General features: G+C 41.9%; 1 protein-coding gene across 2 annotated transcripts; it reads left to right on the forward strand.

Moving 5' to 3' along the window:
- The first annotated feature begins 3,181 nt into the window (after window positions 1-3,181).
- Window positions 3,182-60,326, forward strand: LGI1 (leucine rich glioma inactivated 1). 2 transcript variants are annotated; one of them, XM_073685263.1, is made up of 8 exons: window positions 3,182-3,760; window positions 3,983-4,054; window positions 30,042-30,113; window positions 30,838-30,909; window positions 40,647-40,718; window positions 48,374-48,543; window positions 58,900-59,064; window positions 59,144-60,326. In XM_073685263.1, exons 1-8 carry the CDS (start codon window positions 3,549-3,551, stop codon window positions 59,962-59,964), a joined length of 1,656 nt encoding a protein of 551 aa, XP_073541364.1. In that variant the 5' UTR covers window positions 3,182-3,548; the 3' UTR covers window positions 59,965-60,326. The 2 variants fall into 2 exon arrangements, with proteins under 2 accessions (XP_073541364.1, XP_073541365.1); XM_073685264.1 differs by lacking the exon at window positions 30,042-30,113.
- The last annotated feature ends 11,763 nt before the right edge of the window (window positions 60,327-72,089 follow it).

Consider the following 72,089-nt stretch of genomic DNA (forward strand, 5'->3'; position numbering starts at 1 on the left):
AAGATCTATGGGCCGGACATAACCAGCTGTATTAATAGTTTATAATATTCTTAGCAGCCAATCCCATAAGATTTAAGTTAGCTACTCAGCTCAAAGTCCTCATGCGCCCAGTTGCATGATGGGTTAATGTTCTTGTAGCTGGCAGTAGGCCCATACTGTATCTCCATGTGCTTCTGAGTTTATACAGTAAAATGATACACAGAGGTTTGGATTCAATTTACAATATTTTTTGCAGCGAGCCTCTGTGGTCATTGTGCTCCAGATGTGCTGTATTAATTGCCGACTGACTAGTGATTCCTACAGTAAAAGATTAACAGAGTAAAGAAGATCTTGTTCAATTAAAAAAGGATATTCTAAGGAAATAGGTCCCAATAGGAGATTACACAGAACCACGACAAAGACTACTAAAACAGATAGTAAAGAATTGGATCCTCCCACATTGGGCATTCTCCGGTGTCGGTCACATACCGACTAGACGTGCATGGTGAGCAAGGCCAGACACTAGTCTAGTCGAAACGCAAATCGCATACTTGTGGTCACATGACTACCCTCTCCTAGCGCCGCCACTGGACAGCACATAGAGTGACTGCAGATTGTAGCCTAAGCCTGAACAACATCTTTAACATCTCTTTTTACAGGCTATGCCCCTTTCCATGCCCATGTTCCCGGATCTGAGTGTGTGACTGCATGCCGGGGCTCCGTCATTCACCAGGCACTGAAAACCATCACTGTCCAAGACGTTCAAAAGGATACCGCGTCACCAGGACATTTACCAGCTACTTTGGAGTTATCTCAGAGGTCGCACATTTATCTGGAAGGCTCCCAGACAGTCTAGGAGTGTTGGCAAGTATGGTAGACAGAAGCGATTAAACTACATACTGATATCCCTGGCAGTGGCTTATTTCTGCAAAGAGCAAAGGATGGGGCATGTTGAAATGTAACATGCCTGATCATTCGTTTCTGATCTAAAGCTGGCAATACACTTGAGACTTCTGTGGGCGGACAACTAGCTCTTCTGACTCCTCTATACACATAAGCAATTGGTTTGCCGAGTGTCCGTGTGTTTTCATCAAGGAGAGAGAAGAAAATTGCTCTGGCGTCACCTTAACTCCCCTGAAAACAATCTGCCTGATGCTTCCCTCCCTTACACCTTTTGTCGGGGGAGGGTTGGGAGATCCCATACACATCAGATGGTCGGCTGATCCTGCCAAAATCAGCAGGTTCAGACAACTTTCATCTAATGTGCATGGGCGCCTTAAAGGGAATCTGTCACCAGGTTTTTGCCACCTCATCTGAGAGCAACATAATGTAGGGAAAAAGACCCTGATTCCAGCAATGTATCACATACTTTACTGGGTGCAGCAGTTGAGAAGCAATAAGAGTTTCCTCTGCTGTAGATGTAGCATGTAGCAGAGCTCAGAAAGCTAACCCTGCCCACATCCCTGATTTGCAGATTTCTGTATACTTTGTATTGACAGCAAACTGCTAATCAGTGCTGGAGGCGGGATTAGACCAGGAGGCATATGGGCAGCTAGCTTGGCAGTGATAATCTCCTGCTGATAAAACACTGATAGTATGGAAACAACAGCATACAGTCTAATAAGTGACACATCACTGAAATCAGTGTCTCAGCCCCTACCTCATGCTGCCTTCAGATTACATAGCAAAACACTGCTGACAGATTCCCTTTAAGAGTGTGGGGGCCCTTATACAAATAAGATACTCGACTAGTCCTGTTGAAATCGATTGCATGTGTATGGGAACCTTAAAGACATGGATTTTTAGGATTTATGTGTCTTTCAGGTTTAGATTTGGACTGTAAGCTTAGCAGGGGCAGGGCTCATGTGAGTAGTAAAACGTGATATATTAGTGCTGAATAAACTACAAAAAAATAGAGAAGTAAATAAAAGAAATAATGTATATATGTCAATATAACATATACTCAGCGGATGCATACAAATATAAGACGGTTTACTAGAAATTATGAGAAAATGGGAATCCAAGTGATGCGGTTTATTTGTAAACGCGTTTCGAAGTGTTACAACTTCTTTATCAGGACAAACCAACAATTCCATGTCTATATATACCTGTATGTGTTAAATGTTTGATTATCGTGGTTTGTCCTGATGAAAAACCCATTTATTTCTGTTTTCTTTATTGGCCAGTGTGAACATGCTCCTATACGTTGCATGCATACCAACTTATACTCCGGCTCATTTTTTTTCAGTTGGGCACTAGGAATAGAATATATTAATATGGAGGATATATTAAACAAAAGAAAAACTGAAAAAAAATGAGCCGGAGTAAAAGTTGGCATGCATGCACCGTATAGGAGAGATGTTGCATGCATACCAACTTATACTCCGGCTCATTTTTTTTCAGTTGGGCACTATCAATAGGATATATAAATATGGAGGATATATTAAACCTAAAAAAAATGAGCCAGAGTATAAGTTGGTATGCATGCAACATCTCTCCTATATGTTGCATGTATACCAACTTATACTCCGGCTTATTTTTTTTGTTGTTTTAATATATCCTCCATATTAATATATCCTATTGATAGTGCCCGGGTAGGTAGGAACAAGCATAGGGAATGTTTTTAGGGTATTGATAGTGCCTACTTTACTTATGGTATCAGATAGGGGTATATCATAGTAGTGCCCTTTTGGGCTCTCCCTAGGGCCGTTTTAGTGTTTGTCTGTGATCGTTGTGGGGTTTTGTTTTTAATGCATACCTAATAAATAGATTTTTTTCAGGGGATTTTATATATGTAAGACTTTAGTGGAATATCCTTCTATTACCATATTTAATGTCAGACTTTAATATATCCTCCACCATAATAAATTGAGTAGCTGATTTTTTATTCTTCCCCCATCATAAACAAGTCATACATTTCCATTTAAAATACAGAAGGAAGGTAAAAGCCTTGGCGCTCACTTCTTACACCAGCAATTTACTAAAAAGCATTTGCTTGCCTCCTGTCAATACAGGCATCATCAGTCTGCAGGATTATAAAAGACGATGGTCCAGGTCTTAATGCCCGGTTGTACGTTAGGGTGGCTTTAAATTGCTCTCTACTTTGCTTCTTGATGCCCCGTCATATAGGAAACACTGTCCCTATAGGATTTAACCACTAGAAGGATCCAGTGAAAATGATGAATTCCTTCCCCTCCTTAAAGCCCCAGCAAGACATAATGCTGTACTATTTTTGGTTCCCAAGGAAAAGGGCCTCCCTTTGAAAGCAGCAGGCTGTGCATTTTCTAAATGACATCACTTGGCATTCTGCTGCCGTGCAGGCTTGATATTTACATGGCAATGCATGTCTCCCTTGTTCTCGCCCTTATTGCGAGGCAGCGGGATATTCCCCATCTCAGAGCTCAGCACTAGTCTCTGCACACACCACACACAGCATACAGAACAAGCCAGTGGCTGAGAAGAGGAAAGACCGCCTTAGGGACACGCAGAGACCCTTGTGTTGGCCTTACAAAAGGACCACAGCTGCTGTTCATGGTTTGGGATTTCCGTCTTACCGGCTGCAGTCAGGAATGACCTGGAGGATGGGGATTGGCACCAGGATACACAGAAGATTTGCTCTTTTCTATTGCATTTCAATTACTCTCCTATTGATAAATGAGATTGAAGGGAGAAAGCCGAGCAAGTCGAAATGCCCAACCTGGTGCACCTGTACCAAAGACAATGCCTTATGCGAAAACGCCAAGACTATTCCTCGCACCTTCCTTCCCGATGTTATCTCACTGTAAGGGCTGTAAGCATTTTCTTCTTTCTGTACAGGGTTGATGTACTGGGTGCTCTGCACCATCCATAGTCGCCTTGTGTATTGCGTTACAACCTGGTTTATGTTTGCCTTTTATCACATTACGCCTATTTTGCTCTTCGATATTACTGACCATGCCGTTGCTATTTTTGATCGCCGTTATCTTTTTATTCGCTCCCGTTTTACATTCTGTGTTTTTTGCAGGTCCTTTGTCAGATCTGAATTTACAGAAATCCCAGAAGGGAGTTTTTCACATATCCCGTCTCTGCAGCTCCTGTAAGCCAGGTTTTTATTTCATCTATCTTTAGGCTATGCGAGACGTACATCGTTCTGGTTAATGCTCTGAATGCTGTCACCTGTTTAATGGGCACTTTGTAGAAAATTGCACTACTGGAAAAGTGACCGAGACCTTGTCTTCTGCTTTAATTGAGAGCACATATAATTAAATGGAGTGCATTGACTACTCCGCGTTCTGCAGATCTCTAGGCTGGGAAGGAGGCGCTGGGGGAGACGGTATATTAGATGGAGATTACAAGAGCAATGCAGCAAACATGCATGCTGTAAAGACGCTCTGCCGTAAATATGTTCATTTATCGCCCCTGATAAAGGCATAGGTGGTCAGTGTAATCCCCTGTAAAGATGCTATTATGCAGATTTTATATGGCTGTGATTATAATTTGTCCTAATGTCCCAAAATTTTAGTAAGTCAGGTAATGAAAAGTGACTACTACATACTGTATCATTTTTTTATTATTTGTAATGTATTATTTTTTAATTTATATATATATATATATATTTTTTTTAATTATATATACACTCCTAATGCCCCCAAATTTTAGTAAGTTGGGCATAGAAAAGTGACTACTACATACTGTATTATTTTTTGATTATTTGTAATGTATTATTTTTTATTTATATATATTTTTTATTTTTTTAATTATAATTATATATATACATATATATATGTATAAAATGTAATATATATATATATATATATATATAAATATATATTTATTATATAATGAAAAAAATAATATATATATATATATAATATAATAAATAAATATATATATAATGAAAAAAAAAAAAATATATATATAATATAATAAATAAATATATATATATATATATAATGAAAAAAAAAAGTATATATACACAATAAAAAAAATAATTAAATATTTTTTTAGATATCAATGTGAAATCACTATTGTTCTACACGATCATTCTTTAATAGAAAGCAGGTGTAATCAATTGACCCAGTTGGCACATACAGTATATAGTACTAGTGTCCATTTACATAGGAGCCCATTCCATCTGGCAATTCTGCCTGGCCCATGATATAGTGGGCGGGTGCATAGGTCTAATCCTTTGGCAAGTATATGTAAGTCTCTATTAGGAGTATCATTAATAATTTCACATTCTGCCAGGGTGTTAATGGCATATACACACATACAGTATTAATAATGAAAAATACATTACTACAAACCTTTGCTGGAAACAGTAAAATAATAGTATTTCTTTCGGAAATGAGTGGCTGTATCTATTCTGTCTTGCTTGATTTTATAAGACTAAAGCAATTATAATCTGTAACATGAAATTAATTTATTTTTATTCTGGATGATTGGGGTCTTAAGACGTAAAAGTTGAACTTGAGGGGAAAATGTTATTGCCTTCTGAACTATATGTGGAATCCATTTAGTCAGAGTTTCTAGACTATATATATATATATATATATATATATATATATATATATATATATATATATCTGTCCATCTATCTACCTATCTCACTTCTTGATGACACAGTCAATTTTTGTTTTACCTGCTTTCGTTTCTTTTTTCTCCTGTATCTTTCAAGAGACATAACTTTTATTTTACCATCATAATAGGGTTTGCTTTTTTGTATGACGAGTTGTAGTTATATATCACACCGTTTTACCAAATAATTTATTAAAAAGAAAACATGAAAAAAAATCCAAGTGAGGGTAAAAAAACCCCCACAACTCCACCATTGTATTTTTTCTTTTTTATATTTAGAATGTTCATTGTACAGTAAAATTGACCTGATGACATGAATCTTCCATGCGATTACAGTGATACCAAACTTGCTGTTTGTTGTCTTATTTTCTTATTTTTTTTACTGAAAAAAATTCAAAACTTTGTAAATATGCAAATAGTCTCTTCAGAGAACTCTAGCACCAGCTATTGGAGGTAGCAATCCTAAAACTCAATATTGGCCCTTTAACGAGCCTTGTCACATGACTTCAGATAAAAGCCAAACCAGAATCTCAATTTGGAGACACAGTGTTTGGGGTGTTGCCCCTCGTCAGTGCAAAGCAAGAGATGTGATTTGGCTAGGATAGCTATTTACAATAGGTGGCGCTATAGAGTTCAAGTTCTCTTTTTCTCTGAAGAGGCAATTGGCATATTTAAATTTCCCAGAGGAGCATTACATGGCTTATAAGCCTCCTCACATTGGCATGCCAGACCAGGCATGTCACTCTCCACAACGAGAAACGTTACCCCATAGATCTATGAACTTTGTAAACAAACATAAATTTGTTTATGTTGCCATTTTGTGAGATGCATAACTATTTTTTGTCATTCTGTCAATGAAGATATGTAAGGACTTGTTTTTTTCACTCCATGCTGCTTTTTATTGGTACCATTTTGGAGTTCATGCTATGTGTTGATTGCTTTATATTGCGAATTATGGCTTTTAGTTTTTTTTTTCTCTTTACAACATTTACCTTAAGGGTTAATTAATTTAATATTTCGCTAGATCAGATATTTACAGATGCGGTAATACCAAATATGCTTTTTTTTTCGATGGTTGTGTGACGCCCTACCTGAGCGGTGGGGTACCCGGAGCCAGGCCAATGTAGGGTGGCGGTGTGGGATGTCGTCATGGCCATGACCCGGTCCGTGCCCAGGGCTGTCACATAAAAATAATGGGCTTCTTTTAGGATGAGTGGTATTTCGACTACGCCACCTGTGGTGTCTGGTGAGGGCCACCAGTGCTGCTACAGTCCACTGAGGCTGGTGATATGGGCAGCTAGGATGGAATGCCTCCCCACAGGCGGAGCAGGCCTCAGGGCAGTGTGAGAAAGGATGGTGGGTGCAGTGCCGCGCAGGAAATAACAGGCTGAAGCGGGGTGTGAAGTCATCCAGGGTTTTTACTCACGTTAGATGAACTTTAGCCGCAAAGATTCCCTCTGCTCCTCGCGGCGTACTGCGGCCACCAGGAAGGGGGTCCAGCACTTTCCAGGTAAATCAGGAACACCTGTCGAGACCCCTCTGGTGTGTGTTCCTCTCCTAGGTATGTTCTCCCACTAAGCCTCCTCTCGACTGTTTGTGTGGTTAGAACCAGGTGTAAAGCCGGGTCCCACTGGATAAACGCAGGTAGAGAGGTACGGGTGGCGTATGCCGCTCCGTCCATATCCCTCCTGGGATCCACTGAGCCTCCGGGCTTTTCTGACAGAGACGTGAAGTAACAAAGTCAGATATCGGGGGCCGGTCACCCCTCTTGCAGCAGGAGTCCCTCTGACTTGGCCAGAGTAAGAAATACAGGTGGCGTATGCCTCTCCGTCCATATCCCCCTGGGATCCTTTTGCCTGTGGAGCTTTTCTCCTCTGCTCCCCTCCAGGCCTTCTTAGGTCAGGACCTTGACCGGGTAGAGGCAGTAATTAACTCTGACCCGCTCCTCGCCTCGAGGCCAGAGGACGAGGACCGTGTATTTTCGATAGGCTGCAGGTTCTATCAGAAAGCCACAATCAGCGGTGAAGATCACAATCAAAGACCTTGAACTTAAGATGGCCGTTGGTTAAATATGAATTGGTAAATGTACCCTTAAAGTGTGTCCTCCACCCTCACCCACTACATGGTTCCCCCTATCTTTGGTCCCCCCCATCTCCTCTATCCTGGGCCGGGGCAGCACCCTGGTGCATTTAGGCCCCCTACAGGACAGGAGTGGTGTAGTGTTGAGTGATGAAGTAGGGTCCTGAGAAATGCTCCATCCTTACCTGGAAGAGGAGATACCACACCTCTTCTGAGGTGCAGTACCCCTGTGGCGACTGAACCCTCAGGGGCGCCACTGTTGTATGATGGATTGATTCAAACTCGTACTTTTTTTAATATTTTAATATTGTTGAAAACTTTCATTACTTCTAACTTTATTTCTTAGTCCCACTAATGGACTTGAACCTGCGATTATTTGATTGAGGAATATAGTAAAAATCCCATGAAGACAAGCTGGCACCTGGCCTATATGGAGCGGGTTCAACCCCTGAGCCTGCTCCATACACCTGCACCCATTCACCATGACGTCCTATTACATCAAAGGCAGAGAAGAGGTTAATATATTACAACATGTAAAGGAGAGCAAAATAATGCAAAAAAAAGTTAATTTGAAGACTAAATTATAACATTTTTTGCTATTTTGATGTATTGGCAACCAAATATAACGTAATTAAATGATTAACTGGGCCAACATGCCATGGTCCAATTGACTTGGAACTGGGCAGATGGCATTGCCCAACTGACTTGGAACTGGGCAGATGGCATTGCCCAATTGACTTGGAACTGGGCAGATGCCATAGTCCAATTAACTTGGAACTGGGCTGATGTCATGGCCCAATTGACTTAGAACTGGACAGATGCCATAGTCCAATTGACTTGGAACTGGGCAGATGTCATGGCCCAATTGACTTGGAACTGGGCAGATGTCATGGCCCAACTTACTTGGAACTGGGCAGACGCCATGGCCCAATTGACTTGGAACTGGGCAGATGCCATGGTCCAATTGACTTGGAACTGGGCAGATGCCATGGTCCAATTGACTTGGAACTGGGCAGATGTCATGGCCCAATTGACTTGGAACTGGGCAGATGTCATGGCCCAACTTACTTGGAACTGGGCAGATGCCATGGTCCAATTGACTTGGAACTGGGCAGATGCCATGGTCCAATTGACTTGGAACTGGGCAGATGTCATGGCCCAATTGACTTGGAACTGGGCAGATGTCATGGCCCAATTGACTTGGAACTGGGCAGATGCCATGGTCCAATTGACTTGGAACTGGGCAGATGTCATGGCCCAATTAACTTGGAACTCGGCAGATGCCATGGCCCAACTGACTTGGAACTGGGCAGATGCCATGGCCCAATTGACTTGGAACTGGGAAGATGCCGTGGTCCAATTAACTTGGAACTGGGCAGATGTCATGGCCCAATTAACTTGGAACTGGGCAGATGTCATTGCCCAACTGACTTGGAACTGGGCAGATGGCATTGCCCAATTGACTTGGAACTGGGCAGATGCCATGGTCCAATTGACTTGGAACTGGACAGATGTCATGGCCCAATTGACTTAGAACTGGACAGATGCCATAGTCCAATTGACTTGGAACTGGGCAGATGTCATGGCCCAATTGACTTGGAACTGGGCAGATGTCATGGCCCAACTGACTTGGAACTGGGCAGATACCATGGCCCAATTGACTTGGAACTGGGCAGATGCCATGGTCCAATTGACTTGGAACTGGGCAGATGTCATGGCCCAATTAACTTGGAACTGGGCAGATGTCATGGCCCAACTGACTTGGAACTGGGCAGATGTCATTGCCCAGTTGACTTGGAACTTGGCAGATGTCATGGCCCAATTAACTTGGAACTGGGCAGATGTCATGGCCCAACTGACTTGGAACTGGGCAGATGTCATGGCCCAGTTGACTTGGAACTGGGCAGATGTCATGGCCCAATTAACTTGGAACTGGGCAGATGTCATGGCCCAACTGACTTGGAACTGGGCAGATGCCATGGTTCAATTGACTTGGCACTGGGCAGATGCCATGGTTCAATTGACTTGGCACTGGGCAGATGTCATGGCCCAATTAACTTGGAACTGAGCAGATGTCATGGCCCAACTGACTTGGAACTGGGCAGATGTCATGGCCCAGTTGACTTGGAACTGGGCAGATGTCATGGTCCAATTGACTTGGAACTGGGCAGATGGCATGACCCAATTGACTTGGTACAGGGCAGATGTCATGACCCAATTGACTTGGAACTGGGCAGATGTCATGGCCAAATTGACTTGGAATTGGGCAGATGTCATGGCCCAATTGACTTGGAACTGGGCAGATGCCATGGCCCAATTGACTTGAGAGGCCAATGGTGATGAGCTTAAAGAGTCTCAACATTTATTGATTTGTTCTAGTATTGGTTAAGTAATATTCATTCCTGGAGGTCTGGGTCCTGAGACCTCATCCAGTTGCTGAAACCAAGAGGCAGAAGTCCTCAGCTTATCCTCAAGCTTGAGCAAAGAGGTGCATGGGTCAATGTATATTGTTCTGCTTTCTCTGGAGGATGAAATAAATTTTTCTGACCATTGGTGGGTGTCTCAGAACCCAGACAAATGGACAGTTCATAATTCTTGTCTTCCTTCTTCTGAGATCCTCTGATCTGATTAATGACTACAAAGTGCAGCTCAACTTTAATTTGCTAATAAAGTTGAGCAAAAAAAGTTGTGCCACCCTAGTGCCGTCCAGTCCGGTTATTTGTGGCAACCAGATCAGTGTAGACTTCCACTAAACCGGCATCTTGGGCGCCTCTGTGACTAGGTCTCACACACCATCATGATGTAAAGGGGCTTAGAAAATGCCATAGCTCAAGATGCCGGGCCAAGGATGCCGGCTGCAGAAGTGAAGACTACCTTAGTCCAACTGCCATGGATGACCGGACTGGATGCTGGAGCAGGGCAGTCGGAATCTTTTTGCTCAACTAGCCGTACACGTCTAGACGCACATATTTTAATAAATTTGATGCATCTTTTGAGCTGTGCATGTGCTGGAAAGGAAATCTATAACAGCTATAAGACTTCATCTACAGTTTTCTGGCCCAAATTTTAATACATTGATTGCATGGTGATAAGATATGCCCAGTTTTTGAAAAATCTTTTTCTGGTGCACATACTAGTCTAATATCTTCAGAAACCATTCATATTCTTATGATCTGTAATTTACCATTCATTCTTTTTGAGAAGGTGATTCTTCTTTAGCAGCATTTTGCCAGCACTATAGATGCTGGGACTTCCTTTCCCCCTCACTTTCTAGAATGCTCAATTATTCCCTCAATATTAGTGGGTGTGAAAATGGGAAGAACATTGCTTCATATTGTATGCCACACTCTGAAATCTTTTGGGAAATCATTACCAAAAGTTGACAAGTATAAATTAAAATATGCTTGTCCGCTGATTTTATAAAATTCCCCCGATGTCTTTTATCCTCCTAGGACCAGTTTCTTATAAGCACATCAACCTTTCATAACCTTTACTTAGGTTTTCTATAATTACAACACTAGGAAGTAAACTAGACGACAATATGTTAGACTTGTGCTGATGTCAGCCTTGTAGGAAACCCCCGGAAAGAGATAATGCATTTTAAGTGGATGAGTAAATTGCATGATGGAAGGATCCAGAAGATATACTAACATCACTTTACAGCAATTATAGTCTGATACTTGAGAAATAATACTCAATTAAATAAAAAAACCTTTCATAAATCTACACCAGAGCTCTACTGGAGACTCACAACCAGAACACGGAGATGTCTGGGTCTCCACATTGATCAATGTCCAAAGTTTGTCTTCATCTCCTGCACGAAACTTAACAATAAAGTAAGTTCATTGAACATTGAAACTAACAGGATAGGTAATAAGGATCTATTTCCAGGGGTCCATCCAATTCCAGTTGCTGAGACCCCCAGCGATTACAAGAATGGGGGTCCACAAGTCTCTTCTCCGAATGAAGTCCATTTGTGCTACTGCTAAAGTTGTGACGGAGATGGCGAGAATGCTACGCAACCTTGTGCTAGATTCACACAGCAGACTTAGGGACAGCCAATTTCATGATGACTGGTGGTCCCAATGGATGGACCACCTGTAATAAGAAACATATCTCTTATCTTGTGCCCCTCTTGAGAAAGGGGTTTCCCAACACTCCTATCGTTCCTAATGGGGTGTTTTCTGGAAACAGTAGTCAGGAGAGGAACACTAAAAATCTGTCACCAGATTTCACAATGAAAAATGCATGCATTATAAAAATAGATCTTTTAGACTGGATGACTGGACTGGTGTACTTACTTTCTAAATCCATATCAGAATGGCTGTACAATCCTTTTTGAGAGTTTCACTGCCTAATAATAAACATGAGCATTACACGTAGCTGGACTCATAAAAGGCTAACTTTCAGTTTTAAAATCATGCTGCCATTCTGATATGGATTTTCAAAGGAAGTACACCAGCCTCATCATGTCTGAGATCTATTTAACAATGTGTGCAGTTTGAATTGTAAAATCTGGAGACGGATCCACTTTAACATAAAAAAAAGTATAATAGAAAGATTTGCCTGTCTTATGTATTTTGGACCCAATAGTGGTTTTCGCTTACATATAGAGAAGCAAAGCACTAACCAAAATCTGCAAGTTTGAACGAGGCCTGGATCCAAAAAGTGGTGCAGCTATTGGAAGGCTTTTGCAGCATATGATCTTCTGTGAAAATTGCCCTCAGCTGCGCCCCAACAAAAACTGGTGGGTGATGTCTATGAGGATATATTCACTCACACTGGTGTCTAATAGTATAGTAGGTTTTTATGCATTTTCTTTTTATCTGCGTGTTTTTTTTTTTACTAAAGAAGCATTCCTGATAACTGCACAGTAAATTTTTTTTTTTTACTAAGAGTGATTGCTGGGATATGTCATCTTCTCTACAACATTGACAACACTTAGGGCCTGATTCATCAACGCTTTCATGCCAGATTTCTGGTCCCAAAATTTAGGTGCAACTCTTGAGTTGCTACTTTTGGAGTTTTCATGCCAGTTTCTTTCAGCTCCGCCAAAATGATTCCACAGCTCGGCTAATTTATGATGAGCTGTGGCGTTCCGTATGCAAGAAAGCTCACTCCAGTCCTTGACTGGAGTGAGATTTCTGGCACAGTGCATGGAGGCGCATGCCACTGATCAGACGCTCCAGATTCATGACTCCAGCACGCCACCTCAATAAAACCCAGCGTGAGCAATGCCGGTCTTGATGAATCTGGCCCCTAGACTCCCCACAGTTCTTTTCAACTGAGAGACCCAAAGAGTCCTAATAGGATATAACATAAATTTAGTGGAACCTCAGGGTATTTCCAGCAATGTAATACCAACTGTGATGTTATAATCAGGTCAGTTTCCTTTTGCTGTAGGAGAGATTTTATGTACAAATGTAAAGCTTTGGAGAATTGAAATATTCCCACCATCATATTTGTCAGCAGATTGCAGACAATTCTGAAAAACCCATAGTTAAAGCTATGGCTGGGATCAGTAGACTAGTCCAAAAGGTCTGTTCCAGATGGCTTCTCCCCACCTGCTCAGCTGGATTGTCAGGTCTCTCCGCATACACACATAGGGAGGGACCTGTCTGTCTAGATGCATGGGTGGGGAGAAACCAGAGAGGACATACCTCTTGGACTTTTCAACTCCTCCCCATCTACAGCATTTCACAGTAACACATAGATGCTTCTTATGCAGTAGTTAGTCTCTGATTCATGCTCCTTGTGGTTAGGACGGCATTAACCTACTGACAAGTTCCCCTTAAAGGGAACCTGATAACTGATTCATGCGGCCAGAACCACAGGAGGCTTAAATCAGAGACTGACTCCATCATTTTAGCCATGTTTTACTCTGAAACTCTTGGCTTGGGTGGCTACTTGTGGAGGCAGGTTTCTGGCCGGCTTCTCCCCACCCCACTCCCCTATACTGACAGCCTTTCACTATACACACACAGATCTATTAGTCTAGGGGAGCGAAGAGAGAAGTTGCAGGAGACCGGCCTTGTGGACTATTCTCCCGAGCGGCATGGTCACCAGTTGGCTTTTAAATGTATGTTTATTCTGAAATGCCGCCCCATTTATGGATAAAATATACAGTACTAGGGTGAAATGATGGAGCTGGTGTCTGACCCATGCTGCCCATGGTTCGGGTAGAATGGATCATCTGTTAAGTTCCCTTTAAAGTATATCGGTCACAAGGTCAAAAGTGGCCAATTTTTGCTATTATTCCTCTGCTCCCCTAGGTATTCTGTTTTTTTTTTCCAAACCGGCCATATGGTTTCAGAGATATGGGCCATTATATTTAGTGCTAATTTTTATGGTCTTTACCAAGGGGGTGTGGCTCATAGGATTCTCTAGGTGGGCATGTCTTTAGGCTACTCTGCATAATTACCATTTGAACCACGCTTCCTTGTAAAGACCATAAAAATTTGCACCAAACAAAAAGGCCCATATCTCTGGAACCGTATGGTGGATTAAAAAAAAATAAATAAAAAATGACTTAGGGGACCTAGTGACAGGTCCTCTTTAACACGTTCTGTGGAAGTGAACTGCCATTTTTAGAAATGAAAACATGTCTTAGTAGTTTCTGCAAGGACAATACGTGTAAATGATAAGGGGGATGATTTTAACATTCTCGTAATCAATTTCACGCCCTATTTTCTCTGAAAAGGTGGCTTTACAGCTAGCTGAAGTTTTGGGAAGTCATGCAGGCACTTTTCCAGGAAGACAAGTCTTTGTACTTGTTAACTTTTAGTTCCTGAAGTTGCCTCTTAACAAAACAAAAAAGAAGATACAGATCATTGAAAAACTGTATTAACTCCCTATTCACATTGCATTTGGGGACATTTAAGAATGGCCACTGAATGTATGGCCCAGGCGTGCGTAAAAGTATTGGCTCCTGTCTTAAAAATAAGCAGGCTGTGTGGTAAAATCCCCCCCCCGGCGTAGCATCCACAGAACACCACGGTGGCTAAGTGGTTAGCACTGTAGTCCAGATCTGCTGGGGTCTTTGGTTCAAATCCCACCAAGGAGAACATCTGCAGGGAGTTTGTATAGTCTTCTCATGGGTTGCATTCAAATCCCACCAAGGAGAACATCTGCAGGGAGTTTGTATATGTGGCGCCCCTGAGGGTTCTGTCGCCGCAGAGGTACTGCACCTCACCCAGAGGTGTGGTATCCCCTTCTCTCAGGTAAGGAGGGAGTGCTGCCCGGAGCCCCAACACCCACATTCAACACTACACTGCTCCAGGCCGGCTGGAAGGGTAAGACACAATGTGTTTCCTGCTGAGCCCTGACCCTGGCTGGAGTGGGGGGAACCCAAAAGTAGGGGGAACCAGTAGTGGGTGTGGGTGGAGGAAGCAGTATAGGGGAGCACCATAGTAGTAGGTATATAAAGGGAAGCCATCTTAGGGTGGCAGGTCAGTCAGAGTGAAGACAGTTTGGGGGCAGAGTCTCCTTAGGAACTCTGTTCCATAAGTAGGGCCCAGTCGTAGAGGCCTAGGAGGGGAGCAGAGGAGTAGGCTCCGTTCTGTAAAAGGGATCCCAGGGGGTGCGGCGAGTGCAGGACGGCACCCGTACGCCCCGAATCGGTCAGAAGACAGAGGGATCGTAGGCTGCAAGAAGGGGACCGGCCCTTGGACGAGCTGTGTTACTCCAGGTCTCGGCTGGAAAAACCGGAGGCTTCTGGCTTACATAGTCCAGTTGCCAAAGCCTCATTCTAACCACCGTCAGGGTCAAGCAGGTCCGGGAACTCCAGTAAGACAGGAGGGACTTCAGAGCACCCGAGCGGGATTGAGAGTGGGGAAGCGCAGGGCAGGAGGGAGAAAGACCCAGCGTGAAGATGGTCTAGAGAGAGGAACACAAGAAAACGGGGTTCCACAGGTGCTCCTAAATTGCCTGAGGAAGAGCTGAACCCCCGTTCTGGTGAACGCAGCGCGACGTGGGAGGCTGTAAGCTGACAGTGCAACCTGAGGCACTTAATAACTGTGAGTAAAGACTCGGGTGACTGATCCGCACTGCCTCCATCCATTATTTCACCTGCGTCATCTTCCCCCCTGCACCACAATGCCCAGCGCAACCAACAACTCCTACACTGCCCTGGAGCTAGCTCTTCCTGTGGAGAGCCACACCATCCCTGCTGCAGTAACATCAGCTCCAGAGGACTGCTCCGCAGCAGCGGCTCCCTTTGGCCGCATTCCGCAGGTGGCGTCACAAACTATTCCAAAACCTGATATAAATACTCCCCTTTCTTTTTGTTGACCGCCCTGGGCCACGGACCGGGCCAGCCACTGTGATATCCCCCACCAGCATCCATAGGCCTGGCTGCCGAGTACCCCACGGCTGTGGGGGCGAGTCATATAGTCTTCTCATGGGTTTCATTCAAATCCCACCAAGGAGAACATCTTTAGAGAGTCTGTACAGTCTTCTCATGGGTTTAGTTAAAATCCAACCAAGGAGAACATCTGCAGAGAGTTTTTATTGTCTTCCCATGGGTTTCATTCAAATCCCACCAAGGAGAACATCTGCAGAGAGTTTTTATCGTCTCCCCATGGGTTTCATTCAAATCCCACCAAGGAGGACATCTGCATGGAGTTTGTAATGTCTTCTCATGGGTTTCATTCAAATCCCATCAAGGAGAACATCTGCAGGGAGTTTGTAATGTCTTCTCATGGGTTTCTTGATGTTGGGTTGATTGGGAATTACAACCACCTCCCCACGAACAGAAGTGCTTGTTAGGACCTTGGTTCTTTGGTTGTTTGTCTGCAGTGCTGACATCATGTGGACAGTGACGCGCCCCCTGGGCCGTGGGGTACCCGGATCCGGGCCTGTAGACGCTGGGGGTTGTAGTCACCGTGGCGGCGACCTGGTCCGTGACCCAGAGCGGTCAAACCAAGGGTAGTCTATGTGTAAAGATGTTTATAATGTCCGACTACGCCACCTGTGGAATGCGGTCAATAGGAACCGCCGCTGCGGAACAGTCCTCTGAAGCTGGTGGTATAGCAGCTAAGGTAGTGTAACTCCCCACAGGAAGAGTGTAGCTCCAGGGCAGCGTGTATAGATGATGGTGGTTATGGTGCAGGTAGTCAGTAATAACACAGAGTCAGATAGTGCAGTCCCAGGGTCTTTACTCACGATTATAGCAGTTACAGGCGCCAGTGCAAGGCCCACGGCGTCCTGTGTTCACGCAGTGAGGGGTTCAGCCGACCCTCAGGTAACTCCGGAGCATTTTACAGGACCCCCTTCTGTGTGTCCTCTCTCTGGCCTGCTCCCTGCACCTCACACCCAGTGGTACTTCTATCCGGTATCCTCGGGCCTTGGCGGGCGACGTGTGTTCCGTCCCCTGGATCCTATGTGGCTACCTTCTTAGTGTACTGGTGTGGACTTGTGGCCTGCGGTACTTGAAGTGCTGCAGCCTCCGGTTTCCTAGTTGGGCCTTGTAGCTCCATGCTAGTTGAGGGACCGGTTCCCTTTTTCTGGCCTGACCCCCCTACTTTCTAGTAGCGGCGGGCGTACGGGTGGCTTGCTGCATGGCCCGTACCCCTGGGGTCCCTTCTGTTCCTGGAGCCTTCCTGCTCCCACTCCTCTCAGGCTCAGGCCTCCTGTCTAGGCCCACCTGTGGAGCTGAGCTCATACAGAGCCCCTGCTCCCTGTCTTCCCCTCAGCCCGTCTGGACTGGCACTCTCTGTCGGGACTCCCTTGATCTAAGATGGCTCCCATACTTATACTCCTACTCCAGTGCTCCCAGGATCTACGTCCTCCACCCATCCACTACATAGTTCCCCCTCTCTAAGTGGTTCCTCCCCACTCCAGCCAGGGATCAGGGACTGTGCTCTCCCGTAGGAGCAATCTCGCCCTGTCCCCCGGAAATGTGGTGTAGTGAATGTAGTGTTAGGGTCCTGAGCCATACTCCTTCCTTACCTGAGAGTGAGATACCACACCTCTGGGTGAGATGCAGTACCTCTGTGGCGACTGAACCCTCAGGGGCGCCACAACAGTGCTGCCGGCAATAAGTGAGCTCTGCGTTTTGTGCCATCTACACTGGCTAAGCTCAGTGATTGGTTGCAGCACTGTTAACGTTACATCAGTGCTGCAGGCAAACAAGAGACAGGGATAGTGGAGTTGAGCGAGTGCTAGACCTGGGGAGGGTAAGTAATCAATTTGTTTTGTTAAAATGACCCCAGCCTACAGCCCATAGTTTTCTGAAAGGAGACAACCCCATTTATGGATTATATCGTGTATTACACATTTATATCATTTTACTCCTCTTCGTGAATGGAGTAACCACCACTCCATTCTCTTCCGTGGGACAGATAGAGAGAGCCATCCATCGGTTCCACGAAAGTGAAAAGGATGGCGGACTACCTCTTTTTTCACACACAGTCGTTTGGAAGCCATGTTTTTCAAGATTGGTGGAGGTCTTAACAGTGATATCAGTTTCATACTATGTAAAGCTTGACCAACCAAGTGTGTCGGGATTTCAGCCACGATGGCTTATAGATGATGGACTTGAAGGGCTCATTGGGGTTATTTTCACGAGTCATTCCTTTTGTGACTGATATTAAAAATCTGCAGTGACAATAACTGCATAAAATTGTGCGCTTTTTTTGTTGTTTAGGACTTCATTGTGTAAATGCATTGCAAAGTGTGAAATCCGCAGTGAAAATCTGCAGCGTAAATTAATTGCTGTGGCTTGTAAATCTGCAACATAGGTAAAATTATGCTACGGATGTTTCTGTTGCATGTGGTGGCAATTTCCTAAAATATATCCCTCTTTGCTGGTACAGTTAAGAGTATGTGCCCCCAATGTCTTTTTCAAGAGCATCCCACCTAGAACGCACCTGAAAAAGTGCTGAAAAACCGCTACAAAGGACAAACATAATGCACCACAATGTAAAACAACTTGCTGTGCAAACGTTCTGACTTTTATTGCTTCTTTTTACCTCTTCAGTTTTTGAAAGCCGGAAAACGTTTAAAAAGAGTAGTATGTTCACTCTCTTGAGGGGTTTCCGCTAGAAAGCAACTCGCTATTTGGACTCGCGCAGACGGCTGTAGATTCTCTCATCCAAGAGAATCTGGTCGATTATGCAAATGACACTGTGATCAAGCTTTGATCAGAGTGTTGGCATAGTCTGATTTGGTTCTCTTGGATAAGGGATTCGGAGCACGCTGTGAGGATAAGATGGAGAACAACATTTTTCCATCTTCTCAATTCTGTCAGTCTGTGGAAATCGGACTGCACTCAGATGTCATCCAAGTGCAGTCCGATGTTTCCCACGCATTCATTTACTTGTATAGCCGTCTGCGTCCGAATATCGGATCAAACTCATACATACAGCTATTTTTTCACCGGACAGACTCTGTCCGAAGAAAAAACTCGGATAAGGGAATGACCCTATAGAATAACATTGGTCCGGGTGTGATCCGATGTTTTGTCCGATCGAACTCAGACCGAAAATATGGTCGTCTGCACGAGCCCTGTAATCTTTAAATTATAAAAACAAGGCTGCCTCAAAAACAACGGAAGAAATGGCAACGAAGACACTTCAGGAAGAACACCGGCAATGTTTTCCTTAAGTGTCTTCATCTTGGAAAACTTGGTACATTGGCATCTAACATGTCGGGTGCATATACGTTAACACAGTACAATAACTTAAACATGAATGACCATAAAGAACAATCATTCGTTTCTAACAACGACCAATTATTCCATACACTGATTGTGCAACTTTTTCAGCTGATGATAAACACTGGCTGCTAATATTGGCAGATGTATTTTGGGCCATCAAACGTTTGAATGATTGTTCATCGACCGTTGAATGATTGTTCATCCACCCATTTTATCTAATGTGTATGGGGGCCCTAACATGCTGCTAATTTTTACGCCTGGAATTCCAAGTTAAAGAATACTCAACATAGAATCATAGAATGTTAAAGTTGGAGGGGACCTCCAGGGTCATCATGTCCAACCCCCTGCTCAATGCAGGATTCACTAAACCATCTCAGACAGATGTCTGGCCAGCCTCTGTTTGAAAAAATAGTCACTCCATGTGAACAAACCCTTTAAATTCCACTTAATTTTTATGATTCATTTTAAAATCTTCTTTTTTTCTCTATTTTTAAAGAGACGGCCGTACTATAAAATCTGACTCTATAAAATGCCTTTCTCCATAAAGATGATACATGTTCTATCGAATCCTTAATTAATATATTAGTGCTCTAAAACACGCAGCTACGACCGGCATCAGAAGTAAATCTGCGTGTGCAGCGAGTTGTGGCTTAAGGATAACATCTCGATTGCGCTGTAAATTTCCTAACATTTGGAGACCGTTGCTAGGCAGCTGCCGAGGTGATTAGAAAGCACAGCTTGAAACAAGCAAGAAGAAACCCTACAGCAGCGAGAACAAGGGATTAAATCAGACGTGGCCTAGATCCCTGGAAATATACATTATTGGATACATATTTTTCCCATGCTTATTTGCCTTTAATTAATAAGACCTTAATGGGTGCAACTTTGCCTTGGCCGAGGTATTTAGGGACAGAAATGTGGGTAACCAAGTGAACCTTTCCCCCATGTAAAGGAAAGTCTAGTTACCGCTGTCTACACTCAGGATTTAAAAATGTATATAAAATACAGGGTGTACGCTAGCACCAAATGAATCTTGATAAGTGCAGGGGCCAACAATTCCCGGGGAGTCTTCTTTGCCCATGTTTCAACATGCGACGTCCACCGTACATGTGTGGCGGATGTGTGCAATGCAAGCAGGAGTGGATTCAGAAGCTGAGCCTGCTCTGTAAAAACAGCACCTGCATCTAACTTCTGCAAACCTTTCAGATGCTGCTGTCTATCACTGCGTTACCAGCGCGCGTCAGTGACATCATGGAGACATTTTCTTGGACTGGCACTGCATGCGCCACTTGATTGGGTCAAATGGAGGTCTTATTGATATATACAGTAAGTTTGTGCAAAAGAAGTTAACACCCATATTCCCCATGAGAAAGCACAGTATGCAAAACGCGCGTCGAGGTGGTTTTGGTGGTCTCCACATTATATGGGTAAACTGCAATATATTTGAGAACACAATTTCTGAGTTTATCAACACATTTTTATTATGTGCTCTATCATGATACTATTGATAGACATGTGAGATTTTTTTCTTGGCTATCTTGAAATCCATAGGATTCTCACATCTATGTAGGTTTTTCCATGTTTCTAATAGCACTTTATTATATGTATATTGAATTGGATAATGGGATTATATACTTCAGGATGCTTAGAATTAGATTTCATATGATTATGCCCGGTTGTGATATATAAGAAGCTTCAGGTTGGATATACATGAAATTTATCAATTGTTATTTCTGTGACTGCTTTCATATGTGTGGGCCCATCACCTTTGCTTACTTGAATCCCTCTGAAACCTTATATGTGTTTTGCCCCAATTGTTTTTAATTATATTCAATCAAACTGATTAGTTCTTTATATTCGTGTGAGTGGTTTTGTGAATACTTTGATATTCACATGAAGGCATTAGTATTTGAGTAATCCACTTCACTAATTCTTTGGATTAATGGGGAGACTTATATTATGATGTCTCTAGCCAGAAAAATGTGTATATCTATTGTAACAGCTGCGTTATAGGGGTTAAGCAAGATGGATGACATAGTCATGGCAGCCAGGGAACTACTGAAGGCTGCTGTGGCTACTATGGTTGTAAACCTCTGAACCCCAACCTGAGGCTGAGCTAGTATAGTGGATACGAAATAATAAATACACTACAATATTACAGTATTGCAGTGTACAGTACAAGCAACTCAGTGGTCCCTCGTTCAAGTTCCCTAGAGGGACCAATAAAGAATGTTAAAAAAAAAATTGAAAAAAATCATCTCTCTTTGTAACGTACATAAAATTTGAAAAATAAATAAGTTAAATATTTGGTATCGCTACGTGCCTAACTTTCCAAACTAGTAAAATGTCATAGTATTTATTGCAATTCGATTGAATAGGCAGAATTTCTGTTTATTGTTCACTTTGCCTCCCATATAGAGCATAAAAAGATATCATAAAGTTGTATGGACCTCAAAATGGTACAAATAAAACCTACAGCTCACACTGCAAAAAACAAGCCTTGGTACAAATGTATCTACAAAAAAGTATAGCTCTATTAAGACAAAAGAAAAATCCAAATCTAAGAGGGGCCCATCAGCAGTGGAGGAACTAGAGTCTGATGGGCCACGGTGCAAGATTTGGATCGGGCCCCCCCCCCTATCCTGAATATATATATGTCCCTCATCCTGGTATATATATCCAATCCTGGTGTATGTCTTTTATCCTGGGCCCCATCCTGGTATATATATCCCCCATCCTGGTATATGTCCCTTATCCAGGGCCCCATCCTGGTATATATCCCCATCCTGGCATTCGTCCCTTATCCTGGACCACGATACACTTCAGCTAAATGTGCGTCTGAGGACGAACATCCAACTGCAGTATTTGCTGACATCGGCGGGTCCCTCACCCACCGGGCCCGTACACGGTGGCGACCTCTGTGACTGTGGTAGTTACGCCCCTGCCCATCAGGACTCTCTCACTCAAGGGATTGCATAAACCTGCAGCGACCCTGTTTAAATACACTATCAGAGGTGTTTTTCATTCAGCACCAATATCTATTAGCCAGTATGGAACGTGGTTACAAAGGGAACAAAAAGATCCCTGCTTTACGGCCCATTGATTTCAGTGGGATTATGTAATACTTTATTTCATTTGTGATGGTTCTGCAAAAGAGTTGAACGCCTGGCTGCAATGACCACTGAGGGTCACAGCAGTGGTGCACCCTGTCATCATCTTTTCATGATGGGAAGATTTTAAAGGGATTTTTCCCTTGTCAGAAAAACTTGGTCCCGGGTGCAATTTATTATGAAAAAACAAACAGCTCTTTACTCACCGTCTCCGCTGCTACTCCTGGTGTCTGTTATTGTCTGCACCGCAGACGTCATGTCGACTGACCGGCTCCACCCGAGTAGACGGATCGCCCTTCTCTGAGCTCACTCATTGGCTGCAGTGCTGATGATGTGCTGTCAGCGCTGCAGCCAATTCTGGACACCGGATATAGCGGCAGAGACTCTGTGCTTGGTTGGGGTAGGGTGAGTAAAGAACAGTTTGTTTGTTTTTTATAACAAGCTGCACCCGGGGACCAAACTTTTCTGAAAAGGGACAAACCCCATTAAGCGAAAAAATTGGCTAAAGCCAAAAAAATTAAAGTTGTAAAAGCAAGTTTTTTTCTTTACTAAATCTGTTTTATATGTGTATGATGTGTAGTGTGTGTTAATATACTCACCTACCTCCGCCTATCCGGTACCCAGCACTGTTCCGCTCCTCTTCTCCGTGACGTCACCACTCTTCAGGCTCTCTGGATCACTCTAAGGGCTGGTGTCCACAACCGATTTTTTTTCAGACAAGTGCTATCCATGGTTTTCACGGATAGCACTTGTACCTGCTATGATAGCCTATGGGGCTATGCACATGTCAGATTTTTTTCTTGGAACGAGTGCTCTGCGGAAACAATTGGAGGCATGGCTGATTTTGATTTGAGTGTCAGATCAAAATCAACAATGCAAGTCTATAGGTCCATGAAAAAAATCGGACTGCACTCAGATGACATCTGAGTGTGGTCTGATTTTCACTGACTGACAGCATGGAGAAGGTGGAGAACCTTTTTTTTTCTCTACACGTCCGAGAAAAACTGATGCCCCTATGATCAAACTCTCATCAAAGTCTCGGATGTGAAGAAAATGTTCGTGTGACCCTACCCTATACTTGGGCTGTAAGTCTCTTTTACAATTTTTTTTTCTGACGCTCCATAAGCTTATATTGTAAAAAACACTACTGGGTCATGCAGAGTGCAGCGTGACCTGGAGTGTCTGCGGAGCGCTGATGTCACTGAGAAGAGGAGCAGAACAGTTCTGGATACCAGAGAAGCCCGTCGTAGGTGGTGAGTATATATAAATATACACAGATTTAGTAAAAAAAAAACTTCATAGGAGCGCTTCTTTAAAATCTGCATTGGCCATAAGTAGCCAGCAAAGCAGAGTTGCTTATCATTGTTACATGGTCATTGTCCCTTGTCATTTCCCTTTACCTGAATATACAAATTGCCTCTTTAGAGAGGAAGACGACTTGAACTCTACTGCCACCTATTGGAAGCAGCGATCCTACAAGTCAATATCGACCCTTTAACAAGCCTTGTTATATGACAAGATAGATTCTGATTTGGCTTTTATCCTAAGTCATATTTCAAGGGATGATAATGACTTATAGGATCGCTACTTCCAAGAGGTGGCACTAGAGTTCAAGTCCTCTTCTTTTCTGGAGAGACAATTTGCATATTTAATTTCCCAGAGGAGCATGCAAGGCGATTAAAACTCCTCATACTGGTGTGCCAGACCTGGCATGTCACTCTCCACAAGGAAAAACCTTACCCATTAGATCCTTTACCTGAACCAACTCATATGAAAGGAGAAACATAAAAATATTGAATTTAGAGCATATTTTGCTCATAAAACATTATTTTCTTCTATGAATGTGTCGGATCTGAATGACAGAAGCCGAGACCTGTTTAATAGGATCCGTCTATACACAGATGTCTGCTAACGCTGCGCAGCTCCGTCGTATAACGTCTGTTTACAGGGTAACAAGGATTCTAGAGCTCAGTAGTGATAACACAGGTAGGCTAGACTAAACTAAAGCGTCTACACAGCAACTATCCAGCTGCCAAACAGGAGCAACCCTCCGTATACAGTATATCTCCTACCCAGTGTCACGTTAGACATACCGTACATACACATGTAATCCACGGGGTGCTTCTTCCTAAAATTATAGAAAAAAGGCACAAATATAATATTTGCTATAATTCTATTTAGCTGCTTCTTGATTATGGTGTTTAGGAAATATAGGAGACAACCAATTTGGTTGCCATGACCACTGCCTCATGGATGATCACTGAAGGTCTTGCTTGAAGCTACTAGGCCTGAGTGTAAAATCTAAACCAAGGCCCGAATCCACCATGTTCAATTCCAATACTAGAGTCTTAGACACCAGGGCCTGGCTGTGATGGATACCTCTGCACTCCTCATAGCTATGTCCCTGGATGTGACCCAGTATGTCCATACTGGGCATCACATTTTAAAAAAAGACATCGAAAAACTGAAGCAAGTTCAGAGAAGAGCTACCAGGATGGTGAGCGGACTGTAAACTATGTCCTACGATGAACGGTTAAAGGATCTGGGAACATTTAGCTTGCAAAAAAAGAAGACTGAGAGGAGACGTAATAGCTGTCTACAAATATGTGAAGAGATGTCACAGTGTAGAGGGATCATCCTTAGGCCACAACCCCACTATCAGTATTTTTCAGTATTCGGTCTGTATATTTTTCTCAGGAGAGGGAGCCAAAACAAGGTGAGGAACAATCAGAGAAAAGGTATAATAGAAACAAGTCACCAATTCTGCATTTATCACCCACTCCTGGTTTTGGCTCCTACTCCTGAGAAAAAATACTGACCGAATAATGATAGTGGGGCCGTGGCCTTATTCTCATTTGCACATGGAAACACGAGAAGCAATGGAATGAAACTGAAAGGGAGAAGATACAGATTAGATATTAGAAAAAACTTTTTGTCAGTGAGGGTGATCAATGAGAGGAACAGGCGGCCACGAGAGGTGGTGAGTTCTCCTTCAATGGACGTCTTCAAACAGAGGCTGGACAGACATCTGTCTGAGATGGTTTAGTGAATCCTGCTTTGAGCAGGGGGTTGGACATGATGACCCTGGAGGTCCCTTCCAACTCTAACAGTCTGTGATTCTATTATTCTACTCCTGAATGGCTAAGATAGGGAATGTAGATGATTTGGAACTACGAAGGGCTTTCTTAGATTTACATTTTTTTAATCTGCATTAAGTAGACTTTATATTATACTCATCATATTTTTCATAGTGCAACTTTCCAGCAGTTTCTATATCACTGCTAATATTCCCTATTTCTTAGAGATTAACCGTTGTTTTATTATTATTTTTTTAATAAATCAATAGTGCAAGTCGAAATAAGAAGCTTTGACATTTTCTCCTTCTGGACTTATCATTCATTCTCAAAAGTCTCAATTTACTAGTAAAAATTGTCTTCAGTGAATACAGACTTTGCCATTACTAAGATGGGAGCTGATAGTTGGTGCTCATAAGTTCTATGGAAAACTGTAACTGTCGATTCAGCAGAACTTGTAGAAAAATTTATTTTATTTAGTGACATTAATTCCACAGTGCTTTACAGACACTATCGGCACTGTCCCCATTGGGGGCTCACAATCTAAATGTCTGTGTCTGCCTCTCACTCCTCCCCTTCTCCTCTCCAGAGAACTTTATGGGCACCAACTGTCACCTCCTATCTCAGTAATGAGAATGTCTATCTTCTCTTAATACAAATTTTACCCATGAATTGAGAGTGAAAGATCAGTCCACGAAGAGAAAGAAGCAGATCTCTCTGATAAGATATATTACAAAGCGAAATAATTGTGTATCACTATCGCGCTAGCAATTGCCACTGAATATAATGACATTGTAACACACATGCGGATAGAAATCAAAAATACCTCTATTAAAAGTCCCGAGAAAGGAGTCTATTGATTACTGGGTAGACAATAACCAAAAATAATAAATAAATTCTCAAAATAGGAACAATTAATAGCAATAAATTATGGAACCATGGGTAAAAGAGTGCAAAAATCATAAATAAGAGCAAGGTATAATCTGGTACCAAGAGGATCCTAATGCAGTTCTGGACTATAATACCGACTGTAAGGTCTCATTCAGATGTCCAGTTTTTTTTTTTTTTATCAAAATGATTTTCATTAATTTTTAATCTATGTGTCCATTTTTACTATTCGTGTTCTACAGGAAGGATAGACATGTTAAGTATTTGCAAATAATGAAAGAATGGAAAGAAACAACATTTTCAAAACATTTCGATTTATTTAGTGTCGAGTATGAGCGCCACATGCAGACTGCTGCCAGTGAGGTTACTAATGGTTGTCTGAGGAATGTTCTATCAGGCTTAATGCATCTGGCAAACAAGTCATCAAGATCCGCTGCTGGCAGCTCCCTTTGCAATTGCCAACAAATGACGTCCTAGATGTGCTCGATGGGAGACAGGTCCAGAGACGCTGGAGCCATGGTAGAATGTTTAAGCCACGCAGGTAGCGCACGAGCAACATGCGGCCTGGCGTTGTCCTATTGAAAACGGCTTCTGTAAGTGATATTGCATAAAAAGCCAAAGGCATCAGTGTCTGCATGAACCATTAAAAGGCATTTGCATGACACTGGGCTACGAGTCAAACATCCAGCTACAGTAGTTCCACTGATTTCACGCCATTGGTCTCAAAAGCTTTCATGGTTCAGAGCAAGATGGCAATGGAGGCTGGAATGAAGGCCTATCCTTTTCAACAATGTGTCCCGCTTCTGACTTTCAAGCCGGAGATGAAAAGTCTTAACAAGGGAATGTAACACTGGTTCTACTACTGGGATTATGGTATGGGGTGGAATAAAGTATGGTAGCCAAGTCCAAGTGCACTAACCGCTCAGTGTTAAATTGCTTTGGTCGTTGAACCGGTGGTACGGCTATTTTATCACAAGTGACCCAAAAGCTGTTTTCATCATGACAACACCAGGCTGGATGTTGCTCATGTTTTTGTGAGCTGCCTGTGTGATAACATAATCTGCATCGTTTGCGGACTTGTCTCTCATCATCCCTTAGCAATTGCAAAGGAAGCTGCCAGCAGTGGATTCTGATGATTTACTCAGCTACATTTACTTAGGCAGAACATTCCTCAGACAACCATTATTGACCACGATGATAACAGCCAAGGCGTATAAGTGCGGGGATTTCTGCATGTGGCTCTCATTCGCGATACTGAGTACATTGAGATGTTTTGAAAAGTTTGTTTTAATTTTTGCTAATCATTTTGCATATCATTAACATGTCTGTCCATCCTGTGATTTCAACATTCCACAACTTTTGGTGTTGCAATTTATATGTCGATGAGGATATATTTAGGTTTATAAATACATAAACTCTCAAATGATGTTTAAGTGTGATGTAACCTTTCCATTTTCCTGTATTGACCATGAGTTATTATTTGTTCAGAGGTGATTCATACTGCTCAATCATGAGCTAACTATTTATACAGTGAAGGCATATTGCTAGAATATGCCACCATATTATGATTAGTGGGGATCCAACCTCTAGGCCCCATCCAGCCTGGGAATGAGCTAGTTCTGTGTCCATATCACTGTTTTTACTTTGTAGAGTAGCCACGGGCCACTTAGCTGTGCAGAGTATTGCAGTATTACCCTATTCATGTGGCTGTGCTGCAATTCCCTGCACAGCCTGGATGCCACTGTGCAGAGTAAACTTACAATGGCGCAGAGTACGAAGGTACGGCTGCATTTGTTTCTTGAACCACAGATTGAATCTCTAATACAGCCCCTTTAATGTATGATGTCAGGAAAAAGGAAATTAGCATGTGGTCCTTGTGCAATAGATCAGTATTACTGCAGCTCATGATAGAAAACAGAATATAACAGATGGGTTGGACGTGATACTTAAACAGAATTGTATCATGACAAAGACGCAGTGCATGTCATCCGTTTGATCTACTACTCTTTATAACTTCAGTAAAATGAAAGTTTTATGTAAATTAAAATAATTTAAAGGGGTTGTCCACTACTTTAGCTGTCCCTTTCATGGGGACTAGCTGACATAGACAAGCACTTTACTAAATAGATTGCTTTGCCAAAACCTGCTGTAACCCGAGTTGCTCTCCTGGTCACATGATCTGTGGCTGAGAATCTCCTGCTTCTTGTGATGTCACGTCAAAATCTCCCTCAGTTCCGGGCTCTGGAGACTGTTGGGTGGGTGGGGCTTACAGTGTGGGTGGGTGGGGCTTACAGTGTGGGTGGGCGGGGCTACATTCAGCAGAGCTCACTCTATTTCTGTACATTTTGCTGCTGTAGATAAAACTCTCCATGCAAACCCAGCCCTCCATTGTATCTGTATGTATACAGCATGGTGTATATACAGTACATCTAAACACCCTGCTGGATGCCCTGTGTGATGTATATACACACTGCTGTATTTCTCTATTATATAAATACATTTATATTTGTCTCCCCGTCCAATTGATCTATTCTATCCATCCATTGCATCTATCTATCTAAGAAGAAAAGCAGGCAGCACTCCCAAAAAGATAGTGAAAAAAAGATGGCTTTATTAGTCCATCTATCTATCTATCTATCTATCTATCTATCTATCCCATCCATCCTGTCATGGAGGAGGAGTAAGGGATAATCTTTATTGTCAGGGCTGGTGTTCTGGTGCTTTGTGCATTACTTCTACTCCCTGTCCTGTGTCCTGTACCGGAGATCGTGCTGATGCAGAGAGAGGGGTTTAGGCTGACCTACAGGTCTGTGCTCACTGGTGGCTTGTTACCCAGTACAAGAAATGATGGGAAATGTAGTTAGAATGGAGTAGGGGAACCTGAGGAGGAAGTGATGGCTGTGATAGCAAAGCTTATGCCACTACACAGGAAGAGAAGCAGAAAAAACAACATAAAACTTGGCAGAAAAGGTATATGGGGATCTTTAGAGGCATTATCCTTAAGCATTTATGGCAAAACCAGTAATCGAGTTATGGAAGTGGACAACCTCTTTAATTCAAAATTAAATTTCCTTTGATTCTGCAATATACATTATGTCACGTTTTTATTTCCTCCTTTTCAAGTAGCACAATCTGTGATTTATGTCATTATTTCAAGGGTCCTTAGTACACTGCCAACTACAACGCCACCTAGAGGCAAAACAAATAAAAGGAAAACAAAGTCAAACAAATTACAGCTATTTACCATATTTATTTTTTGGCCATTATTTATGACAACATATTTGAGAATGTTTCATGTTCATGAGGCTCTCAGACTTGTATACATACACATTGCAAAAACAAAGGATAAAAATGCAGATTTTTTATATTATTATTTTTATAGTATATCACTATAAGGCATGTTTTTACACTGCACCTAACTTGCCATATGACATGAAAATAAGAACTATCAACAGCGAAAGACTGTTCCAGTACCAAATGTGGCATTCACAAAAATGTAATCGTGTTTGTCAAATATTCAACTGCCCCTGTTCCTGAGAGATGTAACACATACTCTAATACCTGCCATTAACATGACATTCCCTTTAACTCATGTGTGTGACAGTATATTCCTACTTTTAGGCAAATTAATTTTGATTTCATTATTAAACAAACCACTTTCTCTTCCTTGTCCTAATTGTATGTGTTATACTTACGCAGACTGTTCACCTCAAACACATTTGATGCAATCAGTGATGATGCATTTACTGGTCTTCCTCACCTAGAGTACTTGTAAGTATATGCACCAACCCATTGCCATCATTAGAACTCATATAAACAGCACTATTTGTTAAGAGAACAGCAGGATTACATCCACTTTTCATGTTTTATTCAATACTGCTCTTTAATTTTTCATGTGGAGCGGAGTCTGTAACTTGTAATGAAATATCAAAACTTTTGTGTACAAAGAGCCAAAGTGGCTGTGCTCCTGCTAATTCTAAATCTTGTCTATTTCATGTCTCATATAGATGACTCCAGTGTTTGCTTAAGTCGTTGTATTGATATTGGTGAATTTCTATTATGATGCATGGTACCATGTTTGTGGCATGCTCGCATACCCCACCACGGTGCCACTGTGACTGATTTTAAATTTTAACCCTTAAACCCTTGTAATACTTACAACTATAATATATATGACATACAAATTGGTTGATGATATCAAAAGATTTTACATCTATTTGTTCTCAATTCATACGAGGATGAGTGTGCTTGACGAGAGATTATAATTGGGTGGGGAAGTGGTAGATATTGATTGGACCTGGAGGGCAAGTGTTATGCTTTTCCTATTATCCTTTAGTACTGCAATTAATGAACCATCAATTCATAAAGCCATTACTGTAAATGTCTTAGTGTGCAGGGAACATTACTATACCATTTAGGCTTCAGACAAAAAGATGTCATTCCCTCCCCTGATGAAGTCTTGCCACATAACTAATCTTCTTATTTCTCTTTTCAGGTTCATAGAAAACAACAAAATTAAATCAATTTCAAGAAATGCTTTTCGTGGGTTAAAGTCTTTGATTCACTTGTAAGTATTGAATTCATATGTAAGGTTTTTTTTTTATCATTTTTATTTTAATTTTTTTCTAAGTAAGAGGCCATATGTTTTAGTTAAAAAAAGGGATTGATCTTACATGAATTATTTCCTTTTCCAAAACTGTCAGAAACAAAGCAATATGTAATCCTACCTTGAAGCCCAAATTCTACACTAGACAAAACAAAAAACAGTATCCACAGAAAAAAACCCAAAACCAAACAACAAAAAACCATAAAGCGTTTAGTGAATCGTCATCGGTAAACATTTTTCTCTATCCCTGTGAGCAGTAAGTCTTGATTTATTTAGTTTATGATAAAACTTTCTCCAATCCAAAATAAGAAGTGTTGTGTTTCATTAAAAACATGCCTGAATTCGTAGAGTTTTACACCTACTGTAGAGCCTTAGGGGGCACTACATGACTTAGGGTTTCTCTGTTTTTATTTAATCCTTATTATCCTTATTATGAATGTGCAATTTATTGCAAGAAAAACTGCATTATCTGTAAACTTTTATAAAGTCAATCAGTAGAGTCTCAATATTTTAAGGAAAATTATAGGATATTGTTTAGGTATAATCTCTAACTTTTTTGAATTACGGTACAGACATTTCCCAATATCTTATCCAGATGCTGTGGAAAAAAGAAACAGCGAATTTAAAATCCATATCATCAATTTATGCTATGGATATCCCAATATATGAGATCCATAGTAAGAAGGGTCCCTGGGAACATGCCCTTAGAGGCTGCAACTACACGAGATGTTTGTTTGTAATTAACATTATTGGAATTTTCTCGCTTTTTTTTTTTGTTTTGAAAAAGTTTATAAATTTTCAAAACTTTTAAAACCACATGGAGTGCGAATCTTGGCTGAACTGTGTAACACATTGTTCAGCTCCATGTATAATTAATAATGATGACATTAACATCACTGTAGATCTAAGGCTATTTCAACAAAGGCAGCACGCTTTCATGGAAGGCGGAAAACTATGTATGTGGGAGAATGATACGCTTACACAACACAGTACTTTAATTTTGTTACATTTGCCCACTAAGAAAAGTGGGAAGAGAATCCAGCAAATTAATAGGTCGGGCGATAGAATAACAATGTTTCTCTTATTAGAGGTAGTGATAACAAGATACTAAAAGTGAGAAAATGCAATGCCCTAATGAGGCAGGGGGTAAACTTTTTTTTATAGTCTGATATCCATACATTTAATTAAGCTATAGTCACATGTACAGGTAACTTTTCTGTGACTTTTTTCGTGACTTACATGAAAAATATCAAGAAACACAAACAGAAGAAAAACCGATGAAAAGAGTCCATGGGAAATATAAGTAATAAAATACAATTTTTATTTGTCAAAATTATTTAAAATGTATAATAAAAGGGGTGGGAAAAAATAACCAAGTAGAAAAACTGACACAATTCCAAGTGACAGTTTAACAATTGATGCAGATATCTGACAAATTTAAATAATTATTTAAATTGAATAATATATATATTTCACAATATAGTCCACAAAAAGTGCAACAGTGCTTGGATCAATAACAAAGTATATATATCAGGATCAGTTATGATAGCCAACAAATAGAACTATATAAAAGGTTAGTTACCAATGTAGATATATGGCTACAGTATGACTAGATCTGGTCAGTGAAAGTGCAGGTGCATGAATGACAGGAATCCACATGGTGACTGTGTTGCTATAACATATAAAGAGCAATAATAGCTATACAGTTGTCATTCCACTATGGAATAGGCATTATGTGTATATCATGTTATGGGACTATACCTGGAGAGGGTAGGTGGTATGCTGCCACAAAGAAGCATCCACCCCGACGCGCGTTTCGGCGTCTACCTTCGTCAGCGGGCCTAAAAGCTATGGGCCTAAAAGCTAACAGGTAGTTACTAACAAAGGCAACTACCCGCCTGTTCTACCCGGCACGGCTCAGAGGGGTCACCAACCGCTTCTGCCGGCAATTCAACTGCTCCATGTCAACAGAGCAGCTCTTCTTCTTCTAGGTTGCTCTGTTGATGGGGAAGTTAGACAGCGTTGAGTTTGCTGTCAATCAGAATGGCATTGGCAGTCATGCCCTGTCAACAGAGCAGAGCAGAAGAGATGTCGACTTGACGTCAGCGGAAGTCGGTGAATCGCTGTGCGGAGTTGTGTGTGACCGCACTGTGAAAGCAGAGATCGGTGCCAACTACCTGCCTATTAGTCCTTAGATCCCTTGTTAAAAAAATAAATAAATAGTCCTGGATAACCCCTTTAACCAAACTTTTCATATTGAACTGAACACACGATTTAAGAGTTGCTGCAGAGAGGAATAAAATGTTTTTGTTTTTTTTAAATAATTTCACCTCTCCATCACGGCAATATTAGCAACCAAAGTATTTGGCACCTAATGCACTTTTTTGGCACTTTTTTTTAAGTAAAAGTTGGTGTTCTCTGACAGTTTTTACTGGGGGCATGTACTTTCTTCCCGTATGATGCACAATGCTGAATAATAATGAGCTGATCTATTCATGGGACTCTGGTCCAACGTCCAGATCAGTGTTATCTGGCGTCTAGACGGTAGGCCTGTGAGTCTCTTACCTCCCGGTGTCCCTGGCGTGCTATTTGATTGTCAGGGCTGGTGCGACATCATCTATGCAACATGACGCACATATAATTTGTTGCCAGCCTGGCTAATCAAAACCACACTGGGGATGCTGAAAGGTAAGAGATTCTGTGGGCCTCCCATCTGGTCACCAGGTATCACTGAAATGGACGCTGGACCGGAGTCCCGCAAATCAACCCTCTTATTTTTAAAGCATAATCAAAAACATTTTTTTATTTCACCTACTGTTGCTGAGATATTAGCAAATCAAAGTATTTGACACCTAATGAGTTAACTTTTTTAAGTCCAAATGGGTGTTGTCAGACAGTTTTCACTGGGGGCGTGTACTTCTCCTCCCTGTATAATGCTGACCAATCATATGCAGGCAGCAACATTCAAAGGAAAGTAGAACTTGCCCCCTCTATAGCTTAGAGCTGGTTTCTCAGTGTGTGAGATGTAATTATACAGCTCTGATCTCCTGTTCTAACCTTGTGTCTGAGTCAGTGTGGGGGAGCAGTGCAGCTGAGTTTAGCTGTGTCACGTTATAGACCCTTCTATCAGCTCTCCTGCAGAGTGATTACAAGTTGCTTGAGCGCAACAGACAAAAGTGTGATTAAATCTCACACACGGAAGAACCTGCTCTGAACTATTGTGGGGCATGTTCTTTTTTCCTTTGAGTGTTTCTGCCAGTTTATGATGGGTCAGCGTCATACAGGGAAAAGAAGTACACGCCCCCAGTGAAAACTGTCTGATAACTCCCACTTAAAATAAGTTAACTTATCAGGTGCCAGATACTTTAATTGCTAATATCCCCACAAAGGAGGGGCATAATTAAAAATGGCAAAATCAGGATAATAGTGTAATATTAAATGATATCCATATTTAAGGGTTCATACAGTGTTTTCTAGCACCCATTCACTCAGAGATTGGAGTGTGATTGATTGTGTGAACAGGTGTCTTTTATACAGGTAACAAGTTCAAATAGGTGCAATTAATACAGGTAATGAGTGCAGAGTAGGAGGGCTTCTTAAATAAAAACTAACAGGTCTGTGAGAGCCAGAATTCTTTCTGGTTGGTAGGTGATCAAATACTTATTTCATGCAAATTCATTATGTAAAAATCATACAGTGATTTTCTGTTTTTGATTTTTAGATTCTGTCTCTCACAGTTGAAGTGTACCTACGATAAAAAATTACAGACCTCTCCATTCTTTGTAGGTGGGAAAACTTGCAAAATCGGCAGTGTATAAAATACTTATTTTCCCCACTGTATTTTAATGATATTAAGAAAATCATCAGCTCACCATGCATGATAAAAAGCCCTCAGCTCTATCAATGGAAAAATGAAAACATTATTATTTTTTTTTTTTACAAAATTATGATTTTTTCCCCCCTGCTTAAATAATAATAATAAAAAAAAGTTTGGAATAACCATAATTTTACTGACTTGGAGAATCATGTTTCCAGATCATTTTCACCATACAATTATCATAGCAAAAACAAAATCCAATAAACAATGTTGGAATTCTGTTTTTATACACCATTATGCCGAGAATTTTTTCTCCCGTTTTCCAGTACATTGACTCCAGTCCATTCATTTTAACAATACAATCTAAACTAAGTCCTCGTACGGCTACTTAGCTGGAGAAATAAAAATATTATGGCTCTTGTGGAAGAAGAGGAAAAAAAATAAAAACGCAAAAATGATCATTGGCCTCAACAGGAAGAGATTAACACAAAAAATAAAAATCAATGGGGCCTATGAATCTATAGAGCAAATCTAACCTACACATTATGGTCAGAATGAGAGATACCGGTGGATATACATTATTCTATATGTGCTACAGTAGCTCCCTCTGCTGGATAAAAGAATATTTGGATTCCGTTGGCATAAATACAAGAAGTCTATTAATGACCCTGTTTTCAAAGTTGTGCCAGGTACCAGTCTAGGAACTGTGCCATTCTCTAAAGGATCAGAGACCTTGTGCTACTTCATCATTATTAATAGCAGGTCTGGCTGGCAATGTGCACAGCATGGCCATGTAGTCACAGAATATGCACATTGTGGCGGGAGCGTTGCTTTTCACCTCTCCTGACTTCACTATGCAGAATAAACATTCCACTGGTGAAATCCCCAAAACTCCTACTTGGCTGTTAATACGGGAGATTTGCATGCATGAAGTATTGCTTACCGGTAGTGGCGCAGCTAAATTGAACCAGGCCCCATCCTGATATATATATCCCCTATCCTGGTATATATGTCCATTATCCTGGGCCCCATCCTGATATATATATCCCCTATCCTGGTATATATGTCCCATATCCAGGAACACATCCTGGTATATATATCTCCCATCCTGGTCTGATATATGTCTCTTATCCTGGGCCTCATCCTGGAATATATATATATACAGTGCCTACAAGTAGTATTCAACCCCCTGCAGATTTAGCTGGTTTGATAAGATGCAAATAAGTTAGAGCCTTCAAACTGCAAACGAGAGTAGGTTTTATGAACAGAAGCATAAATCTTACAAACCAAAAAGTTATGTTGCTCAGTTGAATTTTATTAAATTTTAAACATAAAAGTGTGGGTCAATTATTATACAACCCCTATGTTTAATATTTTGTGGAATAACCCTTGTTTGCAATTACAGCTAATAATCGTCTTTTATAAGACCTGATCAGGCGAGCACAGGTCTGTGGAGTTATCTTGGCCCACTCCTCCATGCAGATCTTCTCCAAGTTATCTAGGTTCTTTGGGTGTCTCATGTGGACTTTATTCTTGAGCTCCTTCCACAAGTTTTCAATTGGGTTAAGGTCAGGAGACTGACTAGGCCACTCCAACACCTTGACTTTTTCCCTCTTGAACCAGGCCTTGGTTTTCTTGGCTGTGTGCTTTGGGTCGTTGTCTTGTTGGAAGATGAAATTACGACCCATCTTAAGATCCTTGATGGAGGAGCGGAGGTTCTTGGCCAAAATCTCCAGGTAGGCCGTGCTATCCATCTTCCCATGGATGCGGACCAGATGGCCAGGCCCCTTGGCAGAGAAACAGCCCCACAGCATGATGCTGCCACCACCATGCTTGACTGTAGGGATGGTATTCTTGGGGTCGTATGCAGTGCCATCCAGTCTCCAAACGTCACATGTGTGGTTGGCACCAAAGATCTCGATCTTGGTCTCATCAGACCATAGAACCTTGAACCAGTCTGTCTCAGAGTCCTCCAAGTGATCATGAGCAAACTGTAGACGAGCCTTGACATGACGCTTTGAAAGTAAAGGTACCATACAGGCTCGTCTGGAACGGAGACCATTGCGGTGGAGTACGTTACTTATGGTATTGACTGAAACCAATGTCCCCACTGCCATGAGATCTTCCCGGAGCTCCTTCCTTGTTGTCCTTGGGTTAGCCTTGACTCTTCGGACAAGCCTGGCCTCGGCACGGGAGGACACTTTCAAAGGCTGTCCTGGCCGTGGAAGGCTAACAGTAGTTCCATAAGCCTTACACTTACGGATGATGCTCCCAACAGTGGAGACAGGTAGGCCCAACTCCTTGGAAAGGGTTTTGTACCCCTTGCCAGCCTTGTGACCCTCCACGATCTTGTCTCTGATGGCCTTGGAATGCTCCTTTGTCTTTCCCATGTTGACCATGTTTGAGTGCTGTTCACAAGTTTGGGGAGGGTCTTAAATAGTCAGAAAAGGCTGGCAAAAGAGATCTTTAATCCACACATGTGAAGCTCATTATTCTTGGTGCCTGAACTACTTCTTAATACTTTTGGGGGACCAAACAGAATTCTTGTGGTTTGAGGGGTTGAATAATAAATGACACTCTGAATTAACTTTTAACGCTTTAAAAAAAAAAAAAAAAAAAAAAAAATTTGCTGCAGAGCATTTCCCACTTCCAGGCTGATCTACAGTACAAATGTCACAATGCCAAGTTAATTCCGCATGTGTCAACCAGCTAAATCTGCAGGGGGTTGAATACTACTTGTAGGCACTGTATATATATATATATATATATATATATATATATATATATATATATATATATATATATATACACACACATACATACAGTGGGTATGGAAAGTATTCAAACCCCTTTAAATTTTTCACTCTTTGTTTCATTGCAGCCATTTGGTAAATTCTAAAAAGTTCATTTTTTTTCTCATTAAAGTACACTTTGCACCCCATCTTGACTGAAAAAAACAGAAATGTAGAAATTTTTGCAAATTTATTAAAAAAGAAAAACTGAAATATCACATGGTCATAAGTTTTCAGACCCTTTGCTCAGACACTCATTTTAAGTCACATGCTGTCCATTTCCTTGTGATCCTCCTTGAGATGGTTCTACTCCTTCACTGGAGTCCAGCTGTGTTTAAGTTTAATTAAACTGATAGGACTTGATTTGGAAAGGCACATACCTGTCTATATAAGACCTCACAGCTCACAGTGCATGTCAGACCAAATGAGAATCATGAGCTCAAAGGAACTGCCCAAGGAGCTCAGAGACAGAATTGTGGAAAGGCACAGATCTGGCCAAAGTTACAAAAGCTTTACTCAAGGTTCCTAAGAGCACAGTGGCCTCCATCATCCTTAAATGGAGGAAGTTTGGGACCACCAGAAGTCTTCCTAGACCTGGCCGTCCAGCCAAACTGAGCAATCGTGGGAGAAGAGCCTTGGTGAGAGAGGTAAAGAAGAACCCCAAGATCACTGTGGCTGAGCTCCAGAGATGCAGCAGAGAGATGGGAGAAAGTTCCACAAAGTCAACTATCACTGCAGCCCTCCACCAGTCGGGACTTTATGGCAGAGTGGCTCAATGGAAGCCTCTCCTCAGTGCAAGACATATGAAAGCCCACATAGAGTTTGCTCAAAAACACATGAAGGACTCCCAGACTATGAGAAATAAGATTCTCTGGTCTGATGAGACGAAGATAGAACTTTTTGGTGATAATTCTAAGCGGTATGTGTGGAGAAAACCAGGCACTGCTCATCACCTGACCAATACAATCCCAACAGTGAAATATGGTGGTGTCAGCATCATGCTATGGGGGTGTTTCTCAGCTGCAGGGACAGGATGACTGGTTGCAATTAAAGGAAACATGAATGCAGTCAAGTACGGAGATATCCTGGATGAAAACCTCTTCAAGAGTTCTCTGGACCTCAGACTTGGCCGAAGGTTCACCTTCCAAGAAGACAATGACTCTAAGCACACAGCTAAAATAACAAAGAAATGGCTTCAGAACAACTCTGTGATCATTCTTGACTGGCCCAGCCAGAGCCCTGACCTAAACCCAATTGAGCATCTCTGGAGAGACCTGAAAATGGCTGTCCACCAGCGCTCACCATCCAACCTGACGGAACTGGAGAGGATCTGCAAGGAAGAATGGCAGAGGATCCCCAAATCCATGTGTGAAAAACGTGTTGCATCATTCCCAAGAAGACTCATGGCTGTACTAGCTCAAAAGGGGCTTCTACTCAATACTGAGCAAAGGGTCTGAATATTTATGACCATGTGATAATTCAGTTTTTCTTTTTTAATAAATTTGCAAAAATTTCTACATTTCTGTTTATTTTTTCAGTCAAGATGGGGTGCAGAGTGTACTTTAATGAGAAAAAACAATGAACTTTTTAGAATTTACCAAACGGCTGCAATGAAACAAAGAGTGAAAAATTTAAAGGGGTCTGAATACTTTCCGTACCCACTGTACATACACTTCTCCCATCTATTCCCCATATATATCCCCCATTATGGTAACATGTCCCTTATTCCGGGCCCCATGCTGGTACATGTCCTCCGCTCCACTGCTGTTCTTTAATGCATAGAAAAAAAAATAAACAATTATACTCACCTCCCATCCACGTCATCTTCTGAAGCCAACAGCTGACTTCTGCTTGCAAGTGATGGGAGTGCATGAAGTCACTGCCATGCGCCTCCAGTCAAGTGCACGTCGATGTCAGCTGCTGGCCTCTGATTGGCCGTCAGCATGTATTGCCGCGCACGGACCTAATGGATCTGTTTCGCAATACACTTCAACTGGATGTGCGTCTGAGGATCCTTACTGGTGGTTACAATAAAAATATAATATATTAAAAGGTTATTAAAATAAAGATGTTATCTCCTATCCATAGTATAAGGAATAACTTTTTGATCACTTGGGATCCGACCACTGGCACTCTCATGATCCCGAGATTGGGGCTTCGGAACTTTAGAAAAAGGGGCTCTTCAGAGCCTGGCCTCGAATGGAGTGAAGGTGCGCATACTTAGCCTCTGCCCCATTCATTGTCTACGGGACTGATGGAACTAGCCAAGTGCTGTACTCGGCAGTCCCATAGACAATGAATGGAGCGGAGGCCGAGCAGGCACACCTTAGGGTGAGGATGCAGAGTTTGTCGAGGTTCCAGAGTCCTGATCTTAATATTCTTGGGGTCCCTAGCGATCAAATTATCCCCTAGCTTATGTATAGGAGGTAACTTGTGTTTTTTGGGAATAGCCCTACAACATAAAGTAAAGGAAGGTAAATCCTACACCATGTGTCCAATGATTAGAGGGGGTTTCCAGTTGATTATTATTGCGTATTTTGGTGCTAACACCTTCAGAAAACATGCTGAAAAAAATAATTTATGCTACGTGTGAATACGGCCTAAATGCACAGGTTGTTCTTTTTACAAATAAAAAAGTGACCGCTGTAGACATAATAAGGGTACGTCTTTTAGACGCTGGCATACCTGGAAGATGCTGGCCGTGTCGTTCCTGAAGCGTCTTTCTGGACGTCTTTTTTTTACATTCTGTATATACGTAACAGTCGTGGCTTCCAAGCGGAGCTGCCAGAAGAATGGATCGGTCACCTCCTTTAGCGGCTTCACGGCCAAGTTAAAGAAGTTACAAAAGGCGGCACTTATGCTTCCGTCTGAAAAAGGCGTTGTGTGCACAAGACCTAATGCCATCATTGTAAACCATGCCTTCCATAAAAAATGTGCCAATATGACTTGGGTCATCCTGTTACTCTGACACACGATTTTTTTTATTTTACGCCTATTATAGTCATTTAGAATTTCCCAAGTCGGTAATAAAGTAAAACTATTTCTACGTGTGAACTTGACATAAAGTTGTGAATCTGTTTGTATTACAGGAGTCTGGCCAATAATAACCTGCAGTCTCTTCCAAAAGATGTCTTCAAAGGGCTGGACTCGCTAACAAACGTGTAAGAGAAAAATAAAATCCTATGATTGCAATGCATATAAAATGTATTCAGTACAAATACAGGAAAACATGTCTCTACGAAAACAGGAGCACAGAAACGCATTCTTGCTTCTATTTAAAGGGATTTTCCAGGATTAAAAAACTGTAGAAGTTTTTAGAATTTTTTTTTTTAGATTTTGGTGGTTTAATGAATTCTAAACTTTTGCCAAAAACTGTTTGTGTTGACATTTTCTAAGATTCGTAATTTATTTTACTTTTTTATCAATAGAACTGTTTAAATGCTTGTTTTTTTCGCGTGACAAGCTGACATTTTTATTTTCGGGTACATACAACATCTTGATTGCATTTTAATACATTTTTGGGGGAGGTGTGGTGACCAAAAAACAGCAATTCTTGGGTTTCAATTATTTTTCTTTTTATGGCCACATGGGTTAAAAAGTTTTATATTTTCATAGATTGAACTTTTACAGACACAGATATTTATTTTCTATTTTTTTTTTTTTTTAAATAGACTTTTATATTTTTTAAATATATTTTTACTCCCCTTAGGGGACTTGAACCTGCAATGCTACAGTATGGAGAAAAAATGGCTACCTCCTCTGAAACTACACCATTGCTCTGCATTTGGGTGTACAAAGATGTCAGCAATGTGGACCCTTCAGTAAGCCCCTGGCAGCAATGACAAATCCTCGGCATCCCGGGGGCACCAGTGGAGTTGAATCACACAATCAAACCACATTAATGACATGGTGAAAGACTGACAACAGCATTTAAGTGGTAAAGCAGCAGCGATCAGAGTTAGCTCCAGTTGCTGTTGTCTAGTTAGGTGTTGGCTGTATAACACAGCAGGCACCTATCCTGTATGGAGTGGATGCAGCTCCTGAGCCTGCTCCATACACCTGGACCTGATATGTAGTATACATGTATATACAGTTAGGTCCATATATATTTGGACAGAGACAACATTTTTCTAATTTTGGTTCTAGACATTACCGCAATGAATTTTAAACAAAACAATTCAGCTGCTGTTGAAGTTCAGACTTTCAGCTTTCATTTGAGGGTATCCACATTAAAATTGGATGAAGGGTTTAGGAGTTTCAGCTCCTTAACATGTGCCACCCTATTTTTAAAGGGACCAAAAGTAATTGGACAAATTAAATAATTGTAAATAAAATGTTCATTTCTAGTACTTGGTTGAAAACCCTTTGTTGGCAATGACTGCCTGAAGTCTTGAACTCATGGACATCACCAGACGCTGTGTTTCCTCCTTTTTGATGCTCTGCCAGGCCTTCACTGCGGTGGTTTTTAGTTGCTGTTTGTTTGTGGACCTTTCTGTCTGAAGTTTAGTCTTTAACAAGTGAAATGCATGCTCAATTGGGTTGAGATCAGGTGACTGACTTGGCCATTCAAGAATATTCCACTTCTTTGCTTTAATAAACTCCTGGGTTGCTTTGGCTTTATGTTTTGGGTCATTGTCCATCTGTAGTATGAAACGACGACCAATCAGTTTGGCTGCATTTGGCTGGATCTGAGCACACAGTATGGCTCTGAATACATCAGAATTCATTCGGCTGCTTCTGTCCTGTGTCACATCATCAATAAACACTAGTGACCCAGTGCCACTGGCAGCCATGCTTTCCCAAGCCATCACACTGCCTCTGCCGTGTTTTACAGATGATGTGGTATGCTTTGGATCATGAGCTGTACCACGCCTTCACCATACTTTTCTCTTTCCATCATTCTGGTAGAGGTTGATCTTGGTTTCATCTGTCCAAAGAATGTTCTTCCAGAACTGTGTTGGCTTTTTTAGATGTTTTTTTTTAGCAAAGTCCAGTCTAGCCTTTTTATTCTTGATGCTTATGAGTGGCTTGCACCGTGCAGTGAACCCTCTGTATTTACTTTCATGTAGTCTTCTCTTTATGGTAGATTTGGATATTGATACGCCTACCTCCTGGAGAGTGTTGTTCACTTGGTTGGCTGTTGTGAAGGGGTTTCTCTTCACCATGGAGATTATTCTGCGATCATCCACCACTATTGTCTTCCGTGGGCGCCCAGGTCATTTTGCATTGATGAGTTCACCAGTGCTTTCTTTCTTTCTCAGGATGTACCAAACTGTAGATTTTGCCACTCCTAATATTGTAGCAATTTCTCAGATGGGTTTTTTCTGTTTTTGCAGCTTAAGGATGGCTGGTTTCACCTGCATGGAGAGCTCCTTTGACCGCATGTTTACTTCACAGCAAAACCTTCCAAATGCAAGCACCACACCTCAAATCAACTCCAGGCCTTTTATCTGCTTAATTGAGAATGACATAACGAAGGGATTGCCCACACCTGTCCATGAAATAGCCTTGGAGTCAATTGTACAATTACTTTTAGTCCCTTTAAAAATAGGGTGGCACATGTTAAGGAGATGAAACTCCTAAACCCTTGATCCAATTTTAATGTGGATACCCTCAAATGAAAGCTGAAAGTCTGACCTTCAACTGCATCTGAATTGTTTTGTTTAAAGTTCATTGTGGTAATGTCTAGAAACAAAATTAGAAAAATGTTGTCTCTGTCCAAATATATATGGACCTAACTGTATGTCAGGTCAGTAAGGGATTAAAGTGAACACAGCTAATGTGTAATACCAAATCAACCCGTGGACAGGCATTTTTCAAAGAAAGCTGTCATGTTCTGACCAGATATGCACATTTGCAGAAGTAAAAAGGGGTACTGTTCCAACTTCTGGGTAAAATCATTCAAATTTATTAATCCATAGTTTAAAAAGTCACTTGTTCATAAACACAAGTGCAAAAAAGAGACGCGTTTCGAATGCTATCCTGCATTCTCTCTCAAAGCTTTATGAGAAAATTTCCCATTAGCCCTAAATATCACGCTGGACAAATCCCAGTGAGTATAGGCCTGAACATACAAATAGGTAGATAAAAATGATACTGGAAAAAAAAAATCAAACACTTAAGAAACCATAATTGTTTTTAATCATTTGTATATTCAACACGTGAGCCCTATAGTACGGCGAGATCGAAACGTGTCGCCTTTTGCCCTTCTATTTTTGCACACCTGAGTGACTTTTTAAACTATGGATTAATAAAGTTGAATGTTTTACCCAGGACCTGGAACAGTACCCCTTTTTTCTTCTACTAACAGAAGGCCACTTTGTAAGAAGCATAGAACATATGAGATAATTACCAATAGTCAATAATAATAGGTTTTACGGAGCCAATATTCTGCTTTCTCATATACACAGCTCAGTCTAAAAATCTTTACATGATCTATGTTTTTTTGGGTCTCCTGCCATATGTAAGCGATATTCAACTTTATGTAGGCCCAAATATATTACATTTCTTAATAGACTTTTTTTTTATTATAAGACATTTGAGAAGAGCAAGGACCCCACTGATTCCCATAATGACGGGGCTGCAATTTCCTGTCCCTCTGTTATTGTCTGGTGTTTTCCTGAACTCAGAATATGATACTATTAATCACGAGAAGTGACATTGATTTGTATGGCACATAAGCCATTAGGCACCAATGGAATCAATTACTGAGCATTAGCAATCACTTTGGCTCCTTCATTCTAGGAACTGGTCTCAACGACATAACAGAAAATGACTAAAGGAGATATTCCCGATGTTCCCAGAAAACCGTGCAGTGTGTATTTACATCTACTGGGATAAGGGAATAAAAAGTGACAGATACTGAAGGCACCATTCTGAATTGGCCATTCTCCCTATGTCTGTCTCAGTTGGCCGTTCAACATCTTCCACTATACAAAACGAAAATGTGAAAATGATCCAAAACCAAAATGGGCCTTAGACTTTCGTAAAGGTAACCATGCACACCAGAACTTCCCTATGCAAATGCATGACTTGTTACTCAACTATGACTACGAAATTCGTGTGCTAGCTCAAAATGCGTTAATCCTGTGATAATAAAGCTCCTGGATTTATGGATAATTGTGGTGCGGTATCTTATCTGTGAACTTTGGAATTATACCCCAGCCTATCCATGTCATACCGTGCCTCCATTAATCATTACAAAGTGGACTTCATGCTGTGGCTGGTCAAATGGCATTAGCCAAACATAAATTTTATGCCCTCAGTTATAAATATATGATATTAAATGTTCTGTCTGATTTAGAAAAGCTATTTTAAAGTAGGGAATTCTAGGTTTCGCAGATCGGTCTTATTTCAGAATAATCCATATACGTCTGGAGTCAGTAAGCCAAACCTCCAACTCCTCAATATCTCTGTCTCTGACTCCCGACTCCACAGCACGGCCTTATTACTCAGCATGTACATAAAGGGCAGCACAGATTCATTTCAATTAAAACCCGAGATCCTTAGATCAGGAACAGAAATTTATAGGACATTTCATAACTTTCCCAAATTCTTAAGAAAAATTACAGCAGATCCTGCATTGTACTACTGAACCCAATTTACCATATATTTTAGGAGTCGGAGTTGGTCCATTTTATGCCGACTCCAACTCCGACACCACCAAAATGGACACGGACTCCACAGCCCTGGTTTTAATTTCTTGTGTGGTTCAGTTTGGTGTAGGAAGAGTTATTCCCATGTCTGCCCTTCATGGTTGAGACAGAAATATCTTTGTCCGATTCAGACCACTTGAGGTGGAGCTACAGAAATATCCGAGGGCTCCATGTCCATTGGTCGGAGCCGAGATGTTTGGAGATCAAGGAAGCAAGTTATTGGATTGCAAATAACTGGTTCTTTACTTTGGCTACATTATTAAAAGGAACCTTTTACCCCATTGATCAGCTGTCACTGGTTTTTAGTCCAGGGGGTGTTTTGTTCCTGCACTGTATTACCACTGAATAGTCATGCTATATGGGTCCATATGGTCATGTTGACCAGCCCCTTTCTGGCTTGATTGCTTTCCTCTGGCCAGTAGTCAACCCGAGCCAACTCTGGCTGCATCAAGCGCATGCACAGACGCCAAGGCCAGTATACCTTCCTTTACTGCTCATGCACTGAATGCTGATGGAGCTGCCAGAATACAGCTAGCCAGCATGACTATTTAGGAGTGAGGAACCGCCTCTGTGACTCTTCAGCCACCATTAACCATATATAAACTTTATTCTAAGATAATGCAGGAGCACAATATTTATAGGGATAGGTTTCCTGCACTTTAAAGGGATTCTTTAAAGGGGTTATCTAGGACTTTTATTATTTTTGTGTGACAGATAGTTGCGAGCTACATGCAAGTTCTGCACCGGGACGATCTTTGCCGGCTCAGTCAGCGATTCCCATGCTTTACTCCACCTCTCGTCAACAGAGCAGCTCCTTCACTTCCGGTCTATCAATGGGGCGTCACTGCAGACGTCAAGCTGATTGACAGTCGGCTCCCTGCAGTCACTTTAAAGATCCGACAGGTGACCATAGTCAGAGACCAGACTAGTCTGCTTCCAACTCCGGCCAGATCTTCCAACCGTCATTGCAGGTGATTTTCCCTTGCGCGTACATAGGGAAAGACCCATCAATCACCTCTAGCAGCGCTGCAAAGAGATTTGGGTAGTCTTCAAAGCTCAGAGAATAATATACCTGGCAGCAATTGTGGGCACTATGAATTGTCTGGCAGGTTCCCTTTAAGACAATGGTGACTTTTTAGTGGGGTGAATAGTTCTGACAAGTTCCCTTAAAGTGATCATTGTGTATATGCATGCGTCCTTTCGTTTTTCTTAAGATAGAGCAGATCTTGATGTATCAATTTCCTAAGTTTGTACTTCCCTTTGAACATCAGAACTACTGTACAAGCAGATACATACATTGAGCATTAGGTCCCATATTCTCTTTAGTATAATCCTGGAAAATCCAATATTCTTCAGACCAGAAGTCCCCAGACGACTTGGTATATCAAGTTACACTTGTTGTATTATCCATGAAGAGTTTTTTTTCAGAATTGTTTAATGGAAACTCCTTATTAATTACATGTCTGGAGATTTCCTGGCAGAGTAATTCACAGGAGGAAATCTGTTATGGGATAAATATTAACATTGAATGGAAATGAATGCTCGGATCAAGTCTCCAGTGGTGGAGGGAATACCTCTATACAGACTCAATTACACCATGAGAAAAAACTAAAAGAGAACCATTGAATGAGAAAGAAATTCTACATGGCTCCCTAGGAAATATAATAAAGCTTCCTATGGTCTATAAGTCCATCCATGGGTCAATCCTACTGGTGGTTGGCCATGAAAAGCTAAATAGACTAGATGGTCTATGGTTAGCACCACTGCTGTAAATTAAAGGGTTTCCTGGAATTTGGGCAAAAAGTAAGGAATATTCTAAATTAAAATTAGCATTACTTACCCTTTAAATCCACCGCCGCTCCAGTCCCAATCACTGGTCTCAGTAGTCAAGTTTCATACTTGCAGACAACACCACTGAGGCAAGTGATTGCAATGGTCAAGTGAATGATGGATCTTGCCCCATCAGTTCTGGAACTGGCAGGGAACGCCGGAGCCACAGGGGATGCAAACTAATGCTTATTTCTTTATTTTATAAGATTCCCTGTTTTTGAAAAATCCAACCCCCAAAAAACCCTTTAAATTAGCAATTTGCAACAAGGGACCCATATACTGTTCTTGCACATGGGCCAATGGCGAAACCCCTCCCTTAAATAAAAATCTGATTTAGTGATTGTACGGGAGACACACTCTTACTAACCCAGAGTGTACATTCAGACAATTAGGACTCAATTCACATTTTAGGACTTTTTAGTCAGTGGTCTAGAATTAGCTTTAAATTATGATAATGGGGTGGGTGGTTGTTACATGTGCCTGGGCCTACTGGCCTTGAAGGGTCCTAGGTCTTTTGGGTAAATGTAGGCAAAAAACCCTCCTCACCGAAATGATGATAGAGAATGAAGATCTTGATCCAATAAGTGAATATTTTACTTTGATCCAGCAAGGAAAGTTCCTTTCAAAATAAAATATGAATTTATTGCATCAAGATCTTCGTTCTCTATCATCATTTCAGTGTTGAGTTTTTTGTTGTCTACATGAAGTCAGGACTGCGGTCCTTTCCTCGAGCACAAACACTTCAGGAGCAGTAGTGCCGGTTTTTCCTCCATAATGATTTGGGTAAACGTTATATCTCAGGTGAAGAGAAAAGCAGATGTTGGGTCCATATACAGTACATAGGGAACGGGTTCTGGCTGACTCTATAAACTGTCCTGGTTATGAGGGCTGTGGAGTCGGTAAGCCAAACCTCAGACTCCTCTATTTCCCCAACTCCGACTCCACAGCTCTGCCTCACCACTGAGCGTGTACATAAAGTGCAGCACAGATTCATCTCAACTAAAAGCCGAGATCCTTAGATCAGGAACAGAACAGACATTTATAGGACATTTCATAACTTTCTCAAATTCTTATGAAAACATTTACAGCACATCCTGCATTGTGCTGCTGTACCCAATTTATTACATATTTTAGGAGTCAGAGTCGGTCCATTTTATACCGACTCCAACTCCGACTCCACCAAAATGGACACCGACTCCGACTCCAGAGCCCTGCTGGTTACTTCTTCTTGTCAGTGTTTTGTCGTCATCAGGAAAAATGAAATTTTAGTAAGTTGGTCTTCTGTTTTCTGCTACCTACAATCTTTATGCTGTTTCTTTTTGATATTTTAGAGACCTAAGGGGCAACTCCTTTCATTGTGATTGCAAATTGAAATGGCTAGTAGAGTGGCTCGATAAAACCAATGCAACGGTGGAGCAGATTTATTGTGAAAGTCCTCCCGAATATAAAGGACGCAAAATCAACAGTCTGTCCGCTAAAGATTTTGATTGCATAACAACAGGTAAGAATGGCAGGAAACTAAAGGGAATATTTCACTGAATAATGTCGAAAGGAACACAGATGTTTTATATACAGTATGTTAAGTATTTGTTTTAGATGTGCCGCACAAATCTATACTGCATTATCTATCTATCTATAGTGGTGTGAAAAAGTGTTTGCCCCCTTCCTGATTTCTTATTCTTTTGCATGTTTGTCACACTTAAATATTTCAGATCACAAAACAAATTTAAATATTTGAAAAAGATAACACAAGTGGACACAAAATGCCGTTTTTTAAATTAAGGTGTTTATTATTAAGGGAAAAAGAAATCCAAGCCTACAGGGCCCTGTGTGAAAAAGTGATTGCTTCCTAAACCTAATAACTGGTTGAGCCACCCTTAGCAGCAACAACTGCAATCAAGCGTTTTCGATAACTGGCAAAGAGTCTTTTACAACACTCTGGAGGATTTTTGGCCCACTTATCTTTGCAAAATTGATCTAATTCTGCCACGTTGGAGGGTTTCTGAGCATGAACTGCCTTTTTAATGTCCTGCCACAGCATCTCAATCGGATTAAGATCAGGACTTTGACTAGACCACTCCAAAGTCTTAATTTTGCTTTTCTTAAGCCATTCAGAAGTGGACTTGCTGCTGGATCATTGTGCTGCTGCATAACCCAAGAGTGCGCTTCAGCTTGAGGTCACAAACAGATGGCCAGACATTCTCCTTCAGGATTTTTTTGTAGACCGCAGAATTCATGGTTCCATTTACCACAGCAAGTCTTCAAGGTCCTGAAGTAGCAAAACAGCCCCAGACCATCACACTACCACCACAATATTTTACTGTTTGCATGATGTTCCTTTTCTAAAATGCTGTGTTACTTCTACACCAGATGTAATGGGACATGCACCTTCCAAAAAGTTCAACTTTTGTCTCATCAGTCCACAGAGTATTCTCCCAAAAGTCTTGGCAATCATCAAGATGTTATCTGGTAAAACTGAGACGAGCCTTTATGTTCTTTTTTCTCAGCAGTGGTTTTTGTCTTGGAACTCTACCATGCATGCCATTTTTGCCCAGTGTCTTTCTTATGGTGGAGTCATGAATACTGACCTTAACTGAGGCAAGTGAGGCCTGCAGTTCTTTGGATGTTGTAGCGTGGTCTTTTGTGACCTCTTGGATGAGTCATCGCTGCGCTCTTGAGGTAATTTTGGTTGGCCGGTCACTCCTGGGAAGGTTCACCACTGTTCCATGTTTTCGCCATTTGTGCATAATGGCTGTCGCTGTGGTTCGCTGGAGTCCCAAACATTTAGAAATGGCTTTATAACCTTTTCCAGACTGATTGATCTCAATTACTTTGTTCCTCATTTGTTCCTGAATTTCTCTGGATCGCAGCATGATGTCTAGCTTTTGAGGATCTTTTGGTCTTCTTCACTTTGTCATGCAGGTCCTATTTAAATTATTTATTGATTGAAAAGAGGTGTGGCAGTAATCAGTCCTGTGTGTGGCTAGGGAAATGTATGTTTTAAGGGGGGAGAGGGGGCAATCACTTTTTCACACAGGGGCCTGTAAGGCTTGGATTTCTTTTTCCCTTAATAATAAAGACCTTCATTTAAAAACTGTATCTTGTTTTACAAACATGCAAAATAATAAGAAATCAGTAATGGGCAAACACTTCTTCACACCACTGTATGTGTGTGTGTGTGTGTGTGTGTGTATGTATATATAAATATATATACATACAAACACACAACAATTAGAAAAGCTTTATTAGAATTAGAACATTTATAATGTATATAAAAACATATAAAATTGATAAAATTGAGGCAAGGAGGCTGAGGGTAGGGACACCTGAGCATCATATCATATTATATAACACCCACAGCCCTTATAAATATATGATATATCCAATACAACAAGTGTAAACATCAGCTGGATGATCAACTAAGCAGTAATATTGACAAAATTAATGTGTAGCGCCATTGCTGGTGCCCCTGCATGGTGTCCCCTTCTCCCTCCATGCAGGGACGCCGGCTTACTCAAAGCCACCGGTCCGGTACTCCGGCGTGCTCCTGTCACTTACTGGTGTGCATGCCACACTGTGTCTCGGCGGTGTGCCTAGTTTGCACGCTCCCCTGTTCTTAAAGGGGCATCACGCACATGGTAAATGCCCCCAGCGTACAGCTGGGAGTTATTTAGTTTGTCTATCACCTGCAAGGTTTCTCTCAGCCAATAGCTGGGAGACATCTTGTGTATAAAGCACCCTCTCCAATTCTGAGGTGCCTGAGCAACCCCTATAGTTCAGTTAGGTGGTTTGGTGTGCAACGGTATGTTGCCAGGTCCCCTGTCCCTAGTCTGTTATAGTTTCCTGTATCCCAGTGGTTCTCAACTCCAGTCCTCAAGACTCACCAACAGATCATGTGTTCAGTATTTCTTTAGTATTACACAGGTAATAATTCCATCACCTGTGCAATACTAAGGCAATCTGGAAAACATGATCTGTTGGTGGGTCTTGAGGACTCGAGTTGAGAACCACTGCTGTATCCTGTGTCCTGTCCCTTTAGTCTAGTATAGTTGTCGCTGTTACTGTGACTGCTTTTGCGTAGTCCGTATCCTGAAACTGCATCAGCGGTACCTGTCTGCTATCCTGGGGGCTGAGTACCAAGGCCAGAACCCTGTACTTGATACCACGTTGGCGGTATCTGTATCCAGAGGCCACATTGGCGGTACCTGCATGTTATCCCGAGACCTATGTGTCTGCACAGTGTGAACCTGTCACAGTGGCCGTCCTGTCTGTATAGTCTGAACTTGTCCCATGTGGCCATCTTTCCCTGTTTAGAATCTGAAGTATTGTCTTTGCCCTTTGGGGTCAGCTGCTATTGCTGGATGTGCCCTAGAGTGGCACTTAGCAGCTACCTGCCGCACAAGCCTGACCTGACCACTAGAGGCTCCAGCGAACACTAAGCTGCTTAGTCATGCCCCTCCAAGGTAAGTCCGGTCTGTAGCACAGTGGGTTCACGAACCACGTGCACCACCTAGGAGCGTAACATAATGAAAAAAGAAAAAAATGATATAGCCATATTAAAACCAAACAGCAAAGAACTAATATACCAACAAAATAAGAATAGTAGTAAAAGGAAGAGAAGGTATACCTGTGGAAGAGAGAGCCAGGGACCCACCGCTCCCGAAGCATGTTTCGCAAGGAATCTTGCCTATTTAGGTACAGTAGGGGAAATAATTATTTGATCCCTTGCTGTTTTTGTAAGTTTGCACACTGACAAAGACATGAACAGTCTATAATTTTAAGGGTAGGTTAATTTTAACATTGAGAGATAGAATATCCCCCCCCAAAAAAAAAAAATCAAGAAAATCACATTGAATAAATTAGATACATTTTTTTGCATTTTGCAGTGAGAAATAAGTATTTGATCCCGCTGGCAAACAACACTTAATACTTGGTGGCAAAACCCTTGTTGGCAAGCACAGCAGTCAGACGTGTTTTGTAGTTGATGATGAGGGTTGCGCACATGTCAGGAGGAGTTTTGGTCCACTCCTCTTTGAAGATCATCTCTAAATCATTAAGATTTTGAGGCTGTCACTTGGCAACTCGGAGCTTCAACTCCCTCCATAAATTTTCTATGGGATTAAGGTCTGGAGACTGGCTAGGCCACTCCATGACCTTACTGTGCTTCTTTTTGAGCCACTCCTTTGTTGCCTTGGCTGTATGTGTTGGGTCATTGTCTTGCTGGAAGACCCAGCCACGACCCATCTTCAATGCTCTTACTGAGGGAAGGAGACTGTTGGCCAAAATCTCACGATACATGACCCCATTCATCTTCCCTTCAGTACAGTGCAGTTGTTATGTCCCCTTTGCAGAAAAGCACCCCCAAATTATAATGTTTCCTCCACCATGCTTCATGGTTGGGATGATGTTCTTAGGGTTGACTCGTCCTTCTTCTTCCTCCAAACACGGCAAGTTGAGTTAATGCCAAAGAGTTAAATTTTTGTCTTATCTGAGCACAGCACCTTCTCCTAATAAGTCACACAGAATCATCCAGGTGCTCATTGGCAAACTTCAGACGGGCCTGCACATGTGCCTTCTTGAACAGGGGGACCTTGCGGTCACTGCAGGATTTTAAACCTTTAAGGCGTAATATGTTACCAATGGTTTTCTTGGTGACTGTGGTCCCAGCTGCCTTGAAATCAATAACAAGTTCCCCCCGTGTAGTTTTAGGCTGATCTCTCACCTTCCTCATGATCAAGGCTACCCCATGAGGTGAGATTTTGCATGGTGCCCCACATTGATGTCGATTGACAGTCATTTTGTATTTCTTACTATTGCACCAACAGTTGTCTCCTTCTCACCCAGCGTCTTACTTATGGTTTTGTATCCCATTCCAGCTTTGTGCAGGTCTATGATCTTGTCCCTGACATCCTTAGAAAGCTCTTTGGTCTTGCCCATGTTGTAGAGGTTAGAGTCTGACTGATTAAAGAGTCTGTGGATAGGAGTCTTTTATACAGGTGAGTATGTAAGACAGTTGTCTTTAATGCAGGTAACGAGTTGATTAGGAGCGTCTAACTGGTCTGTAGGAGCCAGAACTCATAATGGTTTGTAGGGGATCAAATACTTATTTCTCAATGCAAAATGCAAAAAAATGTATCTAATTTATTCAATGTGATTTTCTTGATATTTTTTGGGGATATTCTATATCTCAATGTTAAAATTAACCTTCCCTTAAAATTATAGACTGTTCATGTCTTTTTCAGACATGAACAGGCAAACTTACAAAAACAGCAAAGGATCAAATACTTATTTCCCCCACTGTATATTTAAATTACGGTACCCAAACCCAGAAACTTCGATAGGCCTTTTCAGGTACCACTTCCCATGTTTGACTCCAACCTCTGTGCCTCATGTATTCCCTGAAAATGCACACAGTGAATGATTCTTACAGTTATTTCCCAAAACTGGAAAAAACACAATAATATGGTAAATACTACAGTATTTAACTATAGTGCAAAGATAAAAAATATAGCAACATTACAGGGATAATGCACACAGTGATGTCATAGTGCGGGAATAATGATCACAACATTGTCACAGTACAGAGATATAAAACAGAGTGACAACACAGTACAGAGATAATAAGTACAGTGATGTCACTGTATAGGGGTAATAAACACAGTTATGTCACAATACAGAGATAATAGTGATGTCACAGTATAGGGATAATAAACACAGTGATGTCACAGTACAAAATAAAAAGCACAGTGATGTCACAGTACAGGGATAATACACACAGTGATGTCACAGTACAGGGATAATAAACACAGTGATGTCACAGTACAGGGATAACACAGTGATGTCACAGTACAGGGATAATAAGCACAGTGATGTCACAGTACAGGGATAATGCACACAGTGATGTCACAGTACAGGGATAATGCACACAGTGATGTCACAGTACAGGGATAATGCACACAGTGATGTCACAGTACAGGGATAATGCACACAGTGATGTCACAGTACGGGGATAATACACACAGTGATGTCACAGTACAGGGATAATAAGCGTGATCTCACAGTACAGAGATAATAAGCACAGTGATGTCACAGTACAGAGATAATAAGCACAGTGATGTCACGTACAATTCAGCAGTGACAATAGAAATCCTCCAAACCCACTAGATTGCCTGGTTTACCATAATTTATATAATACAAATCTTCAATCTCTATACAGACTCTGAACCAGCAGGGGGAGGTGGCGAGCTGTGAGCTAAAACTAAACTAGCAGGTTTCTAAAAGAATGATTGAATGAGAAGAGACTACAGCACATAAAAATAATAATAACAATAATAATAACTCAGTAAAGAAAAATAAAGGCGCAATACTCAATAATATACAAGGATTTTATCTAGCCATTAAAGAGTTAAATCCTGCCAGATAAAAATTCTGAGTTTGTTCCAACACAGAAAGGAAGCTTCCTCTTATGAGCGTCTGCACCTGACTGGTGATGTGGTAAAGGGGACGTTCCTAACCTAAGCTAGCCTCCCTCTCTGTCTACTGCATCAGTGATAATGACTAAATTGAATAGCCAAGCCAGGCCCCTTCTCTATTACATTATATGCTGACGCACAGTATGGGTGGTAATTCGCTTTCTATTCTCAGTCTGGAAGTGGAGGGGGCAGTGCTGAAATTGGGCCATGGGGCAGCTGTCCTGATGAACGATTAGCATGGAGCTGGCTCACAAAATAATGAAAAGGGAAAAGAAATAACAGACCTTTCTGCTTTGATCTGCAACAATGGGGGGTCAGAGTTTTCTATATGACACCATCTCTTACATACACCATAGCCACTCAAATACATAAAGCAAATTTAAATAGGTTATGCACTACTGGACAGCAGCCCCTTCTTAATAGCTAAATCGCCTATCAGAATTTAAAAAAAAACCCAAACATATACTTAATCTGCCCTGACATAACAGTAAAGGCTTGCAGCCGATTAGCTACCGCTGATTACCTGCAGTGGTCACGTAATATGACAATTTTACAATGAGCAATTTAGCTATTAAGAATAAGTTGTCCTCTAATGGGTAACCTCCTCTTCACCCCCGGGCCACTTTTCGTTTTTGCGTTTTCGTTTTTTGCTCTCCTTCTTCTCAGAGCCATAACTTTTTTATTTTTCCATCAATATGGCAATGTCAGGGCTTATTTTTTGCTGGACAAGTTGTACTTTTGAAAGACACCCTTGGTTTTACCATATCGTGTACTGGAAAACAGGAACAAAAATTCCAAGTGCAGTGAAATTGCAAAAAAAGTGGAATTCCACAATTGTTTTTTGTTTTATTTACCATGTTTATTAAATGCTAAAACTGACCTGCCATTATGATTCTCCAGGTCATTACAAGTTAGTAGATACCAAACATGTATAGGTTCCTTTATATTTATGTGGTGAGAAAAAAATCCAAAGTTTGTTAAAAAAAAAAGTGCCATTTTCCGAGACCCATAGCATCTCCATTTTTTGGAATCAGGGGCCGGGTGAGGGATTATTTTTTGTGTGCTGAGCTGATGTTTTTATTGATACCATTTTGGGGTAGATACAATGTTTTGATTGCCCGTTATTGCAACTTTGCGGCGTCCAAAATACGGTAATTCTGGTGTTTTGATTTTTTTCTCGTTACGCCGTTTACCGATCAGATTAATTTTTAGATATTGATAGATCGGGCGATTTTTGAACACGTCGATCCCAAATATATGTACAGTACAGACCAAAAGTTTGGACACACCTTCTCATTTAAAGATTTTTCTGTATTTTCATGACTATGAAAATTGTACATTCACACTGAAGGCATCAAAACTATGAATTAACACATGTGGAATTATATACTTAACTGAAAAGTGTGAAACAACTGAAAATATGTCTTATATTCTAGGTTCTTCAAAGTAGCCACCTTTTGCTTTCATGACTGCTTTGCACACTCTTGGCATTCTCTTGATGAGTTTCAAGAGGTAGTCACCGGAAATGGTCTTCCAACAATCTTGAAGGAGTTCCCAGAGATGCTTAGCACTTGTTGGCCCTTTTGCCTTCACTCTGCGGTCCAGCTCACCCCAAACCATCTCGATTGGGTTCAGGTCTGGTGACTGTGGAGGCCGGGTCATCTGGCGGACACCCCATCACTCTCCCTCTTGGTCAAATAGCCCTTACACAGCCTGGAGGTATGTTTGGGGTCATTGTCCTGTTGAAAAATAAAGGATGGTCCAACTAAACGCAAACCGGATGGAATAGCATGCCGCTGCAAGATGCTGTGGTAGCCATGCTGGTTCAGTATGCCTTCAATTTTGAATAAATCCCCAACAGTGTCACCAGCAAAGCACCCCCACACCATCACACCTCCTCCTCCATGCTTCACGGTGGGAACCAGGCATGTAAAGTCCATCCGTTCACCTTTTCTGCGTCGCACAAAGACACGGTGCTTGGAACCAAAGATCTCAAATTTGGACTCATCAGACGAAAGCACAGATTTCCACTGGTCTAATGTCCATACCTTGTGTTCTTTAGCCCAAACAAGTCTCTTCTGCTTGTTGCCTGTCCTTAGCAGTGGTTTCCTAGCAGCTATTTTACCATGAAGGCCTGCAGCACAAAGTCTCCTCTTAACAGTTGTTGAAGAGATGTGTCTGCTGCTAGAACTCTGTGTGGCATTGACCTGGTCTCTAATCTGAGCTGCTGTTAACCTGTGATTTCTGAGGCTGGTGACTCGGATAAACTTCTCCTCAGAAGCAGAGGTGACTCTTGGTCTTCCTTTCCTGGGGCGGTCCTCATGTGAGCCAGTTTCTATGTAGCGCTTGATGGTTTTTGCAACTGCACTTGGGGACACTTTCAAAGTTTTCCAATTTTTCGGACTGACTGACCTTCATTTCTTAAAGTAATGATGGCCACTAGTTTTTCTTTACTTAGCTGTTTTTTTCTTGCCATAATGCAAATTCTAACTGTCTATTCAGTAGGACTATCAGCTGTGTATCCACCAGACTTCTGCACAACACAACTGATGGTACCAACCCCATTGATAAGGCAAGAAATCCCACTTATTAAACCTGACAGGGCACACCTGTGAAGTGAAAACCATTTCCGGTGACTACCTCTTGAAGCTCATCAAGAGAATGCCAAGAGTGTGCAAAGCAGTCATCAAAGCAAAAGGTGGCTACTTTGAAGAACCTAGAATATAAGACATATTTTCAGTTGTTTCTCACTTTTTTGTTAAGTATATAATTCCACATGTGTTAATTCATAGTTTTGATGCCTTCAGTGTGAATGTACAATTTTCATAGTCATGAAAATACAGAAAAATCTTTAAATGAGAAGGTGTGTCCAAACTTTTGGTCTGTACTGTATATTTGATTTTTTTATTGTTTTATTTTTGGGGGTGATTAAACTTTTATATATTTTTTAAAGCATTTTTTTTTTACTTGCTTCAATAGTCTCCATGGGAGACTAGAAGCTGCGATCATTAGATCGCCTGTGTGTAGCAGAAATGCTCACTGGCTACGAGCGCCGACCGCTGGGCGGCGCTCATAGCATCCTGGCAATGTCAATTGCAGGGGTCTCCTGCAAACCCCGGGTTGTCATGCCAACGCATCAGTGACCCACGGCCATGTGACATGGGTGCCGATGGGTGGGACTAGTGACGTCCTTCTGCCGCAGCCATGTTAAATGCCACTGTCAGAGATTGACAGCGGCATTTAACATGTTAACAGCTGCGTGTGGATCGCGATTCCACCCGTGGCTGTTAAGGGCACATGACAGCTGATCTGATCAGCTGTTATGTCTCCAGAAAGGTGCGGGCTCATCACCGGAGCCTGCGCCGAAGGGAGAGACATGACATGTGCCGTACATGTACAGCACATGTCAGAAAAGGGTTAATGAAAGCAACTATATAGTTTCACTGTTGATAATAAGAAATTAGACTATACTAATAGTGACACTGTTATTAACTACAGATAGTGGGACTTGATGGAAGCATTGCAGGCTAAATACCGGAGAAGTAGTAGAAGATCATTACTATATTTGGATCAATGCGTTTCGAGGTCGTACTGACCCCTTCCTCAGGATAAAAAGACAATACAAACATGCAAGGTGTAAATACACTTGAATGACCTGCCTAAAAACATTCATGACCGCGTCTCTGTTTGTGGTCAATATGGTTAGTAACTATAAATCACATTAAAAATCATGCTAAAAATTGAAGTAAATGCATATGTTAAAATTTTTTTCAAAGCTGAAACTGGAGTATAAAAAGTTGACTTATGATTAAAAGCATGATTTTAAAAAATGATATATGCTCATGCGTATATGTAGATGGACATAGTATTAGTGCTTTTTTAAACCAAATTGTTTATTTATAAAAAGCAAATGGATATAAGATGATCCAAATATAATAATTGTGACACCAAAACGTGTTAATCCAAACATAATGATTACGACACCGAAACACGTTGATCCAAATATAATTAATCTTCTCCTGCTACTTCTCAACATGGTATTAGCACAGCACCAGTGCTGCCGGCATTTAGTCTGCAAGGTTTCCATCGCCTCCCACTATCTTTCCATTTCCTACTAAGGTCTACCAGTCCTGGATCAGAGTTGGCGGCAGCATTAACTACTACCACCCAGCCGAACTAAGGTGTCACCCTCAGGTGAACAGAACTGACACAAGGGGAACCAACACTTCCTAAACAGGTCTACATCTACACAGTATTGCAGTGGTGCCCCTATGAGCGCATTTCCCCTTGTATTTCAGGCTGGAATGATATTGGAATTAGTATCTATCACTTGTTAAACCATATTTATAATAACTTAAACTCATCTTATACCTTGTGTATTACAGAATTTGCTTTGTACAAATCCCTACCCTATCAGTCCCTGTCTGTGGACACCTTCACCTACATGAACGATGAGTATGTGGTCATTGCTCAACCATTTACCGGCAAATGTGTCTTTTTGGAGTGGGATCATGTGGAAATGTCTTTCAGGAACTATGACAACATCACAGGTATTATTGAGAATCATCTCACAACGAAAACAATCGAAGTGTTCATCGTATATCTCTAATTAATTCTCTGTTATCTTAGGCACATCAACCGTGGTCTGCAAACCCATAGTCATCGAGAAGCAGCTCTATGTGATAGTGGCCCAATTGTTTGGTGGCTCTCATATTTACAAGAGAGATATTTTTGCAAACAAATTTATCAAAATTCAAGACATTGAAGTGATTAAGATCCGAAAACCCAATGACATTGAGACTTTCCGGATAGATGACAACTGGTATTTTGTGGTTGCTGATAGTTCGAAAGCTGGTTGCACAACCATCTACAAGTGGAACGGAAATGGATTTTATTCCCACCAGTCTGTACATATGTGGTATCGAGATACGGATGTGGAATACCTAGAGATTGCCAACAAGCCACATCTCATTCTATCTAGTAGCTCGCAACGCCCGATTATTTACCAGTGGAACAAGAAATACAACAACTTCTCAAAGCATGCGGAGATACCAGACACGGAGGACGTGTATGCCGTTAAACACTTTTCAGCCAAGGATGATGTCTACCTCTGCCTTACCCGATTCATTGGGGATTCCAGGGTTATCAAATGGGAAGGAGGTTCAGTCATTTCCGATATCCAAAGGATGCCTTCTCGTGGGTCAATGGTCTTCCAGCCTTTAGAGATCAACAACCACAAATATGCTATCCTGGGCAGTGATTATTCCTTCACCCAGGTTTTTCATTGGGATGTGGAGAAAGGAAAATTTGTGAAATTTCAAGAGTTAAACATCCAAGCCCCCAGATCTTTCACACATGTGTCTATAGACAAACACGACTTCATGTTTGCTTCAAGTTTCAAGGGGGCCACACAAATATATGAACATGTTATAATTGACCTGAGTGCATGACCACTGAAAATCTAATGCATTAAAGACTTTTTAACCTGGACAGTATGAACTAAATGCATGATAACCCTATCTCTTGACATAATTCTGGATGACTGGCTTCAGAAGCTAGGAAGGCCAGAACGGAAGCATTGCTTGTTTCTCCCTCATTCATTTGTCATGTTATAGTGGATTTGAGAGTTGTACTTTTTCTAAAAAAAAAAAACCCTACAAAATCTTGATAGTTGACTGGCCTTTCCATTAACAGTTTGTACATATTTGTGCATATGGCATATGTCCATCTGAAAGAGATATATATATAAAAAATGTTACTTTTCCGTTTATTTATTCACCTGTTGGAGAGAAAACTGCCAAATAAAATGTTTACATTTTGTGTCTTCCATGTTACATTTATTTACCTGAGTTATAGGAAAGATTGGAGTGAGAACCATTGAAACTCCCATTCACTCCCCTCATTACTTCCACTGTTCCTCTCTTATTCTCTTTGCATTTTTTCACCAAGAGAATATATCATTAAAACAGGGGTGGACAATTACCGTATATTCCGGCGTATAAGACGACCTGGTGTATAAGACGACCCCCCTACTTTCCTGTTAAAATATAGAGTTTAGGATATATTCACCGTATAAGACTACCCCTTTTCCAACGCATACCAAACACCGGTAAAAATTAAAAAAAAACAGATTTGAATTTAACATGGTCCTTTTTTAATTTAAATTCTTATGACATGCAGGTATATAGCAGGAAAACTGTCACTCATAAACATATTAAAATAGGGGGGACCCCACGTCATTTTTTGGGGGGGTCCCCCATTCTAATAGCTAGTAAAGGCTAGGTATTCAGCTGGGGGCTGATATTAGTAGCCTGGGAAGCTCCGTGGGTATTACCCCCTTCCCAGGCTTCAAACATCTGCCCCAGCCGTCTGCTTAACCTCCGCTAGAGACTATAATGATGGTGGATCCCACGCCAATTTTCTTTTTAAAAAATCCTTTATTTTAACACTAAATGACAATTGAGGGGTTAATAAAGATGCAGTCCCTAAATTATTATTAATTTTGTAATTAATTTTTCCCAAAAATGTTGACGTGGGCTTCGCCATATTTTTGTGTCCAGCCAGGTACAGCAGGCAGGAACGGGCTGCCCCCAACCACCAGCTGCCTATTTGTACCTGGCCGGACACAACAATATAGGGAAGCCCTTTTTTTTTTAATTATTTCATGAAATAATTAAAAAAAAAAGACGTGGGGCTTCGCCCTATTTTTGTGTCCAGCCAGGTACAACTAGGCAGCTGGGGGCTGGAATCTGCAGCGCAGGGAGACCCAAGCTTTTTGGGCCCCCCCCGCTGCAAATTGCAGTCCGCAGCCACCCCGGAAAATGGCGCGTTCATAGAAGTGCCATCTTCTGGCGCTGTACCCAACTCATCCAGGGCCCTGGTGCGGTGGCTCACTGGGTAATAAAGGGGTTAGGGCCAGCTTGGCATTATCAGCTGGCCCTAAGCCCGAAATTCATGGGGTCACGCCAATATTAGACATGACCACCATGAATTTCTAGTAAAGTAATTAAAAAAAACACAACACCAAGAATAAAGTCCTTTAATTGAAATAAAGACACAATTTTTTAATGTTCTAAATTAAACCATACTTACCATCACGCCCATTCCAGCTGAAGCCAACGATCTCCTGCAATAAAAGTAAAATAATAAAGCAACCTCATCCTTACCTTTCCATGGTTCCCACGACAGCTTCAGCTCTGCTACATCGAGATGACAGGCTGGACCGCAGCAGAACGCTGCCGTTCAGCTTGCCATGCGGCAGACACTGAGAAGCGCAGGCATGCTTGTGCTCCTCAGTGTCTGACTGTGACGGCATCCAGATGAGCCGAGATCATGTCCAATGAACTCGGCTCACCTCATGCACGTCACTGACAGCGTGGGAAAATTCTCCTGCTCCCCGCATGCGCAGTAGAAGTTTCCCACGCTGTCAGTGACGGACGTCCAGGAGGTGAGCTGAGTTCATTGTCGGCTCATCTGGATGCCGTCACAGCGAGACACTGAGGAGCGCAAGCATGCCTGCGCTTCTCAGTGTCTGCGGGATGACAGGCTGGATGGCGGCGTTCTGCTGCGGTCCAGCCTGTCATCTCGATGTAGCAGAGCTGAAGCTGTCCTGGGAACCATGGAGAGGTAAGGATGAGGTTGGTTTATTATTTTTCTTTTATTACAGGAGATCGTTGGCTTCAGCTGGAATGGGCGTGACGGTAAGTATGGTTTAATTTAGAACAATAAAGAATTGTGTCTTTATTTCAATTAAAGGTCTTTATTCTGGGTGTTTGTGTTTTTTTTAACTTTGACTATGGGGTTAGTAATGGGGGTGTCTTATAGACGCCTCTCCATTACTAACCTGGGCTTGATGTCAGCTGGCATTATAAGCTGACATCAACCCCAGCCCTATTACCCCCTGCCACCGCACCAGGGCAGCGTGGAAGAGCGAGGCTAAGTGCCAGAATTGGCGCATCCTATGGATGCGCCATTTCTGGGGCGGCTGACGGCTGGTGTTTCTAGCCTGGGAGGGGGCCAATATTCATGGCTCCCTTCCTGGGCTATTAATATCAGCCCCCAGCTGTCTGCCTAGCCTTTGCTAGCTATTAAATTAGGGGGGACCCCACGTCATTTTTTTTGGGGGGTCCCCCATTTTAATAGCTAGTAAAGACTAGGTATTCAGCTGGGGGCTGATATTAGTAGCCTGGGAAGCTCCGTGGGTATTACCCCCTTCCCAGGCTTCAAACATCTGCCCCAGCTGTCTGCTTAACCTCCGCTAGAGCCTAAAATTAAGGGGAACCCCACGCCAATTTTTTTAATAATAAATCCTTTATTTTAATACTAAATGACAAGTACAGTAACCAACACTATCACTGTACTTCATATATATGTGACTGACATGTTTCTATCTATCTAATCTATGTGTGAAGCTCTATTCTGTCTGTTATAAATTGTCGGGTACCGCTGCTGAATTGCCGGCCGGCTTTTTTAAAGAGACAGTGCATGAAAACACTATTATTTGTTTTAATAAATCCTTTACACTAAATGACAAGTACAGTAAGCAACACTGTCACTGTACTTCATATATATGTGACTGACATGTTTCTATCTATCTAATCTATGTGTGAAGCTCTATTCTTTCTATTCTAAATTGTCGGGTGCCGGCTTATGCCGCTGCTGAATTGCCGGCTTTTCATATATTGTCACAGAAGCGAAGCGAACTTCCCTGCTCCGGACACAGCGCAGCGCTTCTGTGACAAGTGAAAGTTGTCGGCACAGAAGCCCTGCGCTGTGTCCGGAGCTGGGAATACGCAGCGATGTGTCAGTTTCAGCACAGAAGCGCTGACTGTCTGGACCTACCGCCGCCGTATTTTAACTCCCTCCACCTTATATTAACTCCGACATGGCAGGGATACGGCCACGGCAGCTTATTAACACCCCCAGAGTATCCCCGCATGTCAATTTCTGAACGTTTAAAAGCATTACCGGCGTATAAGACGACCCCAGACTAGACAGAAGATTTTTCAGTCTTCAAAAGTCGTCTTATACGCCGGAATATACGGTAATTTTCCTGAGTGCTCATATGAAACACCGTGACTGTTGTGGAGGGCCGAATCAATAGGCTGAAATTAATTCTGCTCAATATTATTATATTAATTATAATTATTTTATATTAATATTATTGTTTCATTTAATATTAAGCAGAATTAAGTATGCTGACATCCCCATATATACAGTACGAGTCCACACACAGCCCCATATACACAGTACAAGTCCACACACAACCCCCTATATAGAGTATGAGTCCACACACAACCCCATATATACAGTACAAGTCCACACCCAGCCCCATATATACAGTATGAGTCCACACACAGCCCCATATATAAAGTATGAGTCCACACACGGCCCCATATATGCTGTATGAGTCTACACACAGCTCCATATACACAGTATGAGTCCACACACAGCCCCATATATGCTGTGTGAGTCTACACACAGCCCCATATATGCAGTAAGAGTCCACACACAGCCCCATATATACAGTATGAGTCCACACACAGCCCCATATATACAGTATGACTCCACACACAGCCCCATATATGCAGTACGAGTCCACACACAGCCCCATATATACAGTATGAGTTCATACACAGCCCCATATATACAGTACAAGTCCACACACAACCCCCTATATACAGTATGAGTCCACACACAACCCCATATACAGTCATGGCCAAAAGTTTTGAGAATGACACCAAAATTATATTTTCACATGATCTGCTGGCCTCTGGTTTTTATTAGTGTTTGTCTGATGTTTATATCACATACAGAAATATAATTGCAATCATATTATGAGTACCAATAGGTTATATTGACAGTTAGAATGAGTTAATGCAGCAAGTCAATATTTGCAGTGTTGCTCCTTTTTCTTCAAGACCTCTGTAATTCTCCCTGGCATGCTCTCAATCAACTTTTGGACCAAATCCTGACTGATAGCAGTCCATTCTTGCATAATCAATGCTTGCATTTTGCCAGAATTTGTTGGTTTTTGTTTGTCCACCCGTCTCTTGATGATTGACCACAAGTTCTCAATGGGATTAAGATCTGGGGAGTTTCCAGGCCTTGGACCCAAAATCTCTATGTTTTGTTCCATGAGCCATTTAGTTATCACCTTTGCTTTATGGCAAGGTGCTCCATCATGCTGGAAAAGGCATTGTTGGGCGCCAAACTGCTCTTGGACGGTTGGGAGAAGTTGCTCTTGGAGGACATTCTGGTACCATTCTTTATTCATGGCTGTGTTTTTAGGCAAGACTGTGAGTGAGCCGATTCCCTTGGCTGAGAAGCAACCCCACACATGAATGGTTTCAGGATGCTTTACAGTTGGCATGAGACAAGACTGGTGGTAGCGCTCACCTCTTCTTCTCCGAATAAGCTGTTTTCCAGATGTCCCAAACAATCGAAAAGGGGATTCATCAGAGAAAATGACTTTGCCCCAGTCCTCAGCAGTCCACTCCCTGTACCTTTTGCAGAATATCAGTCGGTCCCTGATGTTTTTTCTGGAGAGAAGTGGCTTCTTTGCTGCCCTCCTTGAAACCAGCCCTTGCTCAAAGAGTCTCCGCCTCACAGTGCGTGCAGAAGCACTCACACCAGCCTGCTGCCATTCCTGAGCAAGCTCGGCACTGCTGGTAGTCCGATCCCGCAGCTGAAACAGTTTTAAGATACGGTCCTGGCGCTTGCTGGTCTTTCTTGGGCGCCCTGGAGCCTTTTTGACAACAATGGAAGCTCTCTCCTTGAAGTTCTTGATGATGCGATAGATTGTTGACTGAGGTGCAATCTTTGTAGCTGCGATACTCTTCCCTGTTAGGCCATTTTTGTGCAGTGCAATGATGGCTGCACGTGTTTCTTTAGAGATAACCATGGTTAACTGAAGAGAAACAATGATACCAAGAACCAGCCTCCTTTTAAAGTGTCCAGTGATGTCATTCTTACTTAATCATGACTGATTGATCGCCAGCCCTGTCCTCATCAACACCCAGACCTGTGTTAATGGATCAATCACTAAAACGATGTTAGCTGTTCCTTTTAAGGCAGGACTGCAATGATGTTGAAATGTGTTTTGGGGGTTAAAGTTCATTTTCTGGGCAAATATTGACTTTGCAAGTACAGTAATAGCTGTTAAGCTGATCACTCTTTGACATTCAGGAGTATATGCAAATTGCCATTACAAAAAATGAAGCAGTAAACTTTGGAAAAATTACTATTTGTCTCATTCTCAATACTTTTGGCCATGACTGTATACAGTACAAGTCCACACACAGCCCCATATATACAGTATGAGTCCACACCCAGCCCCATATATACAGTATGAGTCCACACACAGCCCCATATATGCTGTATGAGTCCACACACTGCCCCATATATACAGTACGGGTCCACACACAGCCCCATATATGTAGTACGAGTCTACACACAGCCCCATATATGCAGTATGAGTCCACACACATCTCCATATATACAGTACAAGTCCACATACAGCCCCATATATACAGTATGAGTCCACACACAGCCCCATATATGCAGTATAAGTCCACACACAGCCCCATATATACAGTATGAGTCCACACACAACCCCCTATATACAGTACAAGTCCACACACAACCCCCTATATACAGTATGAGTCCACACACAGCCCCATATATGCAGTATGAGTCCACACATAACCCCATATATACAGTACAAGTCCACACACAGCCCCATATATACAGTATGAGTCCACACACAGCCCCATATATGCAGTATGAGTCCACACACAGCCCCATATATACAGTACGAGTCCACACACAGCCCCCTTTATACAGAATGAGTCCGCACACAGCACCATATATACAGTACGAGTCCACACACAACCCCTATATACAGTATGAGTCCACACACAGCCCCATATATACAGTATGAGTCCACACACAGCCCCTTATATACAGTATGAGTCCACACATAGCCCCATATATACAGTACAAGTCCACACACAGCCCCATATATACAGTATGAGTCCACACACATCCCCTTTATACAGAATGAGTCCGCACACAGCACCATATATACAGTACAAGTCCACACACAACCCCCTATATACAGTATGAGTCCACACACAGCCCTATATGTACAGTATGAGTCCACGCACATCCCCTATATACAGTATGAGCCCATACACAGCCCCCTATATACAGTATGAGTTCACACACAGCCACATATATACAGTATGAGTCCACACACATCCCCCTATATACAGAATGAACCCACACACAGCCCCCCTATATAAAGTATGAGCCAATTCACAGCCCCCTATATACAGTATAAGTCCACACACATCCCCCTATATACAGTATGAGTCCCCATACAGTACTCTTATATACAGTATAAGACCCTCATATAGCCCCTATACACAATGTGAGACCCCATATAACCTCTCTATATACAAAAACCAGATCCAACCAAACCACTATGCACAAAAACATAGGAGTGTAGGTGTAGAGAGAGATAGCACTATAGATATGTGCATACTAGATGGTGGCCCGAATCTAACGCATCGGATATTCTAGAATATGTATGCAGCCGACCGGGCGCGACTAATCAGCGAACCGTGTTAGTGAGGACCGGGGAGCGGCGCTGCCTGTGCGGGTACTTCCGCTGAGAGCAGCCGAGAGATGACCTCCATGCGGCTGACCTCCATGCGGCTAGGGCCGCTGATCTCCCGATGGCTAGCGCCGGTCATCTCCTGGCTGCATCGCCACTGACCTCCATGCGGCAGATGAGCTGCTAACGGCCGCCATCTTGTTCTGAAATCCCGCGTCGCTGATTGGCCGCTGCAGGACAAATTAGCGACGCGGGATTTCCTGGACGGACAGACAGACGGGATAAGCCGATTATATAGTAGATGTCTGAATCATTATAGCCAAGAGACTAATCGGCGAGTTAAATATAAACAAACGACAAAAAAAAAATTATAGAAAATCAGTGTGGTAATAAGTATAAAATTTTATATTTTATTATTATACAAGTATAAAAACTGCGGGGGCACACAGACAAAAAGGAAAAAGGGACGCGAATCACATACGCGTAATACAATTGACAAGTGTCAGAAATAAGACAGGAGTCATGCTGCATAGGTAATAACAAAAATACATGTACACTATGACATCAGAATAAAATATGTGAATGTATCAGACTGAAGGTAATACAGATATAAACCACAAAAATATATATATATAGCTAGCTGTGCAAGTGTAAAAAACACATACTCATCTCTGCTCCGGTCTTTGCTGTGTGCACTGACTCTCCGCACAGCAGACAATGTAGTGATGTCATCGTGTCTGCTGTCTCGCACACTCTGATTGGTGGAAGAAGGAGCTGGCGGCTCCTTCCTCCACCAATGTATTTGCAGCAATATCAAGAAGTAGAATCCTTGTTTGGGGAGGGCATAATGGGGCCCTTGGGTCACTGTTTTCAGCCCTTCAGTCCTTCGGCTGTCTTGGTCGGGCCGCACTTTGCCCAGGTCTGACTTAAAGTAGGCTTCGCTTTGATTTATAGAGAAAGGTGGTAGTGATGTGATGGGTCTTATGGAATATAGATGTCAAAATTATTATTGAAGGCACAATGTTTCTACCTGTACTGTAGACCTGAATCTGAAATATACAGTTCAGTTCTGGGCACCAGATTATAGAAAGAATACCACCCTGGAGTTAAAAAAGGTACAAAGAAGAGCCACAAAACTGATAAGTGGGAAGGATGAGCTTGGCTGTGAGGATAAGATTACAAGAATAACATTTATTTAGTCTTGAGTAGGGATGAGTGGACCCCTGGAAGTTTGGGTCTGGTCAAACTTTAGTCCAAAGTTTTGTTCGGGTACCAGACCTTGACCTGAATTTGACTCCAGACCCGAACCCATATAAGTCAATGGTGACCTGAACTTTGGTGGTGGAAAATGGCTGTAAAATGGTTTTAGTAGGGGCTAGGGGGCAGCAAAAGGAAGCAAAATGAGAGTAAGACAATTGCCCTGAAAACAAATGTGGATAGGGAAATGACTTAAAATAACATAGAATAAAAAAAAATCTTGAATCAGGAGGAGGGGTCCAAGAGGAGCAGTGCCTTGCATGTGTAGTTTACTGTACTTGTTACTATTTTTTTTCATTTATTTATCAGCCCCTCAGCCTATTAGTATCAGCCCCAGCTGTCTGATTTGCCTTTGCTGGTTATTAAAAATGGGGGGACCCAAAAAGGCTAAGCAGACAGCTGCGGGCTGATATTAGTAGGCCGGGAAGGTCCATGGATATTGGCCCCTTCCCAGTGAAATAAGACCAGCTCACGGCTGTCTTCTGTCCCTTGGCTGGTTATTTAAATGGGGGGACCCCACGTAGTTTTTTCAAATTATTTATTTCTTTTACACTGTCCCTCACTTGAGCTGTCCCCACACAAGTCAGAGCACTGTGGAGGCGCCATCCGCGATCCATTGGTTATAAAGGTCGGCTCACGGTTGATGCCAGCCAATCACAGCCATGCCATTACTTGGCTTAGCAGTGATGGCTGCGGAACTGCCAACAGCCTAAAAGCTTGTAGATTGGCTCCACTGCAGCCTTTCAACAAGCTTAATTAAGCATCCGAACTCAGAACAGTAACACAGACTTTTAAAGGGAATCTGTCACCCCCTGGGAGTTATCAGACCTCTAATATGGGCATACAGGTTATAGAAATGTAAATCTATACATACCTGTATGTCCCATATTCGCGGTCTGAGTGTAGAGAAATGTATTTTTATCAAATCCTTTTTCATATGCTTCGTGCCGGGGGATGCCAAGAAATCCCCACCTATCTGCTTAGGATGCCAAGAAATCCCTGATTATGAGCCTAACATCCATATTCCTCCCTTATCCTGCATGTCACAGGGCCTTGTGATGTGCACTCTTCTTGTTCACATCCCGCGCATGCGCAAAGTACCTCTACAGTGAGACGCACTTTTTTTGCTTCCGGCTCCATTTACCCTGCAGTGGTCTAGTGCACAGGCGTCGGGGAGTCACTGTGACTTCCGCTCCAGTGACCTCTGGTGTGCGCAACAAGAAGGTTTGGTCCCCACTTCCTCTCAGCATCCTGATAGTTAGGAACCATACTGTATATACCATATATACAGTATGGTTCCTAAGACGTCTTCTTGGGGTCATGTTTAACTTGTTCAAGTACATAAATGGCCTATACAAAAAATATAGTGAACATGTAAAACACTCTCAAAAAGCAAAAGGGCAATCCCTCCATTGGAGAAAAAATGGTGAAAAGGAGAACTATAAATTGGTTAACTGCAACCTCGGGAGCTGGTCACTACAATGGATGGTTTAAAGGGAACTTGTCATGTCAGGTGGAGCATGTAAACTGCCCCCAGGTTGTTGTTAGTGATGAATGTGCATCACTAACACGCTTTTTGCATTAATATCGGAGCTATAATCATTTGTAAAAAGCACGTTATGTACTTATATCATACCTGCTCATTTAGTCATAGGGGTGCTCATTGCTGTATTCAGTCCGGCTGTCCCCGTCCACTCAATTTGAATTTTCCCTGGGTTTGCGCCGAAGTCACACAAACAGTCTTTTTTGAAATCCCACTGTGCACACCTTGCAGATTTGCCGCGTTTTTTTTTCTGCCCATGACTTGTCAAAAAACCTGAAAGGTTTCCTGATGCCAGCAGAGTGAACGAGAAGTCTCATGCACACGTTGCTTATTTTTTCCTTGCAGATTTAAATCTGCAGCCTGTCAATTCTGTCAGAGTTGTTGCTGCGGATTTCACCCACACTAATGAGTGAGGAAAAATCTGCAACAAAAAAGCATGTAAAAAAATGCATCAAAACACACTTGTTTTACACTCCCTTTTTCCTGCCAAGAGATTCAGAAATGGTGCAGAACTCTGTCGATGGGTGCAGAACTCTGTCGATGGGTGCAGAACTCTGTCAATGGGTGCACATATCCTAATAGTTATGTAAAAGTGGAAAATTCTAGTTCAGAATGTTCATCCATTCAATCGACACTTTGGATCAGGAGGGAAAAATTTGCTCTTTTAGGACAGTTTGGTTCATGCCTTATGGTTGTACCTCTACCCCTTCTCTTTATTATCTCCGATCCCACAACTGAACTTGATGGATATGTATTTTTTCATCTGTACAATCTACCTATATAGGAGTAACCCACCAGGCACTGGGTATTTGACTTAAAATGTTCTCATTAACCCCCTTATTCTCAATGACTCAATCACTATAATTCTTAATCAGGAATGGGAAGGTCACAATATTACTTATCTGCTTATGGTGCCGAGATATCTAGTTCCATCCCCACGTGTACATATTACACAGTATTTACTTGGCTACTCATCCTGTTAAATGCTAGAATTGTTCAAATGGAGTGGAGTATTCCTTTATGTACTGCTTGATGCATAACATAATTAATTGAAAAAAGGACTAAAAATCAATTGAAAACATCGCTGAAAAAGAGAAATAGCAGCCAAACTTGCAATACCATGTCCAGACACATATGCACAACAGGATGCAGCAGGTCCCCCATGATAAAGTGGGGGCAGCACAGGTGAAACATACTAATAAAACAACCACTTACTAACCCACAAAACACCTGTGGGGTGGATGCCTAGTATTCAAAATGCACACACGCTTGAATAGGGTGTCATTCACACCAATACATGAGATGCACGCCTGTCCGTATAATAGCCGATTACCAACGCCCCTACTATTACATAATGTCACACTGTCACAGAATACTGGAGGTAGGGGGCCTAAGCTGACCCTAAGCTGGGACCCTGACTAACCCCTCAACCTGGAGGTACTGTTAAAGGTACAGAGGTCCAGGCCGCCAGCGTAACCCCTACCTCCTGAGGATCCCTGCACCTAAGTAATCTAGTCCTGAGAAGGACCCCGATCACAACAATAGGGAACCAGAAATAATATGCCCACACACAGTATTTAGACGAACGAGACAGTACAAGGGAAAAACCAAAACCACCTTGCATACAACTTCTACACAACTACAACAGAGGGAACACCAACGGGAAAGGAGATAAATGATAAAGCGAGGAAAGGGAAAAAACACTTCCAAATGCACTTATCTCAGCAACTCCAAACACCACGATCCGCTCTGTAAGTCAGAATGAAAAGCTCTCACCGACACCTCCCAAACAGACCTGCAGGAATATAAAGGAGTCTCACTAAAGAAGCATTGATTGCAGCTGGGCGAGGCTGGACCTCAGCTAGCCCAGAGAGAGAGAGAATTAACTCCTACACTGCCGAAAAAACACAAAGCACCAACAAGTCAGCTGCGAGAAGTCAGGCTGTGTACTCGTGACGATCTTCGTGGCAACACACCCGTGACAGTACCCCTCCTTCTACGAGGGGCCTCCGGACCCTCAGGGCCAGGTTTATCCGGGTGAGTCGAGTGGAAGGCCCGAACTAATCGGTCTGCGTTAATATCCGACGCAGGAACCCACATCCTCTCCTCAGGACCATACCCCTTCCAATGAACCAAGTACTGAAGGGACCGGCGAT

This window comes from Phyllobates terribilis, unplaced genomic scaffold (genome assembly GCF_046119375.1).
Source record: "Phyllobates terribilis strain yellow unplaced genomic scaffold, ASM4611937v1 Scaffold_5__5_contigs__length_657084704, whole genome shotgun sequence".
In the NCBI taxonomy this organism is placed as follows: domain Eukaryota; kingdom Metazoa; phylum Chordata; class Amphibia; order Anura; family Dendrobatidae; genus Phyllobates; species Phyllobates terribilis.

What these genes read in the sequence shown, in the direction of transcription:
- LGI1 (XM_073685263.1), top strand. Translation starts at nt 3,549, where the DNA reads ATGACCTGGAGGATGGGGATTGGCACCAGGATACACAGAAGATTTGCT. An exon ending in ATCCCGTCTCTGCAGCTCCT is followed by an intron (nt 4,055 to 30,041) that starts GTAAGCCAGGTT and finishes ATACTTACGCAG; the next exon opens with ACTGTTCACCTCAAACACAT. An exon ending in CTTCCTCACCTAGAGTACTT is followed by an intron (nt 30,114 to 30,837) that starts GTAAGTATATGC and finishes TTCTCTTTTCAG; the next exon opens with GTTCATAGAAAACAACAAAA.